Here is a 72,089-nt window from a genome sequence, read left to right as displayed (position 1 = left end):
TCATTGATGAATTCTTTATTTGTTTTCTATGGATGCTACGTAGTAAGCATATCTAGGATTCTAATGCTATGAATATGTGTGTGCCTGCCCTTGTCGAATGAGGACCTACATATGTTCTAAAGTAGTACTTGTTAATTGTGATTAACATGTGAACCAATTTCTAGGATAAGTAAGACAACGCCAGTACTTACGATGCCTTGTGATGACTCAAACTCTTTTCGTTCTTAATGATTTCTACTTGTTAAATCTATGAACACGCCATTCTAGATTGCATGCTAGGGACTAAGTTAAGTTGAAAACGCCATTATCTTAACATACTACGTAAGAAAGAGTAATAGGTTGAGTTCTAACATTGAGCCAACTTGAGCATCTTCATCCGGAAATAAAAGAAATTTGAATGAAACATAACATGTTTGCATGATTATTTGGTGGTGGATAGCAATACCCCTAACTCGTTTTTCTTAATTTGTGAACTACTTAAAATTTGTTTCTATCCTGTTTTTGTTTGATTTAATTTAAGTAGCAAATCAACTCCAAAAATCCAAAAAAATTGTTTGAGTGTAGCTTTGTGTGTCTAGTATCTGCATATAAAATTTCGTAGACTTTAGATAAGTATAAGTCGGTCCAATAATTATTTTTATGTGGCTGGTCAGTAGGGACAGCAACCCAGTTTTTGTGACATTTTAGGTAGTTAGATAAAACAATCTTCTGCGGGAAAGACCCTTATTTTCATATGCTACAATTGACAAATCTTAGTGTTAATAAGGAAAATCAATAGGACATTTGTGTGCTACTTTGTGGTGTGCTTTTAATCCTATCATCTTTATATCTGGTAAGCAGGCTGCTTAATCTTCTCGGCTACTTTGCTTTAGTGTCAAGCTACTCTTCAATTTTCTAATAGTCTTCCGCTATTTTTATAGATTTGGAATTCGGCTCCACTCCTAAGGCTTCTCCAAACATGAAAAATGTGCATGTTGCTCTGGGTATCCCTTCTGAGTACCGTGAATGGCGTTGGTTGCTTAGTCCTCTTCGTAGGGAAAACGATGGGTTACCCCCGAGAAAGGAGATAAAGTGAATCAAAGCTGAGGGGTTGACTCGTCCTATCAAGGTGGTGAAGCTTGCTACAAATGAAGGTGGGAAAAAAAGACCTTCCCCGCCTGCCTAGGAGACGCCTGCTGAGAAGAAAATAAAAACTTCTTCCACTACTCATGAAGGTTCACCGGCTGCTCCCAAGCTTGTGATTAACTTAACTTCCTCTAAGGGCGAGAAAGAAAAAACTGCTAGATTTGTGCCGGTAACATCTATTGCTCCAAAGGCTGTTAGCTCGATTGCTGAAAGGATTACCCAGCGTAGAAATTCCTCCGGTGTCGAAGTGTATGCCAAAGCATTCGTTTGGAGCTAAGTCTAGCTTAGATTTGGAGAGGCTTGCTATTATGAAGAGTGACCAGGTGCCCCTGCCAGCTAAAGTGGCGCCAAAACCTGTTTCCTCCACTGCTGCGATCAACTCGTCTGCTGAGAAGAAGTAAACTGCTCGTGCAAGCAGGCTTGAAGAATCCACCAAGACTGTTTCTGAGGAAGTTGCTGAGATTTGTGCACTTTTGAAGCCAGATCTACTTCAAGACATGGATATATATGCCAGGTTTGTTGATGGCGTCAATGAGATTGTTGGTCTGAGTCTTTTCGTGAAGCAAACATCCGAGTATAGGAAGCCTATTCTGCTAGCCATGATACAGAAAACAACGATTATGGCAACCGAGTCTATGTTTCTTGACGAAGAGGATAGCAAGGCTGCTAAAGAGATGGCAAGAACCATGGCTGCCGAAGTTTACTCCTCGGTCGAAAAAATCAAGAAATTGGAATTTGAGCTTGTGGCTTTGAATGGATCTAACATTTCTGCCCCCACTTCTTTGCAGCTTGAGACCGCTTGACAAGAGATCATGGATTTGAAGATTAGGCTTAATGCGATCTAAGTAAAGTATGAAAGTGCAAAGAAGGAAATCGAGTGTTATATACCTCAGATTTAAGATTTTGACCGTTCTATCTCTAAATTCCGCTCTGCTGTTTATGCAAAGGATGAAGAATTGATCGTTTCTTACAACTAAGTGATCCACTTCAAAAAGGTTGTTGATAGGTTTGAGCCTTAAGTGTTGGAGCTTCAAAGTGCTTTGAAGATCAACGACAATCTGAAAAAGGAAGTTGAGGAGTTGCAGCGGGTTCGTGCTTGCCTACTTGAGGAAAATGAGCAGTTGAAGGGTTCAAGGTTGGGTTCGAGGCTTCCCTTACTCAGAGTCAAGCCGATTTTTACAAGCTAGGTTATGTAGATCATCTCTATGGGCGACTGTCTGACTTTGAGTTTTCCGGTAAAGACTTCGAGACCTTCTCTATTTCTCCAGAAGGCTTGCTCGCCTTTACTTTTGAGTCTTCTATTGGTGAAGTAGTTGGAGAAGTTGGTGCCCAGGCTAGGGTAGTTGAGGGTAAAGTGCCATATAATGCCGCTGTTGAGAACATGAAGGCTGTTGAAGGTGTGGCGACCGAGTAGTCGTGAGATGTCCAAGCTATTAAAGAGTTGTCTTATAGGTAGCCTTTAGGATTTTCTTTGTTTTCCTTTATTGCTTTTGCTTGAACTCCTTTGGTCTTTACTAGTTGTTTATCAGTTTTGCTAAAAAATTTAATAAACTTGTTTCCCTTACTTTTCTCCACGTTCGTTTTTTTGATTCACGCCCTAACCTCTAGACTTTATAGACCAGTGGCAGGTGCGCTACTTTTTTATAAGCAGATAGGCCCGCGTAGCCTACGCAACCGTAGATGTTGGTGTATAACTTTTTGCAAAGTTGTTAGCTATAGGGTTGGTAGCCGGATGTCTTACTTATAGAAGTAGACAAGTTCGTGTAACCACTAAGCTGTTAACCTTGGCTTCCTTCAATTTCGTAGGTTGTGTAACAAGTATCACAACACTTTAGGACTTGGTGTAGATTGTTCCGCGCTTGGCAGATGTGAAGTTTATCGACTACGTAGCATGTCGGTAGTGGATAAAACTTCGTATATGCACGCTAGCCTGTTTAACCTTTCACAAGGATGCACAATTGTACAAGTCTAACGTGGTTTCACTGTTTGAAGGGCATATGCAGTTTTTTCGAAAAACCGTAGGCTAACTTAGTGCACTCGGTAGCAGCTTTAGGTTTCCAGAGCAGCTGCCCCGTAGGGTGTACTGCGTAATATGCCTCCTTCGTCTCTAGGGCCCGGTTCCCTACAGATTAGGCCAAGAGACCCAAAGTCCTTCAATTAACTCAGCCTTGAAAAAGACCATTGTGGCTACTTCTAGGAATCTTGGCGCAAGCCATCGTGCATCTAGTTATACTAGGGCAACCAGGCTTATCCACGTCTGGATATTTGAAGTGTTGAGTTTATCCTCCCGCTTTGGAGAGCATGGTTGGTCCCTCAGGGGGTGCAATTTCTGCGATGAGTCCCAAAAAAGGTTGCGATCTTCTTTTGAAGTGCATGAGAGATAAGTTGTTGTAGACATATAGTCGAGCCAAGTTGCAAATTACTTCTGAATTCTTCATTGAAAAATGCATGAAATGAACGAATAGCTTAGCTGTAAAAGACTACATGACAACTGGATAGTCCTCGGTTTACGAGGTGGTGCCCGTTGAGTTGCTTGAGTCTTCGGGTCTTGATATAATGGGAAGTCACACATGGTATTTCCTCAAATTGTAGGCGTTCCATTGCTTCTCGATCTCTTTGTCATTCATGGTGGCGAGGGTGTAGTTACCCTTGCCGTATACTCTGTTGATCTTGTACAAACCTTTCCAGATGGGATCCATCTTTTTCGAGCCTTCTCTACGGGCAGTGATGAAGGCTTTTCTTAGGACTAGATCTTCGGGTTGGAACTGCTGGATCTTGGTCATTTTATTGTAGTTGGAAAGGAGTTACTGCTGGTAGGGTGCGATGCGGGTGATGGTTTGCTCGCGCCTCTCCTCTACCAGATCTAAGTTTATGGCCATCTCTTTGTTGTTATTGTCAATGCTTGGTAGTAGAGTGTTAATGCTTGGCACGATGATGTTGGGAGGAATGATTGCTTCCGAACCAAATGCCAAAGAGAAATGAGTTTCACCAGTTGCTCGTCTTTTGGTGGTGCGATATGCCCATAAACATTCAGGGAATTCATCTGGCCATTTTCCCTTTTTGTCGATGAGGGATTTCTTGAGGCAGTTGATGATCGTCTTGTTGGATGCTTCGACTTGCCCATTGCCTGGAGGATATCTTGGCGTGGACATGTGTTGCTTGATGCCGTACTTTTGGAAGAACTTCGCCAAATCTTTTTCCACAAATTAAGGGCCGTTGTCGGTGACGATGAACTGAGGGATGCCAAATCGACAAATGATGTTCCTCCATATGAAGCGCTTTATGTCCATCTGAGTCGTGGTCATCATGGGCTTTGCTTCTACCCATTTGGTGAAGTAGTTGGTTGCCACAATCATCATGCATCTGCCCCTAGTAGCAGGTGGCATAGGCTTTACCAAGTTGATTGCCCACTGCATGAATGGCCAAGGATTCGTCTACGGATATAGCTCGCTGGCAAGCAATGCTGTTATCGGTTTGTAGCGTTGGTAGCGGTCGCACTTTTGTACTAACTCCTCAGCATCTTGGTGCATGATAGGCCAGTAGTAGCTTGCATTAAGAGCCTTCTATGCTATAGATCAGCCTCTAGAGTGATTCCCATAAACGCCTTCGTGGATTGAGCTTAGAACCTTCAAGTCATCGGGATGTGCTATGTAGTGGAGATGTGGTCTGGTGTAGGATCTTACGAAGAGAATGTGCTATGTAGAGTGATTCCACATATAGAGTGATTCCACATATAGTAGCGTGCCGCCTTGATTTAGAGCTTCCTTGACTCTAATCTTTCGGTGAGTAGTGTGTCGTTGACCAAGTAGTTTATAATAGAACTTTGCCAGTTGGGAGTTACACTAACATGTGACACTTTGGCTATTGGTTCCATCTTTATGCTTGGCTTGTCCAGATATTCCATTAGAATAGAGCGTTTAAATTGATGGTCAAGAGCGGAGCCTAAACCGGCTAGTGCATTTGCATGGGCGTTGTCTGCCCGTGAAACTTGAGTGAAAGTGTAAGTTTGAAATGCCTCAAGCTGCTGGCGTACTTTCTCTAGGTATTGCGCCATCCTTGGATGTTTTGCTGTGTATTCCCTAATAGCTTGGCTGGTGATTAGTTGAGAATCAAAATGAATTGCGAGCTTCTTCACCGCCAAGTCTTTTGCCATTCGAAGGCCTGCTAGTAGGGCCTCGTACTCTCCTGATGCGAAAATTAACTTAACACACAAATTTAACCCTCTTTTGACAATTGTAGTATAAGTATAAGTAGGGATTGTTCTAGGCCGGGGATTAGGAGGGATTGCTAATTGACTCTAAACTGACTCAAAGACACAAAAACAAACGTTAAAACGTTAGGATAGATTCAAAAGATTCAAAACTAGTTCACAAGACTCGAAATAAGATGAAAATACTCAAACTTGCCTAAATATACCAACTAGGCAGTTTCTGACACTAAACACAATTTTGGATGAAAATAAGGTTTGGGCTTGGCTTAAAACACTTAGAACACAAACGAAACAGGTTTAAAACAATTTGAAACAAGAAAGTAACAGGGGTTTTGATTTGGACGAACTCAGAATAACAAAACAAATTATAACTTAAAAACAGGTTTGAAAACAAATTTAGGAATTTAGATAGATGATGAGATAGCTAGAGGCTTTTTCTCCACACATGACATGTATGCAAACAACTCGATTTCCAGTTATTACTTCATTGAATTATGAACGACAATGCCCCAAATTAACCGTGACATCACTAGTTAACCCTCAGATTTTCCTTGTTTTATTGGATTGGATGACATCATTCGACAACCCAAAATATTCTTCAAAAGTTCCCTACATGACATCATAATAGAGATACAATCAAACATCATTACGCTTAACGAAAATCATAAGCATTGACAAAGCACTTGCAACTATGGCATCATGTCACTCATGCTAGAATTAAACTTAACGCGATCGTTTATAAGCGACCTCCACTACTTATGAATATAAGTTTGTAACGATTATGTGAAACTTTCTTATATTCTAGCATCGGATTTATGCATGCCAATTAAGTGTCGACCCTTAATCAACAAATACAAATAAGTTATCAATCAAATAGTTAAGCCAATTGCATTCACGATTCAAGAGTTCATAACTGGAATTTATCAAATCATATTGCACACATAATCATGGCTTTGAAATCACCCCTAGCCAAGAGGGGTTTAGCCACTCATGTTCACAACAAAACGAAAGATAATGAATTTAAACATAGTAAATAAAGAACACACTAAAATGCTTCGACAATCAAGGTTGAACATCCAAGAGTATTTCCTTCTTTCTTCACTCACGGCACAAGGTTAGGTGTAAGGTTTGGATGGTGATTTGTATGGAAGTGTTTGAGAGAATGAATGGATGTTTATGGATGAAGGTTGTATTGAAATGGGGATGAATGATCAAGCAAAAACTGAACTCTATGGCTGCCACACACACTTCCTTTTATAAAGGAAATGCACAGCAATGGAGGGGAAAATGGTGGTGTGTGCAATGATTCAAGGGTGAAAGTGAAGTAATGATGCAAAGGATAGGGGGTAAAATGAAGTGGTGTTGTAGCAATGAGTTCATGGAGTGGTGTTGAAATGATTCAAAGGTGAAAGTGAAGTGATGATGCAGAGCATAAGGGGTAAAATGGAGTGGTGTTGCAGCTATGAATGCAAGTAGGGAACATGAATGATTGTGCACATGGTAGAGAAAGGAAAGGGAGGTGGAATGGTGCAGAAATGAGTCAAAGGTGCAGGTTGAGTCATGATGCATAGCATGGGAGTCCAAAGGTGGTGGATGGTGCATCAATGAGTGCATGTAGCGGAGGTAAAAGTTGCATGAAATCTGATGGGTGAAGGGGACAAGGATTGTGCAGCAATTGAGTGTAATGATTCAATGTAATGGTGCATGAAATCAGAAATAATAAAGGGGACAAGGTTGGTGCATGGCAAGGAGGGATAGTAAGTGTAATGGTGCATGAAATGAGTGCAAGAAATCTAGTGCATGAAGGGGACAAGGGTGATTATGTATGGCATGGGTGGAAAGGTGAGTAAGTGGTGTATCAATGAGTGCAAGGAGGTGAAATGATATTGTGCACATGATAGACAAAGGAAAAGAAGTGGAATGGTGCAACAAATGAGTGCAAGGAGGGAACATGAATGAATGTCCACGGCATGGGTGGAAATTGGAGTGATTTTTGGCAGAAAATAGGAAAGGGATAGCTCCCTTGCACGGCAAGGAAGAGAAATGGTGAATGATGGTATGGCTTGGACTTTTAGGGCAGGTTTAGGACTTGTAGAACATGTAATAAAATGTCCCAAAGTATTTAAGAACCCTTCGTGTGACTGAATCTTTGGTAATTTAGGATTAGGAAAGGTAACGACAAGATAAGGCAAGTTTGACTAGTCTTTCCTCATTCTTAATGGTTTCCCCGTCTTCCTTGGTCTTCAATTTATTTTCTTCCTCTCCTTGGCACATTCCTAGCTTCTTTAGATCTTTAATTTTGTCCAACCACTTTGCTCCATGCATGTGATATCCATTCCATGCCCAAAACTACTCCAAAAGGCACCAAAATGCACTTTTTTGCCTCTTTAACGCTTTGTACCTACAACCACATGAAAATGGCTTGAAATACTAAATCAATTAAGAAATAACAACATAAATGCACAAGAACAAGCTAACTAAGTTGCATAAATATGCTCTTATCATCTGCTTCGTTATTGGATGCTTTGAAGCCTAGAGTGATTGCTTGCTCGAGCATTGAGCCATCTAGGGTAACAAGGACCACGCCTGCTCCCGAGCCTTTATAGTTGGATGTGCTGTCAACATGCAAATGCCAGAAATCTTCGCTTGGGGGTGCAAGCATGGCTAAGGTGTGTTTCGTTGCTTCTAAAGTATTGCTAAGCTGCTCTGTTGCATCGCCTAGGCTAGGTGTGAATTCTGCTATGAAGTCCGCTAAGGCTTGGGCCTTTATCGCTGTGCGAGGTCGGAAAACTAAACCATATCGGCCAAGTTCCAATGCCCATTTCATCACTCGTTGAGAAGCATTCGGACCATGTAAGATTGATCGTAGATGATACTGAGTCATGACAATGACTGTATAAGCTTGAAAGTATGGTCTGAGCTTCCGAGCCGCAACAACTAATGCCAAAATTAATTTTTTGATCTTCGAATATTTTGTTTCTGCATCGAGAAGAGCTTTAGAAGTGTAAAATACTGGTAGTTGGGCCCCAAATTCTTCTCGTATGAGGGCAGAACTCACTGCTACTTCGGAGACTACCAGGTAAATGTATAAATCCTCTGTTACTTCTGGCTTGGATAGTAAATGAGGTGATGTGAGATACTTCTTCAAGTCTTGGAAAGCTTTTTCGCACTCTTCATCCCATTTGTCTCGTTGTGCCCTCTTGATAGCTTTGTTGCATCGATCGGTGGATTGTGAGAGGAAACGGTTGAGGGCTCTGCTCGTCTGGTTAAGCTTTGGATCTTCTTCAAGGTAGTTGGAGAGTACATCTTTAGGATCGCTCGAATTTGCTTGAGATGTACTTCAATTCCTCGTTGGGTTACTAAGTACCCTAGGAATTGGCCTGAAGATACTTCAAATGTGTATTTGGTAAAGTTGAGCTTCATCTTTTACTTTATAAGGATATTGAAAGTTTCTGCCAAGTTGCGAATGTGGTATGACCTCTGCTTGCCCTTTACCATGATATCGTCGACATAGACCTCCATGGTTACCCCAATTTGCTTATTGAACATCATATTTACTTGCATTTGGTAAGTGGCTCATGCGTTCTTAAGGCCAAAGGGCATGATCTTGTAGCAGTAGGTGCCCCGCTCTATCACGAACGCGGTTTTCTCCTTGTCGGGCTCGTACATAACTATTTGGTTGTAGCCGGAGTATGCATCTAAGAAGCTGAGCAGCTGGTTCCCATAAGTTAAATCTACTAATAGATCGATCTGAAGGATAGTATAAGGGTTTTTTGGGCATGCTTTGTTAAGGTCGATGTAGTCTATGTAAACCCTCCATTTACCCTTCTCTTTCTTTATGACTAGTATAACATTGGCAAGCCATGCTAAGTGTGCTACCTTTTCTATGAAACTGGCCTCCAATAGCTTGTCAATTTTTACCTCGATGATTGTTACTCGTTCGGGTACAAAATGTCTTCTCTTTTGGATTACCGGTTTGGCAGCAGGGTCGATGTGCAGCTTGTGGTAGCCACCTCGTGGTCAATACAGGGTATGTCAGATGGTAACCATGCGAAGGCATCTCAGTTTTCTCTAAGGAAAGTCATGAGTTCTTCCTTCTTGGCTGGGCTTAGACATGAGCCAATTCTAGCCGTCTTTTCCAGCTGCTGGGGATCAAGAATGATGTTTTCAGCGTATTCTTCAGGTTTCCATCCTATCTCATCTGCTTGGGCGCCATCTTCTCGATCCACCTATTGTAATTGCTATTTGGTAGCCTCTTTATCCTTTTGAACTTCGATAGCCTCTACGGGGGTAAAGGTCTTCTTCTTTGATTTTTTTCAACATTTGCACAGTGCATCGTCGAGATGAGGCTTGGTCAAACTTGATCTCTCCGACTTCTCCTATTGGGATGTGGAATCAGACTTTTTGATGCTTGACGGAAGTGACGGCATCCAGCTTGATCAACTAAGGTTTCCCAAGAATCCCATTGTAGGGAGATAGATCGCTTATGATCATGAACGGTTGCTTTGAGACGACTAGCGGTGTTTTCACGTCAAGTGTGATGTGGTCGATGGCAGTTAAGGTGTGTTTGTTGAATCCGGTAAGTACCTCTGCTCGGTGTATGATTGTGCTTTTCAGGCCCATCTTCTGAATGACTGAGAGTTAAAGTAGGTTGACTGCACTTCCATTGTCAACCATCATCCTGTCAACTATAACATGGGCTAGTTAGACAGATACTACTAGTGCATCATCGTGTGGGAAATCGACGCCTTCTACATCTTGCTCAGTGAAGCCAATACTGGGTCCAGGTTGGGTATCAATTGCTTGGACTTGTGAGATTAGTAAAACATGCTGGATCTTCATCTTTTTAGAGTTATTAGTGGCCCTCAAGTGCTCGAATTCGGCAAAAATGCCATTGATTCAAATCATCTTGGTTGGTGGCTCCTCATCATCATCTGCATTCCTTATTGGCTATGCAACTAGCTTGTCCAAGTATCTATCGACTTTGCCTTCTTTCACGAGCTTCTCTAGGTAGTTCTTCCAAGTGTAGCAGTTGTCGGTTGTGTGACCAGGATCTCGGTGGAATGCACAATACTTGGTATGGTCCAACTTGGAAGTATCTTCTTTTGATTGTTTCAGCAGCTTGAACCACAAATTGTTTTTGATATCATGGAGCATTTGATGGATTGGAATTGAAAACTTAGAATAGTTTTTGGTTATCGGGCCTTCTTTAGTTATGGGTCGGTCCCTGAGTTAGGCATCCTACCTTTCTTTGCTGGGTTGTTTCCCATCCTCATTCCTTTGAGCAGCTGTTGACTCTTTTCGAGGCTGCTCGGGCACCCTTTCTGCTCGTCGAGCCTCGTCCCAAAGTGCATGCTTCTCTACCAGGACAAATGAATCTGCTAGAGTTAGGTCTTCTTTCATGATCATTTCTCCAAACTGTGGGTGGTCTGCTGGGAGTCCTTTTTGGAAGGCTGCACTTGCTATCGAGTCATCGCATCTGACGATTTTCGCCTTCTCTGCTTTGAACCTCTTCACGTAGTCCCAGAGTGACTCCTTTGGGTTTTTCTTTACGTTGAATAAGTGATCAGACTTTTTCTTGATGAGCAGTAAAATGAGTATTCTTTGGTGAAAACCAAGGAAAGATCATCAAAATTCTAGATAGATCGTGGTGGCAAGGTGTGAAACCAATCTTGTGCCTCGCCTTGTAGAGTGGTGGCGAATATTTTGCACATAAGGGTGTCATTGTTTCAATAAAGGACCATCGCTCTTCAGTAGTTCTTCAAATGCCTTTTTGGATCTTCATCTCCTTTAAAATATGTGAAGTACGGCATGCTAAACTTGTGTGGAAGCTTGCCTGCTCGATCTCATTCGTGAAAGGTGACCTGCTTATGTTTGTCATATCCTACCTTAGTGATTCATCAGCCATTTCGTTGTGTCGGAAATCACTCAACCGTTCATTGAAAAGTCTTTCTACTTTTTCTTGGATTTACCTTTGCTGGGGGTAGCAGAGCTCTCGGCTGTCCCTGGTCTTGACCTGCTGGTCTAGGCTGCTCTTTTACATGCTCGACTGGTCTATGCCGTAGTTGTAATATATGAGCTTGATTCTTATCAAGCGAAGGGTTTCTTAGCAAGCTGCTAGTTGAACTTAAACCGGATTGAGTGACTACTTCTCTTCGTTCATCATGCTACCTGCTCCAATGTGATGTGGATAATGCTCATTGCGGGCATAACCGTAAATGAACTCTTTGCCTAGAAGGCTGCTCATGTTGATTATCGGAGCGTGGCCCCAACCGTGAATGTATACTTGTCTGTGGGCCTAGTCGAGAGTGCACGTTCCTCCGCACGCTAAGACAGGAGTATACGCGTCTCGGGGGCCCAATCGAGAGTGTACACTGCTCGAATGTTCGATTTGTGGTTGGTTGAATGGCTACTTGCCAGGACGCTGCTTGAGAGGTTCCTCATCTGCCCTTGTCTTACTTCGGGACACTTCATCTGGGGCACATTGTGCAAGGGCGCACGTCAATGCTATAACTTGTTGGGACAAGTTTTGTTTGCCATTCGAATTGGAAGAGTTTGGATGGAATGTGCCTCCTTGAGCAGCGGAAGGATGGTAGGCCTATGCATAAGATTTGAGTTGGGAAATGTCAAATCTGTGGAGAAATATGGTGAAAATACCCCCGGCTCGATGATTGGTCGAGATGGTATCGGGTCGACTTAGGCTGCTTGGTGGAAGTAAGCTGGGCTGCAGGAGCAAGCTAGGCCATGAGAGTGGGCTGCTCGATGCGTGATGCATGCGAAAGTGAAGCTTGGGCCGTGACCTTAGTGTCGTAAGCCGCCTCGGATGGCACGACTCGAGCTGTGGTGAAGACACCATGGACCTTGCCACCGCGATGGTTCCTGTGATGGAAACTCGTGGTGGTGGTGTCGCTACACTTATTGTCACATTTAGCCTAGTGGATCGCCGTGGTCCCATTCCTTGGATATTGAAATTTTCACTCGTGAAATTTTCTAAATTTCTAGCCATTGTATTCTTCTTTTACGTTTTATCAAATAATCTTTGCAAATAAAAAATTCTAATAATAAGAACGTACGAAAAAATACAAGTTGACTAGAAAATAAAGAAAAACCTTTTTTATGCGAGAGTTTTCTACGAGTGTGGATTACTTCTCTCAATGAAAGCACCAATTTGTGGATGCAAATTTCTTTCTCCTTCTTCTTGGACAAAATTGCACCTACAAAACAATTAACACTTTAGGGTCAAGACCAAGAGCCTCACGTGCCCACGATGAATGAGGGGGCTTTGGCCGAAGAACCTCTGATACCAAAGTTAGAATTTAGAAAGAAAAGTGTTTTGATAGTTTTTGGAATTTTGCAAGAGTGTGTGTTGGAAATGTGCCCTAAAATCAATCATATGATGATACTTTACAAACATTTCACACGTTAAACTAATCTAGTTTAATATAAAGGGCAAAGATTATTGTTTTAAGCCGTCTCATATAAATGTTATATGCTTAAACAATAAGTCCAATGAATGTGATCTAAAGTAGTTAGATTCATAAGACCATTCTCTTTCGTATACATATCCTAAACGTTCCTGATTATAGGATTGCCAATTGGGCATTGACAGTTCGTTAATATTAGTACGTGCTATGTCTTCTTTTAGGGAGAGTGACTGGTCTCGAGTCATTGGTGTGACTGACACCAAGACAAGCATATAAGTGCTCAATAGAGAATGAGTCCACTAAACGCGATCAACAAGGAGTTCTCATACTCATGTCACATGATAACTCATGATTGGGATAATGCAAAATAGTCATTTGACATGCGGCATCATAGTTGTCTTATGGTTAGGTCTTTGATCTTTGACTATGTCAAAGTCACTTTGTCAGAGGGTGTCCAAGGCATGGTTAGGGTTAAGCCACTTAGTCATAGAGGCAAGTGAATATGCAACAAGAGATTTCTAATCTTCAAACTGTTTGAAGGAGAATACTCTATGATATGATTAAGAATCTCTAGTCAGAGTATGAATGAGATTTAGGAAGTCGTTCCAAATCACATTCAAGGTAATCATATAAGTAAGAGAATCACATTGGATAGTAGACATGAAGAAACTATCAAACCAAACAATGTGGTCAAGAGTATTATATTAGAGAAATACCGTATTGTATTATAATCCTAAACTAAATACGTTCTCCACCTCTTCTGATTAGCTTGGGTAACCATGCCATACTGCTAGGTGTCACTCATGGTTTGTGCAAGCCCTAAACATGTATAAACACTAAAGGGAGAATTGAAAGTAAGTTTCAATTCATAATCGATTTGAAGAGTTCTAATCGCCCATTGCCTCGCTAAAAGGAACCTAATGGATCGTACACCGAGTAAGGTAAAGATTGAAGAAATAACGGAGATGAGTAAGGATAATAAAATGGTTTAATTATTTATGGCTATGATTAATTAATATGATAATTAATCAAACGAATATGTTCGTTATAGACCTTGGGTTAGTTTTGGGCCGCAAGGCCCAATGGGATTTGAATGTCAAGCCCATTAACTTAAGTTGTATGACAACTTGAAAATACAAAGGGCTTGAAAGCCCAATGAACCCTTAAGGTCGGCCATATAGAGAAGGGTAGGGAACTTGCCTTAATTGCAAGTTTGCGACTCCATTGTGAGATGGTATAAAGGCAACTTTATAGCCATTTCATTATTAGGGTTTTCTTTTGGAGAAAAGATGAGAACACAATGCTCTCCTTTTCTCTCTTAGAGGCTGGCCACCCTAGAGGAAATTAGCTAGCAATCTTACTTCCTTTAGGTCACTTATTTCCTCATTAATGTTCTCCTTGGTGTGGAAAAATTAGAGGTTCTCTATTTTGGGAACTTGGAGAATCCTTTCAACCATCCTCCTCCAAGAAATCTATGGAGCTAAGAAGCAAGGAATGAAGGTCCTCTCCTTGGGTGATTAGCCTTTGCTTATGCAAAGAGGAATCAACAAAGGTATAAGATTTCTCAACTCACTTTGTTCTTGAGTTAAGTCTTGGTTCACCATAACTACTAGGCTTTGAATTTCATAGGTTAAGTTTTGTTTTTGAGTGCATGCAAGCATGATTCCGCCTTTTAATTGTTAATAACATGCATAGATGTTACTCAAATGAACTAGTTTTCACAAATATTTCCTTCAGTGTGACCTTAGGCTTTTAGAGAAAAGTGGGTAATATTTATAAGGCATGGTCGGTCCTGACACACCCCGACCTAGATCGAGGCATGCTGGCCGTCACGTGAAGGTGACGTATCCATATGCATAGTGCAGAAGCAATAAAGATATAAGAAATGTGAATAAATAAAAACCAAACCAACTAGAGCACTAGATAAGGTAAGGTGCAAGTCCGACATTAAGTGTGAGTTCACAATCAGAGCATAAGTAGCCTAAGTGCAATCCAGTAGGACGAATATTAATTATACGACACCAAAGATAATCCTACATTAGTGATAATCTGTCAAAGCTGCCGTGAATTCCTCGTAAGCCATCGACAAGTACTTCTAACTAGAACCTGCAGGGGCACAAAACATAAAGTGTGAGTTGGCAAAAACAAAGCTTTTCAAAACCATTTCATTCATTAAAAGTTCTAACCTCTCGCCGTAAAACCTGTATAATTTCCCAGAAAATAGAATCTATATACATAACTCAAAACCATGCTCAGAAAAACGATATTCATAAATATGCCATGCCAAATATCTCAAAATAACAGATTAAGTAACTCAGGTGAAATAACATATCAGCCGGATCCACCTAAAGTGGTTTGTACGGCTAAATCTATAGCTCAACAAGTATGCCCGCACACGAGTCGGAACCACCTAAAGTGGTTTGTACGACATGACTAGGTGAAAATAAATAAATACGCTCTAGTGCTACAATCACGTGAAGACTGTGCGAATAATAGTGGGTCACCTACGAGTCGGAAGCACCTATAGTGGTCTATACGACAGGACTGTGCACCTAACTTGGATCCAAGGTGAGCGAACATCACGTGAAGGCATGTGCCCTGGCCACGGGCGGGAGCACTAACACCGGGATGCAGGTTTATAAATTCTCAACACATCTCATATCATCATCAACTCACATATACACAATATACAACTTACCTGGCACTTACCTAAGTGTCCACATCATCAAATCACATTTATGCATACTATACTAATTCATACTCTAAGCATAATTCAATAGGCATGGCAATTCAAAACATAATTTCATTTAAACGCATTTTCTGGGCTGGGAAAAATACCAAGTATATAACTATATATTGAAAACCAAAAGCCCACTCACTAATAAGTGGAAGGGTCGTAACCCCCGAGTCTTGCTTGACTGCACTCGTCTTCAGGATAGGTCTCACCTATATGCGAAATAACTATATAAACGTTGCACATACACAAAACTAGGTGATAACTTCTCATACAAAGCTCAAATGGGGTATTTGAATATACCACAGATACCTACTCAACCTTAGGAACATCCCCATATTTTTAGAAAAAATTTCTGAGCACCCACGCGCCTTCACGCGTTAGCCAAGGCAAGGCTAGACTTGCAGCCCACGTGCAGGTATGTTCTTGGCACACTAAAAGGATTCCCTAACGGCGTTATGGAATATTCCGTTAAAAATCAGCATATACCGTTATAATTACCTGACGGTGTTAGAATATTCCATCAAAGTTGACGAAATATTCTCCTCCTTCAACCTCGGTTTGCCGGAGTTCGGCGCCAGTGCTGCTATTGCCGGAAATTGGAAATTTTTTTAAAACTTCATATCTCTTCCATTTCTCAACCAAATTCAATGAAATTTGTACCAAAATGAAGCTTGCAACAAAAAGAACACATTCATACCACTTTGGCGACCTAAATTCAATGGAAACTCACCGGAAAAACTCGAGGAAACCGGCCAAACCCTGCAACTATATAAACCCGAGTGCTCTAATGTCAAAACCACTCCAAAATTGATCCAACGTGCTAGAAAAGTAAGAATAATACGTTCTTAGGTCTCAAAACAACTTAAAACCTTCGCGATCATGTCAGAGGAAAAATCACCCATCGCCGGAGTTCGGATATCTCGATTTGCACAAGTCCTTTCCTCAAACAAAAAGTACGACTCTGCTTCTAAGCTTGTAAGGAGTTCTAAAACGTCCTCATCTAGCTGGATCCGTGAGTGATTAAGCTAGTTGGAAGGTTGACCGTACGTATTGTACAAACAATGGAAGGAAATTAAGAGGGAGAGAGAGAGTCAACGAGATTGGTTGATGTGTATGTGTGGTCCAGATTTGTCACCAAACAAAAACAAAAAAGATCTTAAGTTCCAATTAGGTCCAAATCTTTAGGAAATGAAGTAATTGGTCAAAATATTAAGCTCCACACATAACATAACTCAACGTCCAAGGGTAAATTAGTCAATTCACATCATCGATAAAATATATTTTGGGACGGGCTGTCACAACCTACCCCCTTAAGAAAATTTCGTCACCAAAATTTCCATACAACAATGAACAACCGTTAATAACCATAAAATAAGCGCGGATATAACTTTTTCATACGTTCTTCTATCTCTCAGGCGGCATCTTCCAATGAGTGATTCTTCCACAAAACTTTCACTAAGCACACGGTCTTATTCCTCATAAACTTATCTTTCCAATCCAAAATCGTCATTGGCTCCTCATCATAAGTCAAATCCGGATTAATTTCCAATGGTTGAGGTGTTGAAAATATGCCCTAAAACCAATCATATGATGATACTTTCCAGACATTTCACATGTTAAACTAAGATAGTTTAATTTAAAGGGCAAAGATTATTGTTTGAAGCCGTCTTATATAAATGTTATACGCTTAAATGATAAGTCCAAGGCATATGTAATTGGGAGAATGCGATATAAAGAAGTTAGATTCATGAGACCATTCTCTTTCGTATACATATCCTAAACGTTCCTGATCATAGAATTACCAATTGGGCATTGATAGTCCATTAAGATCAACACGTGCTATGTCTTCTCTTTGGGAGAGTGACTGGTCTCGAGTCATTGGTGTGACTGACACCAAGACAAGCATGTAGGTGCTCAATAGAGAATGAGTCCACTGAACACGATCAACAAAGAGTTCTCATACTTATGTCATATGAGAACTCATGGTTGGGATAATGCAAAGTAGTCATTTGACCTGAGGCATCATAGTTGCCTTGTGGTTAGGTTCTTGATCTTTGACTATGTCAAAGTCACTCTGTCAGAAGGTGTCCATGGCATAGTTGGGGTTAAGCCACTTAGCCATGGAGGCAAGTGAATGCGCAACAAGGGATCTCTAACCTTCAAACTGTTTGAGGGAGAATACTCTATGATATGATTAAGAATCTCTGGCCAGAGTATGAATGAGATTTAGGAAATCGTTCCAAATCATATTCAAGGTAATCATATAAGTAAGAGAATCACATTGGATAGTAGATATGAATAAACTATCAAACCAAACAATGTGGTCAAGAGTATTGTATTAGAGAAAGACTGTATTGCATTGTAATCCTAAACTGAATATGTTCTCCACCTCTTTTGATTAGCTTAGGTAACCATGACATACTGCTAGGTGTCATTCATGGTTTGTGGATGCCCTAAACGTGTATAATCACTAAAGGGAGAATTGAAAGTAAGTTTCAATTCATAATCGATTTGAAAGAGTTCTAATCGCCCACTGCCTCGCTAAAAGGAACCTAATGGATCGTACACAGTGTAAGATAGAGATTGAAGAAACAACAGAGATAAGTAACGATAATTAAATAGTTTAATTATTTATGGCAAGGATTAATTAATATGATGATTAATCAAACGAATAAGTTCATTTTAGACCTCGGGTTAGTTTTGGGCCTTAAGGCCCAATGGGCTTCGAATGTCAAGCCCATTAACTTACGTTGTAGGACAACTTAATGAATAAAGATTCAAGAGGGCCCAAACAGCCCAAAAGCCATAAGATGGCCGGCCATATGTTGAAAGAAAGGCCTTTTGTTCTCTAGGTCACTTAATTGAATGGGCTATATAAAGAACTTTATAGCCAAAATTCTTTTAGGGTTTCTTTTGGAGAAAATTGGAGAGAACATGTTTCTCCTTTTCTCTCTAGGAGGCCAGCCCCCTTGGAGGAGATTAGCTAGCAATCTTTCCTCCTCCAAGGTCACTTATCTCTTCTTCAAGTCCATCCTTGGTGTGGAAAATTAGAGGTTCTCAACTTTGGGAACTTGGAGAATCCTTTCAACCATCCTCATCCAAGAAATCCATGGATCTAAGAAGCAAGGAACAAAGGCCCTCTCCTTGGGTGATTAGCCTTTGCTTATGCAAAGAGGAATCAACAAAGGTATAAGATTTCTCAACTCACTTTGTTCTTGAGTTGAGTCTTGGTTCACCTTTCTACTAGGCTTTGAATTTCATGTGAAATGTTTTGTTTTTGAGTGCATACAAGCATGATTCCGCCTTTAATTGTTAATTGCATGCCATAGATGTTGCTCAAATGAACATGTTTTTCACAAAATATCCTTCAAGTGGTATCAAGAGCCTAGGTCTAGTAGTTGGTGAATCCTTTTGGGTTTTGTACTTTCATAGTTTATGATTTGAATGTTGTAATTGTTACAAGCTTTATTCTTGCTTCTTTGAATGTAAATTTTGTTAGAAAATTTGCCATCTCAAATGTTGTAGATGTAGTTCATATGAGCATGAATTTTGGAGCTAAAATTTGGTGCCATGTTTTTTGGGAAATTCAGTCAAATCCAAAGGGTGGATTTTTGGGTTCATGTTTGTCTAGTTAAAAGTATTTTAAAGTGACATTAGGAACCCCTAAGTACCCTAGTATGGTAATATGTTTTTTCCCTTAAGTTTGAGAGTTTTTGGGGTGTGTTTGGGCGAACAATGTTCATCGAGCTCTTATGGGTTTTCATAGATGTTCTTCATTGTTCTTGTTATGTTTTTGGCAAGAACAAAAAGGTTGGGTATTTTGATTCAAAGTTTTTGTTAGTGATGGATGGTTTGAATTTTCAATCCTTTTCTATCATTCACACCATACCAATCACTTACACATTTTCCTTTGTTTTATGGAAATCACTTTTTCAAACCAACCCATCACCTTTTCAACCTATCACCTTTCACTTTGTTGAAAAATTTCAAAAGTTTTATGACAAAACTCTCACCAAAACCGGCCACCCTAAAAGTAGGGTACTTTTGGGGTTTTTATGCAATTCCATAAAGTTTTGATACTTTTGTGTATTTGTACTTTGACCCGAAAGTTTACATTTTTTACGTAAAGGCCCAAAATCACTAAAGGACAAAATGTTTTGCTCATTTAATGAAGTTTTTGTATTTGATGAAATTTTTGGGTTCTAGTTGTAATTACATGAAGTAGTGGACTTTCGTGTTTTTACAAAGTGACCTCAAAAGTTTGTGTTTTGCAATATAGCCCAATGGTTGAAGTTATTGTTTTTCGGCCCAAATTAGTTGAAAACAAAATAATTTTGTATCTTTAAATGAGAATTGGATTTTCATTTCATTTAGCTCCATTTAAATCAATTCTATGGAAACAAAAACCAAATGAAAATATTGCATTCAAGTTTAATTAGTTAAAGCGTTAATTAATTAAAGAAATGGTGATTATGAACCTAAGCCTACGATAATTGAGCTATGTGAAAGGCCGTCTCAAATTTGTTTGAATCATGGGAATGTGTAGATTAGATTTTGGTTGTAATTTGATATGATCAAATATTGTAAAAGAGCATAAGCTCTTATTTACTTTAAAGTAATTTGTTTTGATCAATTGTTGTAAAAGAGCATAAACTCTTCTTTACTTTGAAGTACTTCTTTCTTGCTTTATTTGATATGCATGAAATTGAAGTAATGGGTCCAACGCCCAATAAGAAAACACGCCTTAATGTGATTAAACGCGTAACTAAAATCAATCACCATCCCTAGACCGACATTCAACACTAGGCTCGTGTTGGATCGAATCAAAGGTTCATAATCGTCCTAAGGCCCTAAGGCAACTATATAGTCCATCAATGAATGCAAACCTTATGTTAGTAGTACCATATACTCTTGCTTTAAAAACCGTTTTACAAGCATAGTGGGAGTATTATATACAACTAAATCAATCACATGGACCAATAGTTTTAATAGGACCAAATTGTTTTAATAAGATTAAAATGCATACTTATATGTGATGAGACCTAAAACCCTTAACCAAACCATTATTAAGTTGATAAGCGTGAGAGTGGTTTGAACACTCTTTCGTGGCCTTCCACCGTGGTAGGCTCCGATCGTTTGTGACTCGTACACCGACTTCACCCTATCATGGGGGAGTACAAAGTGCATGCTTACACTCAGGAGGAGTTCTATATGTATACATGATGTTGTGAAGGTAGGCAACGAGAATGATTAACATCATATCATTGTGAGGTTGTTCTTGAACCCTTACTCGAACTTGCATGGTGGGAATAACTTAACTAAGTGCAATGGAGCCAACATCATATCATTGTGAGGCTTCATTCTCTAGAGGCCAAATAAGATGGGTATTTGCAAGAGATGCAAATGAGTAAGCGTACTCTCTCATTATTATTGATGCTAGCCAACATCATATCATTGTGAGGTGGGCTTGATAATGATGAGTCTCCCATACCCTACTAAGAGTTTCCTCCAAAACTCTCGAATTCCGATGAAGGATATGGAATTTGCCAAAAATAGTGGGTGGTGCTATTTGATTTAAAGACCCGGATCAAATGGTTTAAAATCAATCAATTTATATTCGTTATGTATTTATTTACCAATATATTTGCAAACGCTATCCAAAACTTGACAAAGAAAAAGCCGAAAGCTTTAGTTTCTGGACTTGGTACTACAATCCCATAGATTGTCTTTAATGGCTTGTATATGTACCTAAGTAGTGTTATCCTCGCAATCTTCCTATTGATAATGTATCATTGGAAGAAAATGTTAGATAAGTCTATCATAAAGAGGACAACACTGTTAAGGTCATAATTCTTCAATTACAAATTGGTGTATCAAGAAGTAAGAGTTGCTTTGAACAACCCTTAGTTAACGCAAACATTAGTGCTCGTTTCTTTGTTACATGAACAAGGAACTTGAAAAGTAAGCACAAGGGCATGGACACTTTATGTGCCATGATTCTTCACTTACAAATTATTGTATGAAGAAATGAGAGTTGCCTTGAACAACTCTTGAAAGTTTGTAATTATGTTTAGAACATAATGGTTGGTTGACAAAAATAGTCCATCAACATGGACTTATGATGATTTTGAATCATTGAGTGTTGAAGTGTTAAACCACTTCACGAGACGAAAACTAGGCAAGGACTTCACTTTTGTGTCCCTATCCAAATGGTTCACTAAGTTTATTGTAAACTATATAGTGAACAATAACCACATGCTCTCCAAATTGTTTGATGTATATAACACAATTGAAATAAGTTTCAAGAGAGATAATGGGAGTTTAGGGACCATGACTATTGTAGTAAAGGAAAAGTCAAATGAAGAAGGCGAAATAACTCCAAGGGAACAAACTTTCTTTATGAAAGTATGGACATTGGAAGGGGTATTTGCAAGAAATATCTTGCAAGTGTCAAGAACACACCTTTTGAAGGTGTTGTAAATTGTTCTTGAATAGTTGAAAACAGTTGGTTCTTCTACTTGAATGCTTGATTCCGTATTAGTAACTATGTTTTACAATCGTTGTAAAAGTGTGGCTAATAAGAAGTAGAAGATTAATGAGAGAAGAGAAAGTACTTCACATTAGGAACGTGAATCAAATGTAGATCTCTGCGAAAGCAGGTAGTACTTACTTCCTCATATGAACTACCAAAGAAAATGGAAAAACAAAGATTGTCTTTATATTCCAATTGAATAAAGGAACCTAATTCTGTATGCGAAATGGATAAATGTTTTGTTTGACAAAACATTGTTCTTTATTAATGAATGATTAGATTATTATAATCTAATTGATTATCTCTATAGTAGAGATGATATGGTAGTGTTAACTGTTTAGATTATAACGATGCTTAAAACCCAAAGGGTTGCAAGGTAGTGACTAATCCCAACTGAGTTGTGATACCTCTAAAACATAAATTACGAGTTGGTCATAGATGGATGTTTTGGATCGTTAGATCCGGATCCAATGTCTTCTTGTTAAAATTGTATAGAGGCAAAATGTTTGAATCTTTATTCTTTTGGAAAGGAAGAAAGAATCACAAAGTTGTTGAGATTAATTCACTTAGATGTTAGTGGCACTTGTCCACAACATAATACTACTCATGTTGTATGACATTCACGAAGATTGCTCTCGGTTGGACTATCGTTTATTTTGAATAAACACAAGTCCGAATACTTTGCAAAAGGTTTCAAAGAATTCAAGAATGTAAGTTGATGAGTAAGACATCTAAAGTATTTACCTTCTTAAATTTGATCCAAGGAAAGGTAACACTTTAGAACAGTTTCCTTGAAAGATATCAAGGAAAGAAGCATCACTTCTATAAACCAACTAACAAATGTTGTTTTGTGGATATCCTTAAATTAACCTTTGGATATCACTTCTATAAACCAACTAACAAATGTTGTTTTGTTGGGTAGTTCATTGTAATCCTACAATATGATTTGCCTAAGCGCAAATGAACGAGAGATAGAGCTTAAAGAATGGGTTCTTTGAGAGACAAGATGATAATCAACAAATATAACAACCTAGTTCCTACACCACAAGCTCCAAGGTAGTCGAGAATGATTTATAAACTGTCTCAGTTGAATGGTTTGAACTTTATGATTATGTCATAGAGTTACACCTCTTAATTCGAAAAAAATAAGAATGAAAATCCTTATGACTACATTGAGTGTATATACGACATATACTCAAGGAAATGGTAAAGTACCATTTGACCCGAAATAATGAAACCTTCATAGCTAATTGGTAGCTTAAAGTGACTACAGTCAAAGAGAATGGTTGACTTGGAAGAAACCATCTTTGACATAGTCTTGGTTTCAATTAATTCAAAGATTGCTAGCTACAACTAAATGGTAATTCAATGTTTGGACATAATATGGGTTTCCGAAACCATTATTAAGATAGTCTTGATAATATATGTCTAAAACTATGAATCACAAGACATGTAAGTTGTAGAGATCCATCCATTATGAATCTTAGCAAGCTAGTGGGAGCTATAAGCGTCTTATGAGAGAAAGTTCAAATCGTTTGATTTCTCATAAAGATGTAAATGAATCTTTTGTTTACTAGGTTTACAAAAGATTAGTGGGAGTCGATCATGTTCCTAAATTTGAATATATACATATATGATATATTAATTCTGGAAATGAAAAGAATACTTCTTCGTTAAAGTTATGACTTTAAACATTCTATAACGATAGAATGTATATGGGAGACATAGTCTATAAACATGGGATGGAAATCTATAATGATAGATTTCATGATATAATTGGATTATATCAAGCCCTAATGATAGACAAAAGATGCTAGGAAGTTTCTCATATGATGATAAACTTCAATCAGAAGGACAACTCTAGTGAGACTAGGAAGTTGCTATTCTCAAAGGGAACATACCATTTTAGACTCCTAAAGAAACATAATGCATAAATAGAATCCTTTATGTATACGCAGAAAGGTGATTTACGTATTTCATATTGTATGAAAAACACTGATATGAGTTGTACCTAGAATGGTACAAGATGATATCAGTGCAAGCCTAGGATCAGAACCATGGCAACTGTCAAGTGAGTCCTTAAGTATTTAAGAAATACTAAAGGATATATTCCTCAAAGAATGAGGAAGAATTAGAGTAACGTAATGGAAGCGTAAATGTATTAGATTATGAATCTAATCCATCATTGGATGTTTCTTCATTATGAATGAAAAGATAATCAGATATCTCTTTATTATGACTAAAGAGATATTTGGATGGAAACATTAAGAGTAATGACTTTATTGTGTTCCATTGTGAATGCAAAATATATTGCCATATAGAAGCTTACAACAATGTTGTTTGGATGAGAAAGTTCATTCATGAACTCTCTATTCGGTTCCAACCAAAAAGTGTCTCTAGTGTACCAAGACTGCGACACTAATGGGGCGATAGCTTAAGCCAAGGAATCAAGGTCTCATCATGATCCGAACTCAAATGAGAGACTAAACCACATGATTAAGAATCATGTATAATGGTGACATTGTTATTCTCAAGGTTACTTCTATGGATAACATATAGATATCCATTGTCTAGGCTTACTACTCAACCATTTTTGAAATGACTACATAAGAGGTATCATCATTGATGACCAAGCTGATTGGCTCTAGTGCAAGTGGGAGATTGTTGGAAATGTGCCCTAAAATCAATCATATGATGATACTTTACGGACATTTCACATGTTAAACTAATATAGTTTAATTTAAAGGGCAAAGATTTTGAAGTTGTCTCATATAAATGTTATACGCTTAAACGATAAGTCCAAGGCATATGTAATTGGGAGAATGCGATCTAAAGAAGTTAGATTCATGAGACCATTTTCTTTCGTATACATATCCTAAACGTTCCTGATCATAGGATTACCAATTGGGCATTGATAGTCCGTTAAGATCAGTACGTGCTATGTCTTCTCTTAGGGAGAGTGACTGGTCTCGAGTCATTGGTGTGACTGACATCAAGACAAGCATATAGGTGCTCAATAGAGAATGAGTCCACTGAACACGATCAACAAGGAGTTCTCATACTCATGTCACATGAGAACTCATGGTTGGGATAATGCAAAGTAGTCATTTGACCTGAGGCATCATAGTTGTCTTATGGTTAGGTCCTTGATCTTTGACTATGTCAAAGTCACTCCGTCAGAGGGTGTCCACAGCATAGTTGGGGTTAAGCCATTTAGCCATGGAGGCAAGTGAATGCGCAACAAGGGATCTCTAACCTTCAAACTGTTTGAGGGAGAATACTCTATGATATGATTAAGAATCTCTGGCCAGAGTATGAATGAGATTTAGGAAATCATTCCAAATCACATTCAAGGTAATCATATAAGTAAGAGAATCACATTGGATAATAGACATGAATAAACTATCAAACCAAACAATGTGGTCAAAAGTATTGTATTAGAGAAAGACCATATTGCATTGTAATTTTAAACTGAATAGGTTATCCACCTCTTCTTATTAGCTTGGGTAACCATGACACACTGCTAGGTGTCACTCATGGTTCGTGGAAGCCCTAAACGTGTATAATCACTAAAGGGAGAATTGAAAGTAAGTTTCAATTCACAATCGATTTGAAAGAGTTCTAAGCTCCCACTGCCTCGCTAAAAGGAACCTAATGGATCGTACACCATGTAAGGTAGAGATTGAAGAAACAACGGAGATGCGTAAGGATAATTAAATAGTTTAATTATTTATGGCAATGATTAATTAATATGATGATTAATCAAACGAATAAATTCATTTTATACCTCGGGTTAGTTTTGGGCCTTAAGGCCCAATGAGTTTCGAATGTCAAGCCCATTAACTTAAGTTGTATGATAACTCAATGAATAAAGATTCAAGAGGGCCCAAACAGCCCAAAAGCCATAAGATGGCCGACCATATGTTGAAAGAAAGGCCTTTTGTTCTCTAGGTCACTTAATTGAAGGGACTATATAAAGAACTTTATAGCCAAAATTCTTTTAGGGTTTCTTTTGGAGAAAATTGGAGAGAACATGTTTATCCTTTTCTCTCTAGGAGGCTGGCCCCCTTGGAGGAGATTAGCTAGCAATCTTTCCTCCTCCAAGGTCACTTATCTCTTCTTCAAGTCCATCCTTGGTGTGGAAAATTAGAGGTTCTCAACTTTGGGAACTTGGAGAATCCTTTCAACCATCCTCATCTAAGAAATCCATGGATCTAAGAAGCAAGGAATGAAGGCCCTCTCCTTGGTTGATTAGCCTTTGCTTATGCAAAGAGGAATCAACAAAGGTATAAGATTTCTCAACTTACTTTGTTCTTAAGTTGAGTCTTGGTTCACCTTTCTACTAGGCTTTGAATTTCATGGGTAATGTTTTGTTTTTGAGTGCATACAAGCATGATTCCGCCTTTAAAATTGTTAATTGCATGCCATAGATGTTGCTTAAATGAACATGTTTTTCACAAAATATCCTTCATGAGGAAGTATCACATGCGATGGATCAAAAACATAATGACGAAACATAGAGACATGAAAAACATTGTGCATTTTAAACAACTCTGGAGGCAACTCAAGCCTGTAAGCAACTTCACCGACTCGCTCGGTGATCAGGTACGGTCCGATGTACCTAGGACTTAGGTTACCTTTCTTCTCGAACCGCACCACACCTCTCAACGATGATAGCTTCAAAAGCACCCAATCACCAACTTTATACACTTGGTCATTGGCATACTTATCTGCTAAACTTTTTTGCCGATCGTGGGCCGGTTTCAGGTTAAACTTGATTACCTGAATATTTTGAGTAGTCTCATCTACAATCTCAGGGCCCACCAAAACTCTTTTATCAACCTCTAACCAACATAAAAGTGTATGACAAGATTTGCCATAAAGTGCCTCAAATGGTGACATACCAATGCTCGAATGGTAGCTATTATTATATGCAAACTCCATCAAATCTAACCGCTGATGCTTGGCATCACCAAACTGTAAGACAGAAGATCTTAGCATATCCTCAAGTTTCTGAATAGTCCTCTTAGATTGTTTGTCTGTTTGAGGATGATATGCCGTACTATAAAGTAATCTCGAACCAAGAGCCTCTTGAAATGCCACCTAGAACTTAGAAGTGAATCTAGGATCCCGATCCGAGATAATACTAACTGGAATCTCATGGTACTTCACAATCTTCGATATGAACAATTCAGCTAATCGGCTTAAAGGATATTTCTCCCTCACTGGAATAAAATGTGCTGATTTAGTAAGCTGATCAACTATCACCCAAATTCCATCATAACCATTTCGTGTACGAGGAAGCTTGTACACAAAATCCATGGTAATGTTTTCCCATTTCCACTGTGGAATGGGAAGTGGCTGTATCAATCCAAATGGCTTTTTCCTTTCAGCTTTGACCTGTTGACAAATAGCACACCTACTCACATACTTAACAATTTCTCTTTTCATACCTGGCCAATAATAAAATGGTCGAATGGTATGATACATTTTAGTACCTCCATGACGCAGTGCATAAGCCGAATAGTGTGCTTCATCTAAAATTTATTTCTTTAATTCCACATTATTTGGCACGTACATTCTGTTCTCTTTCATAAACATGCCATCAATCTCCTGAATTCTAAGATCTTTCTTTTCCCATCATTCCTTGCCTTAATTCCTGGGTTTCTTCATCATTCATCTGAACTTCGAGCACTTGATCAATTAATATTGGCCTGACTTGAAAATTAGTAAGGCTTCCTCTCGATCTTCCACTCCTAACTTCACTCTAGTGGACCTCAAATCTGCTAGAAGAGGAACATGACAAACGTACAAAGCATTAATTATCCCTTAAGGCTTCCTACTAAGTGCATCTGCCACTACATTTGCACGACCAGGTGATACTCAATCGTGCAATCGTAATCCCTGAGCAATTCAATCCACCTTCGTTGCCGAAAATTAAGATCTCTCTGAGTAAAAAGATACTGAAGACTTTTATGATCCGTAAAAATCTGACATTTTTCGCCATAAAGATAATGTCTCCAAATCTTCAAAGCAAAAACGATAGCTGCTAACTCAAGATCATGAGTAGGATAATTCATCTCATGAGGCTTCAACTGTCGCGATGCATAAGCAATCACCTTACTATGTTGCATCAACACACAACCTATGCCATTCAATGAAGCATCACAATAGATCTCAAAATTACCACTATCATCAGGAAGCGCCAAAACAGGTGCATGAGTGAGACAATATTTCAACTGCTGAAAACTTTGCTCACAATTATCATCCCACTCAAACTTAACATCCTTCCTGGTTAACCTCGTTAGTGGTAATGCAATAACTGAAAAATCTTTAACAAACTGTCGATAATAACCTGCTAAATCAAAAAAACTTCGTACCTCAGTGACGGTTTCTGGTTGCTCCCAATTTTCAACAGTTGCCACTTTTTGAGAATCCACTTGAATACCTTGAGCATATATGACATGTCCCAGAAATGCCACTTGATCTAGCCAAAATTGGCATTTGCTAAACTTAGCATACAACTAATGTTCCCTCAAATTCTTGAACACCAAGGTAAGATGTCGAACATGCTCTGATTTAGACTTAGAGTACACTGGAATATCATCAATAAAAACAATGACAAACCTGTCTATATATTGCTAGAATACTCGATTCATCAAATCCATAAAAGCTACATGTGCATTAGTTAACCCGAATGACATCATAAGAAACTCATAATGACCATACCAGTCTTAAACACTGTTTTAGGAACATCTTCACTTTTAATCTTCAATTGATAGTAACCAAACCTCAAATCAATCTTAGAAAACACATAGACACCTCGAAGCTGATCAAATAAATCGTCTATACGCGGAAATGGATAACAGTTTTTAATCGTTACCTGATTCAATTGCCTATAATTAATACATAGCCTCAAAGTCCCGTCTATTTTCCTTAGAAATAACACCAGAGCTCCCCAAGTTGAAGTACTAGGCTGAATAAAACCCTTATCTATTAATTCTTGCAATTGAATCTTTAATTTCCTCAACTCTGCATGAGCTATTCGATAAAGAGTTAAAGATATAGGATCTGTACTTGGAAACAAATCAATAGTGAACTCCACATCTCGGTCTGGCGACAATCCAAGTAAATAATCAGGGAACATATCAGGAAAATGCCTGACCACTCGAACATTCTCCACATTGCTAGGAACATTATCATTCAACACTACATGAGCCAAATACCCCTGACAACCTTTCTCTAACTACTTCTTAGCTCTTATGGCAGAAATAACACCACGCTTCACCCCACTACACTTGCCCAAAAAAATAACCTCGGGCAATCCAGGAAGATGGAAAGTAACTGTTTTTCCGTAGCAATCTATATTGGCATGATTATAATGCAACCAATCTGTGCCCAAAATCACATCAAAATCCACAATGTCTAACCGGATAAGATTAGCTGGCATAACTACATCATCCACTAACATGGGACATCTTGAATATACACAACTAACTTAACATCTCTTCCCTTTAGGCATCGCAAATTCTAAATCATACCCAAAAGGTGTAGGATGAGGTTATGTTAACTGAGCAAACGTATGAGAAATAACAGAATTCGTAGCACCATAATCAATTAATACTCTAGCAAAATGACCAAGAATATTCAACGTACCCATGATAAAATCAGGATTATTTTGAGCATCCTGCAATGTCATGTGGTGAATAAGTCCCTGGGTCTACTGTCGACCTCATCGGCCTCTGTTAGCTTGATTACTTCGTCCTTGCACACCTCACCCCTAACTCGGCTGACCAGGCTACCTTGAAGATTCCGCACTACTAGAAGCAACCTCCACGTGCTGGGACTATCTTCCAGGATACCACTGAGATCTACCAACTGAATACGGCGGATATAGCATATTACCTCCAAGATACTAAGGATACCCACTCTGCTGATACAGGTCCTGTGAGTATTGATACTGCCCTGCAGAATAAGGAGCTACATCACCTTGGTAATGATAAGTACCTCCTTGACCCATCTGACCATAACCACTAAATCCTTAAACTTGCTGGGTCAGCACTGATGGTGGTAAGGAAGGCTGTTGAGGCCTCTACTGATTCTGAGGACAATGTATAGCTCTATGCCCCATTTGACCACAAGTATAGCATCCGCTATTGCCTCGCCTACATTCTCCAAAGTGGTGATTATTGCACCTACAACATAAGGGTGCACCTGTGCCACCAGAATCCCTCTGCCTCTGAAAACGAGGACCCCCAGAAAATCTACCACCACTCATATGACCAGTGGAACTCATACATCTGCTAGAAGAACTGGAACTAGTTCCACCTCTCTTAAAGCACTGAGTCTTATGAGGTCCCAAAGATAATTGACCTTTACCTTCATCATTTTTTTTCTGATTTCCATCATTTTCTTCCTCCTCACTATCATTAGGCATATTCTCTGAATCTTCAATTCGCAATAGAACTTCATAAAACTCTTAGTAAGTAGCATATTAAGCTGTGGTCGCCATAGAATGCCACTTCTTTTAGTACCCAATCTAAAGCACGAAGCATCTCAACCGGATTAGCAGCAATCTCCGGGTGATAGCAAGATAAATCAATAAACCTCTTGTAGTACTCATTAGCCATCATCTTCCCCTGCTTCAAATTTGTAAACTCTTGTTACTTGCGATCTATATACTCTGGAGGAATGAATCTCTTATGAAATAACTACTTAAAAACTTCCCAATCGGCAACTTCCTTTAGTGACAACTGATACGACTCATGTCTCCACTAGGCTCAATTGAAGGACGTGACTGTCTACGAGGCAACATAATTCTAACAGAAAACACCAAAATAATTAGAATATTCAAAAGATTTGTAGGACTGCCAAACCTAGGCTCTAATACCAAACTGACACACCCCGACCTAGATCGAGGCATTTTGGCCATCATGTGAGGGTGACGTAGCCATGTGCACAGTGCGGAAGCAATAAAGATATAAGAAATGCGAATGAATAAAAACCAAACCAACTAGAGCACTAGATAAGGTAAGGTGCAAATGTGACATTAAGTGTGAGTTCACAATCAGAGCATAAGTAGCTTAAGTGCAGTCCAACAAGACGAATACTAATTATACAACACCAAAGATAATCCTACATTGGTGATAATCTGTCAAAGCTGCCGTGAATTCCTCGTAAGCCATCGACAAGCACTCCTAACTAGAACCTGGAAGGGCGCAAAACAGAAAGTGTAAGTGGGCAAAAACAAAGTTTTTCAAAACCATTTCATTTATCAAAAGTTTTAACCCATCTCCGTAAAACTTGTATAATTTCCCAGAAAATAGAATCTATATACATAACTCAAAACCATGCTCAGAAAAGAAATATTCATAAATATGCCATGCCACATATCTCAAAATAACAGATTAAGTAACTCAGGTGAAATAACATATCAGCCGGATCCACCTAAAGTGGCCTGTACGGCTGAATCTATAGCTCAACAAGTATGCTTGCACATGAGTCGGAACCACCTAAAGTGGTCTGTACGACAAGACTGGGTGAAAATAAATAAATACGCTCTAGTGCTATGATCACGTGAAGACTGTGCGAATAATCGCTAGTCACCTATGAGTCGGAACCACCTATAGTGGTTTGTACGACATAACTGTGCACCTAACTTGGATCCAAGGTGAGCGTATGGTGCGAGAGGTGAACATCACGTGAAGGCCTGTGCCCTGGCCATGGGCAGGAGCACTAACACCGGGGTGCAGGTTTATAAATTCTCAACACATCTCACATCATCATCAACTTACATATACACAGTCTACAACTTACCTGGTACTTACCTGAGCGTCCACAACGTCAAATCACATTTATGCATACTATACTAATTCATACTATAAGCATAATTCAATAGGCATGCAATTCAAAACATAATTTCATTTAAACGTATTTTTTGGGAAACATACCAAATATATAAGTATATACTGAAAACCAAAAGCCCATTCACTGATAAGTGGAAGGGTCATAACCCCCGAGTCTTGCTTGACTGTGCTCGTCCTCAGGATAGGTCTCACCTATATGCGAAACAACTATATAAACATTATTTAAAGCACATACACAAAATTAGGTAATAACTTCTCATACAAAGCTCAAATGGGGTATTTGAATATATCACTGAGACCTACTTAACCTAAAAAACATCCCCATATTTTTAGCAAAATTTTCCGAGCACCCATACGCCTTCACGCACCGGCCAAGGCACGGCCAGATGCACGACCCACGCGTAGGCACGTGTTTGGCACACCAAATGGATTCCCTAACGGCGTTAGGGAATATTCTGTTAAAAATCAGCATATACAGTTATAATTACCTGACGACGTTAGAATATTCGGTCAAAGTTGACGGAATATTCTCATTCTTCAACCTCGGTTCACTGGAGTCTTCACCGGTGTTGCTGTTATCACTGGCAACTGGAAAAAAAATTTAAAACTTCATATCTCTTCCATTTCTCAACCAAATTCAATGAAATTTGTACCAAAATGAAGCTTACAACGAGTAGAACACATTCTTACCACTTTGGGGACCTAAATTCAATGAAAACTCGCTGGAAAAACTTGAGGAAACCAGCCAAACCCTGTAACTATATAAACCCGAGTGTTCTAAACCACTCCAAAATTGATCCAACGTGCTAGAAAAGTAAGAATAATACTTTCTTAGGTCTCAAAACAACTTAAAACCTTCGTGACCACGTCCGAGGAAAAATCACCCCTCGCCGGAGTTTAGATATCTCGATTTCCACAGGTCCCTTCCTCAAACAAAAGGTACGAATTTACTCCTAAGCTTGTAAGGAATTCAAAAACATCCTCAGTTAGCTCGATTCGTGAGTGATTAAGATAGATGCAAGGTTAACGTACGTATTGTACGAACAATGGAAGGAAATCGAGAGGGAGAGAAAGAGAGAGAGTCAACGGGATTGGTTGGTGTGTATGTGTGGTCCAGATTTGTCACCAAACAAAAACAAACAAGATCTTAAGTTCCAATTGGGTCTAAATCTTTTGGAAAGGAAGTAATTGGTCAAAATATTAAGCTCCACACACAACACAACCAACGTCCAAGGGTAAATTAGTCAATTCACACCATCGATAAAATATATTTCGGGACGGGCTGTCACAGGTCCTTTTTGGAGAGTGGCCGACCCTTTATGTATATTTTGGGTGTTATTTGGTGATTTAATTAGCAATTATTATATTGATTAGGAATAAATAGATTAATTGGCTAATTAACATAATAAAAGGAATGTTTTTGGGAGGTTATGTAATGATAGCTTAATTGATTAGCTAAAAGAGGGAAAAAGAGGTAAAAATATATGGAATGAGATAGGTTTTGGGAATTTCCTTATAAAAGGGATTTGATGAGATGAATTTTGAATTGTTAACTTTTTTAGGCAATTTTGATTTGGTTGAAGGATGATTGCCCGCTGCTCTAGTGTAGGAATCTCGTTGTACCTCAAGGGTATTTTTGTCCTCTCTTGTCCAGAAATCCACGTGTTGCCTTGTGATTATTTTTGGCTGCACAATGGTTGTAAACTTAAATCCCTTACATTGATTTATTATTTCATTTTAATTTTATATATTTGTTACAGTTTTCGTTATTTTTTCGTTATATGCCTACGCGGCCGTCGCGGTCTTTGCAAAATTTGGGCCGCGTGGATAATAAATTACAAAATAATTTTTTATTATAAAAAAGGTTTAGGGTTAAAGAGCCTATCGGGACTTGGCCATCAGTGATGCCTGTGATTTAAGGAATTTGTGGATTCAAATGAAATAAAGGTGTGGCAGTGATGGGGGGTGGTTGCGCCTTGGGGGAGGAAAATATGGTTCTAGTTATTTTTTTACTTTTCTTTAATTAATTATTTTAATATTTTAATATCCTAACTAAATTTTAATTTTTTAAAAATATTGATAGAAAAAATATTTTTTATTTGGCCATTTGGCACAAGCTCGACAGTCACGTCAATATAAAAATAGAACTCATTGTTGTCATGCCATCACTTAGCGGTAACTTAACAGATTTTCAAAAAAATATATGACATTGAAATAAAATAATAAATAAGTATGAGATTGAAATGTTTGAAAGATATTGCATAAAGTTATTAAACACAGGAAGCCTTTAAGGGAAGGGTTCTCCATTTCTTTACAAAAATTAGGAATTGTTTGGGGTCCACATGACATTGAACTTTAACGATCCGAACTGTCTATTTTTCAAGTTGTACCTCTTAAATCATCATTGCAAAATATTAGTCAAATAAAAACTATTTAAGATATTTAATTGGATTCAAATAAACGAACGAATATTTGTTAAATAAGAAATAATGAAATTTGATATTGATAATTAAATAGACAAATGGTTTCGGATTAAATTGAATTTTTGCAAAGATGATTTATGAATTGAGACTAACAAAATAGACGATTCAGATTGTTGAAATTCGATGGGGAGTGAGCCTCACACCGACTCTCCGTTTGTTTCAAAAAATGAAAATTCCTTTGCATAAAAGACCCGATCAAACACAAACTTGAGAATATAACATTACATGATAAGAAAAATAAATTAGTAATAATGAATACAAAAAATTTAATGATTGTGCGAATACCATTAAAACACCACGAAGCGGAACTTAAAATATGAAATGGTGCAAATATTAAACATCTAGAAGAAAAAGTTGAAAAACATTACAAGCACTTGCATTAATTTTATTAGAGAGAGAAGAGAGAAAGGGCAGCGATTGGTGGAGAGAGAAGATTGAAATGTTTTTGTGTTTGTTGGGGCTTTGAGATTGTCTCCGTTCCGTTTCTCTCAATCTCTATTCCTCCTCCTTACCCTTTCCTTATTCTTCCCTCCGCTAGAGAGAGATTAAAACCTAGAATTTATTTTCTCGAGAAAATTTGGCTGAATTTTCCCGTTTTTCCGGATTTCTGGAAGCTGAGGATCCGAGCTAGATTTTCCGGTGTGAATATTCTGGATTTTTTACAAGGTGAGGTTTGGGATTGCGGGAACTGGATCGAAATGTTGGTTAGGAATGCAAATTCGTGGGAATTCTAGTTCCGATCTTGAAATTAGGGCGCGAATCGAAGGCTAAAGCAATGGATGTGGACTCATCGTCGATGGTGCCGGAGACCGATCACGATCCGGCAGTACCAAACCACAGTACGACGTCGTCACCGGCCGCAGTGGAGGAGGAGCAACAGCTAGGCGAGCAGGCGCAACCGGGAACTGGATCTCCGCCGCAGCAGCCTCAGACGGCGGCGGCGGCTCCGCAGGCACAGCAGACTCCGGTGGCCGGGCCCAGGCACGCTCCAACATACTCGGTGGTCAATGCAATTTTAGAGAAAAAAGAAGACGGGCCAGGGCCCAGGTGTGGCCACACGTTGACTGCGGTAGCGGCCGTGGGAGAGGAGGGCACGCCGGGTTACATTGGCCCCAGGTTGATTTTATTTGGGGGTGCCACAGCTCTTGAGGGCAATTCGGCTGCTTCAGGGACTCCATCATCAGCTGGAAGTGCTGGCATAAGTATGTTATTTTCTTTGTTTACTTGGGTAGCTTCGTCTTTGAGCTTCTATGATGTTTGCGTCTTTGAGCTTCTATGAATGGAAACCCTAATAGTAATGGTTCTGTTATGATATAAGTAGTCTACCAACCTAGCTTTATTAGTTTCAGATTGCGGTTTTTTGTTCTTCTTTGATGTTTACGTCTATGATATGGTTATGATATGCTGCGCGGTGGAATTCGAAGTTGTAGTTCTGTAAATTGTCTGTGAAAAGTCCTTGTTATGTTCAAGTTCTTTAAACTTGGGCTCTCTATCTGTGTGCTCCCATATTGTTAATGATACAAGCACTGTCTTACAGTTCTGGGAAGAAAAAGGTTACATGTAATTAGAGTTAAATTTCGGTTCCTAGAAGGTTTCTGATTGAAACTGTTATTATCTTGAAACGAATTTTAGAATGTTTTATCTTTGCCCAGCTCTTATTGATACTTGATAAATTCATTTTGTTTTATGCAAATTTGCGATATTTATAGCAAGTGATTTTAGTGGTTGGTTGTTTTGTTGTATCCCAACAAATATGCATGTAATTTTCTTCTTTTGGTCATTGCTATGGTTCAGAAACTTACTCTCTTTTGAACTAAAAGTGATCAAGTGGCATCTAATGCCATTGGAACTTCAAATCTCTGTGTTTGTTGTTTTCAAATTGCATCTAAATCCCTGCCCTCTAATGGTTATTTTTTTAGCATCCATAGTTTGGATTCTGCTTTGAGCTTCTAGGGGCCAGCTAGTATTTATTTATGGTGTGAAGGTGCTGGCTTCTGTGGGGATGTCTGAGCCATTCAAGTTGTTGGTCTTTCTGATATATTCAGCGGTCCAAATTACCATGGGGCCTAATCTACATCTTGATTAATGCTTGTGCTTGTAGTGAATCTCACAAGAATACTGATTCATTTCATTTTAAATAATTCCAATTTAAGACACTTAGTGGGAAAAAGGCTTTGTTGTTGTTGTAAGACACTTGTTTGTTCTTAATTTCAGGACTTGCAGGTGCCACCGCAGACGTGCATTGTTATGATGTGCTAACAAATAAATGGTCTAGGTAAACCTAGGAATAAATATCTTGTATCTTATCAGCCCATTGCTGTCCCTATTTTGTATTTATCCTCTGTGTTTACTTTAGTGGGTACATTGTTATGACATGCATTGTAGGATCACACCGTTTGGAGAGCCTCCCACCCCAAGGGCTGCACATGTAGCAACAGCTGTAGGAACTATGGTGGTTATTCAGGTCAGCACTCAATATTTTATCTCTCAAGCTATGATTCCCAAGTCACTGCTGTTTTAGAAGTTTTCTATTCATTGCGTAATTACTTTCCTAATGGAATCTTTGATATCAATACAGGGTGGAATTGGTCCCGCTGGTTTGTCTGCTGAGGATCTTCATGTTCTTGACCTCACACAGCAACGGCCTCGATGGCACAGGTTATACTTGAATTGTCTGCTTTCTTTAAAAAAAACTTATTGTGGGATTTTTAACCAAGTGGAGCTAATTTTACTATAGGGTTGTTGTTCAAGGCCCTGGACCTGGGCCACGGTATGGACATGTGATGGCATTAGTGGGGCAAAGATATCTTATGGCAATTGGTGGGAATGATGGTGAGTCACTTCAGGGTCTATCTTACTATCTTTTCTGCATTGAAGTAAAGGGAAGAAAGAAACTACATGCTTAAGTTTTTACAAATATTGAGAGAAGGGGAATTGGTTTGTGGTTTTCAGGAAAACGGCCATTAGCTGATGTTTGGGCTCTTGACACAGCTGCCAAACCTTATGAATGGCGTAAGTTGGAACCGGAGGGGGAGGGTCCACCACCATGCATGTAAATCTTTCACGCTTTCCCTCTTTAGCATTCATGACACTCAAATTCTTATTATAACATATATACATGCACGTGTCTCACCATTTTGGTATTTATATAAAAGGTCACATGCTTGGATATTAAAAAGAATATGTATTCTTTTAGTTTTGGGTATTGGCTTCATGCTTAGGTTGTGTTCTCCCTATTTTTCAGTTGTATATGCCAATAGATTTTACTGTTAGAGGCATATATTTCATGGACTTATGTGAGTGTTTGGGTACTGATTTTAGTTCTACTAGTGAGAGAATTTGTAGAAATCCTTCTCAAATAAAAAGAGAATATGTAGAACTGAGTATATGACATTTGCTACTTTTAGTTGCCGGGAAGTTGGTTTTTCTTTTTTAATTCTTTTTCCCACGTGATATAGTATGTTCAATAGAATTTGCTTTATTAGTGGACACCGTGGGGTAAAGCCACCTCTACAGGACCCTTGACAGTTCGTCTTAAAGCATGTGACCCTTAATAGTGATGGTAAAAAACGAAGAAAATAAAAGAATAAATCTGCACTGTTGCTTCAGAGAAAGTTACCTAGAAACTGCTGGTAATTGTTTAATTGATTCATTCTTTGCATTTCTTACCATAAATACCATGTCACTAGTAATCAATATGATACTAGAGTGAATAATTTATTCTTTACAAGTTATGCATCTTTGACTTGCTATTAAATTGTCCTTGTTAATTTTCAATTGCATAATTACCATGTTTTTTGTTGATGATATTGCAAAGTCAATATCTTATCTTACTCTTTGTATATGGCCAGGTATGCAACTGCAAGTGCAAGGTCTGATGGTCTTCTCCTCCTCTGCGGAGGGAGGGATGCAAATAGTGTGGTGAGTCAAACAGTGTAATTTTTTGGGTGGTTTGTTTTTGTGGAAGGATGAATGAGATAGTATCATAGTAGCATTCAGGGATTTTATTATTTTTATATTGATTGCTGGATGGCTCCAGATTGTATTTGCACTTTGTCACACACATTTTGAAAAACTGTGGAACAGTTACCCCTTTGCATATGTATCTAATCTTTCTAAAAAAAAATGTGATTTTGATATTTGTTAGGAAACTACTTAACTGAAAACAAAAGTTACCAGTAGCTTATTGGTGACTCAAGGATTGGCATATCAATGTAATCAGAAGTCTTATTTTGGTGTGTGGGAAGGACAAGGTGGTGGGGTTATGGCGTTTGTGGCACAGATTACTTCTATTTGTCTTTACGGTTTGTTTACGTAGCTTGTGTCTGAATGTTGTTGACTCCCCTCCCTCTTCAAATTTTGTGAAGCACATGTGTTTTCAATATTAGTAACAGCTTTGTAATGTTTACTTGAACAAAAAGCAGCTTTGTCATGTAATTCTGGGTTAAGTTTTCTTTTGGTTTCTTCTGTTTGCAGCCATTGGCAAGTGCATATGGTCTTGCCAAACATAGGGATGGCCGTTGGGAATGGGCAATTGCTCCTGGTGTCTCACCTTCTTCAAGATATCAACATGCAGCAGTGGGTTTTTGCATCTGTTATTTTTAATTCCCATTTTCCTTATTCAAATTCAATTTTCTAAAACTAGATGTTATGATACTAGGTCTTTGTTAATGCACGTCTACATGTTTCTGGAGGGGCCCTTGGTGGTGGCCGCATGGTTGAAGATTCATCAAGTGTTGCAGGTATTTATTTATGTTTTTACAAGCATTATATGGAATGTAGGCTCTCTCCAGTTTTTGGCATGGATGATCCTTGAAAGAGAATCTAAAAACTGAATGGTTTTGACCCTTGAGTCACAGCCCTGGAAACAGGATCTTCATAAGTTTTCTCAAGTGAGCCTTGGCGGGTGTTGTGGGTTTCTTACCCTAGAAGGTCTTGTGGGTTTCTTACCCTAGAATGGATAGGCGTTGACTAAATTATTGCTACTCCATAACATGAAATCAAAATTCAAAGTAAAGTTACATATGGTATGCAAACACTCGCATATTCTTGTCGTTGTAAAGTTAGATATATGGTTCAATCAAGTGTTTTTCAAAATAGATTTTAGTTTCTGGACTCAACATTAACTGGTTCTCTAGTAAATACAATGAGAAATATGCTTTTGTAGGACGTGATGGTGGTAAGCTGGTTGTTTTTTTTTAATCTCTTGGGGTTGGTGAAAGTTTACTGTTAGGTCATGTATAGTGGGGGATGCTTTTTGAGAGGTGCCAAATGGTTAACTTCTTCCAGTAGTTTCTGGTAGATGTATTTTAGTTTTTTTCTCTCCCTCACTCTCCAGGATAACTAAGTTGTGCCTGATTCTTCTTGTATTATGCTTCGAGCAAATATTGAGATCTTATGATCTTTATTTTTGTTTTCAATGTCTGAAGCAATTATTCAAATGAGACTGCTGTGGCTTTTATTCCAGTTATAAAAATAATTGATCCTTACCACATCAACGTGTAAAATTTGGTAGATTAACTATGCTTCTTGGAGAAACAGTTACATTGGTAGCTTAAGTTTTGTTGTTGTGTGTTGGTGTTGAAATATTTATGCTTCCAAGAGGTTCTTCATGTTGTGAATATCGCGGTTAAGAGAAAAAAAAAATAGAACAAACTTGGAAATCAAAAACAAAATAACCAAGACAAATAACACCAATAATTAATGTGGTTCGGCTATATGTGCCTACGTCCACAGGGCAACAACAACAATCTTTCACTATATCAATAATGAATACAACAAATTATCGTGCCAAGTCTCTAAAAACCTGAAAAAATAAGAACAAGAAATACACTCTTATCTCTATTCTTTTCTCTTGAATTCACTTTGCCCTTACAATACTCACTCACTCTAACTCCTTCAGTGGTATACAACTTATTGTTTTGCTCCAATTCAAAACTAGTGCAATAGCCCCTTTATATAGATGTAACATAGCCCCTTTATATAGATGTAACAAAGGTCTTCAATAAGGACTACTAATCCTAATGGAATCATAGTTATGAATCTTTCTCCAATTGGAAAAACAACTATAATTGGGAAAACAATTTAATCCTCTAATACTATAAACTCCTAATAGACTTAGGACAACTCATCATGAGCCGGAAAAGCCCAACAATCTCCCCCTCCAGACCATGAGAAAGGCATACCATGATAGGATTGCTCCTCTTGATCAAACTCCCATTGATCGAACTTCTCATAGTTAGGCTCCCCCCGATTGTACTATTCATGACCAGACTCACCCTGATCGAACTTCTCTTGACCAAGCTCCTCTTGATTAGACTCCCATTGATCAAACTTCTCATTACCAGGTTTCCCCTGATCGAACTTCTCATAACTAGGCTCCCCCTGATCGAACTATTCATGACCAAACTCCCCTTGATGGAACTACTCATGACCAGACTCCCCTTGATCAGACTTCTCTTGACCAGGCTCTCGCTGACCAGGACTCTCCACTCCATTAGCAAAAGCAATTATATACTTCTTTGCCAGAAACCATCGCTCATCTACATCTTGGTCCAATTAGCACCGGACATTCTTGGTGGATTGCTCTTAACACCTTTAATAAATCATGTCCTCCATTCTTGATTTCCACATAACCAAATTGGAGCGGGTGAGTTTCGTCATGGTGCTAATCGCACCCTCCACTCTAAATGGATATAAGCTAAACCAGGCTCTGATACCCCTTGTTGTGGATATCGCGTTTAAGAATAGAAAAAAATCGAACGTGGAAATTGAAAACAAAATAACCAAGAAAAATAACACTAAGAATTAAAGTGGCTCTGCTATTTGTGCCTACATTAACGAGGCAGCAGCAACAATCTTTCACTATGACAATAATGAGTACAACAAATTATCTTTCCAAGTCTCTAGAATTAAGGCATGATGAAAAACCTGAAAGACCAAGAACAAAAAATACACTCTTTATATTCGAGCTACTAGGTACAAATTTTAAGGCACTTGGAAAAGGGAAAAAATTCAAAGCTTTGTGGGGTTGCCTGGTATCGGCAATTTTTTGGAATATATGGCTGGAACGCAACAAAAGGATTTTTGAAGACTATACTGGAGTGGGGGCAGAAGTACTTTGGGGGAGAGTAAAATATTGGGCAGCTTTTTGGGCTTCGGTCGCTAAAGAGTTTAATAATTGCTCTTTATCTCAAATACTGTGGAATTTGTTAGCAGCAGTTAAGTGAGCTAGGTCTAGAAATGGCTGATGTAGCCAAATCCTATTGGGATTTTCCTTTCTAATATTGTTGGTGGACTTCTTATCCACTTCTGTGTATTACTCTATTCTTTAATAAAATTGTTTCTTCTAAAAAATAAAAGAAATACACTCTTTATCTTTTCTCTCGCACACACTTTACCCTTACAATATTATCTCACTCTAACTCCTGGAGTGGTATACAACATATTGTTTTGCTCCAATTCAAAACTAGTTCAATAGCCCTATTATATTGACATAATAAAGGGTTCTTTAATAAGGATTACTAATCCTAATTGGAATCAGAATCCTTCTCCAATTGGGAAAACAATTTATTCCTCTAAGACTATGTTTCCTAATAGACTTGGGGCAACTCATCATCAGCTGGAAAAACACCATAAGTGTTCTTACAAGTTTCTATGTTCTTATGTGCAGTGTTGGATACTGCAGCAGGAGTTTGGTGTGATACAAAATCTGTGGTTACTAGTCCAAGGACAGGTAGATACAGTGCTGATGCAGCCGGTGGGGATGCTGCAGTTGAGCTGACAAGGCGTTGTAGGCATGCAGCTGCAGCGGTTGGTGACTTGATCTTTATATATGGTGGTCTACGTGGTGGTAAGAAATGAACGTATTATTTTCAGTCATGCTGCAGTTTTTTCCTGTTTCAGTAATTCTATGAAGTGAATCCAGCAAGCATTTAATTGTTGTATAATGCATACACTTTGTGACGATGGAATGTAGGTTGCAACTCTCAGTCACTAAAATATTTTGCACCATGAATGGACATGTTTAGAGAATAATAGACTTCTTTGTTTCTTGAGGTTGACGTTTCCAGTACATGGTTATTTGTCTGATACATTATATGATTATTTCAAACTTGAGGTCTCAATGATTGGTTTATTAGTTAATTTAGGTTTCGAACTCTCTTTTTTGGGTTATATTTGTCTTTAGTGGATGAGTCAACTAGGGTAAAACAACAGGCAAGGATACTGTAGGTGCAGCAATGTAGCAATTTATGGAGGATTTTAGGAGCTGTAATTTTGATGGCTTTTGAAAGATTTTATACCATGGATTCTGGAGTTAACGTACAGTTTTATCTTTCTGAACTTATAATTGCTTTATTCTTTTATGCTATAGGAGTGCTGCTTGATGACCTACTTGTTGCGGAAGATTTGGCTGCTGCTGAAACAACAACTGCAGCTTCACATGCTGCAGCTGCAGCTGCTCAATCTGTACAAGGTCGTTTACCTGGAAGGTATGGATTCATTGATGACAGAGCAAGGCAGTTGCCTGAAGCAGCCCCTGATGGTGCTGTTGTGCTGGGAAATCCAGTAGCCCCCCCAGTAAATGGTGACATGTATACTGATATAAGTACTGAAAATGCTTTGCTCCAGGGATCCCGGTAAGCTAGTCGTTGTGTGTACATTTTGATTCCAGGTTTTGAAGTCACGTAGTACTTGTTATATTAAAGAGTGATTATTGTGTAGGAGAATTAGCAAAGGTGTAGAGTATTTAGTTGAAGCATCAGCAGCAGAAGCTGAGGCAATCAGTGCCACTTTGGCTGCTGCCAAGGCACGACAAGTTAATGGAGAAGTTGAACTACCTGATAGAGATCGTGGTTCAGAGGCTACCCCCAGTGGGAAGCAGATATCTACCTTGATCAAGCCTGATTCTGCTGGGTCAAATAATATTCCTTCCGCTGGAGTGCGACTGCATCATAGAGCTGTCAGTATTAAATTTTATGAGGCAACTTCTGTGTGGCAAGAAGTTTGAAACCTGTGTAGATCTGTCCTTAATGTTTCTTACATGCTTTGCCAGGTTGTTGTAGCTGCAGAGACTGGTGGAGCTTTAGGTGGCATGGTGAGGCAACTTTCAATTGATCAATTTGAAAATGAAGGCAGGCGGGTTAGTTATGGGACTCCAGAGAGTGCTACTGCAGCAAGGAAATTGTTAGATCGACAGATGTCCATTAATAGTGTGCCCAAAAAGGTAGAAGACATTATGTGACAGTCTTGCCTCCCTAAAATTGCCATATTTCATTAGTACATCTAATAAAAGAAAATGTCCATGCTCAAATGTTGATGGGTAAATTTTGCTAACTTCTTCCTTGTCCACTTGATTAATGCTAATTGTATCTTAGAAAATAGAAAGATAATTAAATAAAAGAACAAGTTCCTAAGTGGTACCCTAAAATGTATTCAATAGTGTGAATGCATTTTTGCGCTTGTCATCATTCTGGAAACCTAAGGTAGATGCATCTGTGAGTTAGAATATCAAGCATGCTAATGCAACCAACTATAGAGTATTGGAGGCCACTTTAAAGTCATATCCTTGCTTTCACATCTGTGTTTATCTGTTGCCTTTAATTTCATTTTCAAATTATTCATCGTTGTTTTATTTATGCTGGCCCTGTACCGTGAAGAGATATGAAGCTCAATTAAGAGTATCTCTTATCCTGTGCTTGGTCGTTCACTTATAAAAGATTAAGATGATTATACATTCTCATCCTGACATAGTCAAACCATTCCTCATCCTGAGTCCAGACATAGTTGAACCATGATTCGTGTATTCAATTCTTATCTAGTGTCCTGGATACTTCTTTCTACCTATTATTATCCTACAAATGCGGTGACCCTAACACTTGGTATTACGAATGTCATCTGCATATGTAATGTCTACTTATAAAGTTTATTGGGGTTCATAATCAATAAATTTTCTCTATTCTTATCAGGTAGTGGCACATCTTTTAAAGCCTCGTGGGTGGAAGCCTCCGGTTCGTAGGCAATTTTTCTTAGATTGTAATGAAATAGCAGATCTTTGTGACAGTGCTGAGCGAATATTCTCTAGTGAACCAAGCGTCTTACAGCTTAGGGCTCCTATCAAGATATTTGGTGATTTACATGGGCAGTTTGGTGATCTCATGCGCCTTTTTGATGAGTATGGTTCACCTTCAACGGCTGGGGATATTGCGTAAGTGGCTTTATTTAACGCACCACTAACCAACTTGGTTTATACAGTTCAATATTGAAATATTGAATTACATATGTTAAGGGGTCTGTCTCTGCATCCCATGATATTACATTGATAGTTATATCTTAATGGTTTAACCATATAGTTATATCCTAAGATGACAGCATGGCAACAAATAAGACATGTGTAAACTTCCAATCCAGTCCTAGTGTGAATTTCTTTTTTGGTTTATAGAAGGCGGGAACATTTAGGTTAAATTAAATGAAATCTCTTTTGCATTTGTAATACAAGGCGGATTCTATAGGTGACTATGCAAATTGTTCCAGGCTCCATCTACTAATGCTCGGTTTATTTGTTTGAGTTATATTTTGTTGTAAGTTTTGCCGTTCAGTATTCACATAAAGGTTTTGACCTTTGTACATCTTGTATAATATAGTTATAAATATTTCATTGTACATCTTCTACAATACAGAATTTTATATTTCTTACATTTACGCTGATTTTATATGGACAAAAATCAGATATATCGACTATCTCTTCTTAGGAGATTATGTTGACCGGGGCCAACATAGCTTGGAAACCATTACTCTTCTGCTTGCTTTGAAGGTACATTTTGGCTGTCTTTTTGTTCTGTTCCAGTTTTCTCACTTGATGCTTATCTCTTGCCGTGATTGCTGTATGAGTATTTCTATGCTAATGCAGTGTTCGTGAAAAAAATGTCAATATTACAGGTTGAGTATCCCCAGAATGTACATTTAATTCGTGGCAACCATGAAGCTGCAGATATCAATGCTCTATTTGGCTTTCGGATTGAATGCATTGAACGAATGGTACTGTATTTTAACTCATCATATCTGTGATTTTTATTTGTAATCTCTGGTGGTCAATGACTGAATGGCTTGCTGAGCAGGGTGAGAGAGATGGAATTTGGGCATGGCATCGAATAAACCGTTTGTTTAATTGGCTTCCGCTAGCAGCTCTGATTGAAAAGAAAATCATTTGTATGCATGGCGGTATTGGTCGGTCTATAAATCATGTGGAACAGATTGAGAATCTCCAGCGTCCTATTACAATGGAAGCTGGCTCCATTGTGCTTATGGATTTGTTATGGTCAGTGCATGTCTATGTTGATACATTTTATAATTATCTTTATGTTGATTGGTCAATGACGTTGTCGTATGATTCTCTCTAGGTCTGACCCAACAGAAAATGACAGTGTAGAAGGTTTAAGACCAAATGCTAGGGGTCCTGGGTTGGTTACATTTGGGGTGAGTGATTTTAATTTTTGTCTTCCGTTATTTCACATTACCTATAATGTTGTAGAAATCAATAGGTATCTAAATTAGTACATTTGTCATCAAGTAGTCCGGATGCGTCATCATCAATGGGTACATTCGCTCACAAAACATACTCACATGTTATTGATGCATTTTCGTCAATATCGATGAATATCTGTTCTTTAATAAAAAATGGTTGTCCTGACAAAGATTGTTGGTTATAAAGTGCTGACTTTTTTAGGAAATGATTTTGTTAATACTGTACAGTGCTATTTTTTAGCAAAGTTAATAGTCCTAAATGGGATGTGGGATATCGTGCATAGATGCAATCTAGATTATTTACAAACAAAGTTGCATTTGTAGTATTGTCACAATTTGTAGATCAGGATGACTTTTTTATATAAAAGGTTGGAATATATAGTAGTATGCGAAATTGTTAATATTGTTTCAGTTGGTGTCCTGATAAAACCATTTCCAAAATCTGAGAATCGGAAGTATTTTGTTCTCTTTGTTTCTAGAAAATTCCATTCCGAGATGTATGTTACTCTAGAATTCCATGCCACAAAACGAACAGAACCTTGAAGCAATGGCATTGGTATTTTCTATGTACGTGTCTTGTAAATGGGAATTGGTATTTTCTATGTATGTGTCTTGGAAATAGTTCAATGTGACGGCACATGGAGTCAAACATTCATTGTTCTGTAATTCATCTTGCTTGATGCCCACTAGGCTTTTTCAGTTTATGTTACTTCAATGAGTTCTTATTTTGTAAAGTACTGGGATCGTAAAATTGTATAGCTTTCGCTGGTATTTTTTGTTTTTTATCTGTTTGTATGCCATCTAAAGTGTGTTAATGTTGCAGCCTGATCGTGTCATGGAATTCTGCAATAACAATGATCTTCAGTTGATTGTACGTGCGCATGAATGTGTAATGGATGGATTTGAGCGTTTTGCCCAGGGGCATCTGATTACACTTTTCTCTGCTACCAATTATTGTGGTATGTACTTGTCCCCTTTTCTATTTATGCAGCTTTGAGATCCTCAAAAGACATATCAGGTTTGGCCCTTACCACTGTCAACCAAACATCTCATGTTTGCTCTTACCGCTCTCAACAGGTACGGCCAATAATGCAGGGGCAATCCTAGTCTTGGGTAGGGATCTTGTGGTGGTTCCAAAACTCATTCATCCCCTACCACCGGCAATTTCATCACCAGAAACTTCACCGGAACGCCATATTGAAGACACATGGATGCAGGTACTGATGTTTATTTCTTATTTCATGTTTAGATCTGTAGTTATAACTTGTAACTCGAAAGGTTTGAATGAGAACCTTATTGTTGAATCTCTCCTTATGTGTGTGCGCGTGTGTACCTCTATATATTTATTGTATAATATATAAATGTATGTATGTGCATACTCATACTAGAAATTTTTTGCTTCCCCTTTCCCATCGGAACATGTAGTCATTGTTTTGGTAGTAATCTTTGTTTGAATTGGCTTGTTATGAAACCAGGAGTTGAATGCAAACAGACCTCCAACACCGACTAGAGGCCGTCCCCAAGTAGCTAATGATCGGGGTTCCCTTGCTTGGATATAGTTGATTATTCTGAATTGCGTCGTCATATCATATTCATTCTGGCCTCGTTCTTCCACATGGGATTACTAGTGCTGTATAGAGCATGATGTCAAATACAAGAAGTTCCCCCGTTCTTCCACATGGGGTTTCTCGTGGTGTATAGAGCATGATGCCATATACAAGAAGTTCCAAAATTTGTGATCTTTTTTCCAGATAACAAGTTTGAAGGCTTTCTGAAATTTTGGTATACGTTACACAATTGGTAGGCCATGAGATGATGAGAAGATACAAAGTCGAAGAAGCAGGGTTGCATTCGGCGGGTAGGTTTTACTTTGTATGATGTGCTAAAAGTTGCAGTTCAGGTCAACCCACCCTTTGTAAATTGAGCTACAGGCAGGTAGAAATCGTCTTCGTTCTTCCCGTGGATTGGTAGTGCTGAGTATTCTTCTGATTATATATTGTTTATTCCTCGTTTTAGGCTTATTAATTTCCGTTTGAAGAGGACACGGGGTCTATTTGTGTTGGTGAGATATATGAAATGTTTAGAATCTTTGTGAGCGTCGGTCCGTCATTGTATCATATAGAGGTATTGCTTTGTGTAATATTTCATCTCTGTTTTGTACAATGTAACGTTGTGTGATATCCGACACATGCATTGTGAAGTTTTGGTCGTAAAATGTTGTGCATCTTTCTAGTTTCTTTTCCTGACGATCAGCTATGGCTTTCCTGCAAACCTTGTAAGATGTAAATTATGCAACTGGTGGAAAACTTAAGGTTTCGGAGAGCCTAGTTTTCTGTGCTGTACGCATGCCCCAAAACAAACAAATCCCAGCTTTGTATTTTTATAGCTTGACAACTAGCGGATGCGATGCGTTTGGCAAGCAAGGGTTAGTTTTCTCTGCTGTACGCATGCCCCAAAACAAACAAATCCCAGCTTTGTATTTTTATAGCTTGACAACTAGCGGATGCGATGCGTTTGGCAAGCAAGGGGAGAAGAACCCTCAAGTTTACACCTCGAAATTCTGCACTACCCCCCTGGTTAAAGGGTTGAGCATGCCGCATTGGGTTCAAAATAACTAGATAGGTGATAAAGTAGAACATGTTGAGGGCAAATTTAGAGAGTGAGGGTCGGAGAGGGACGGCAAGAGAGAGAGAAAGGGAGCTTAGCCGTCTCAATTGCTTATGTTTTCTCTTGTGGCCTTATGCCTTTGTTTATACTATTCACATGGACTTTACTTGCCCTATAAGTAATACAAGTCATAAAGGGATTTGATTCCCAAATATCCTACTTCTAGATTTACAAAATCACACTCCTAAATAATATTAACTACAACAATCCCCCTTGAGGTGTAAAACTTTAAGCTGTAGTCGCATCAAGTCTTTTCGAATTATTGTTGAAGTCTTCAATCGGCATGGCCAGGTTGCATTAAGGAAACATAAACTCACAAAAATCCAACAATGGTAAAACCCAAACTCTCAGAGAAAAAGGTGAAAAGTGCAAAGTCGATGCTTGAAGAAAACAAGTGGTGATTAACGCTCACATCAAGGTATGACCAACCTAAGATAGGTGTCTCGTGAAAACCTTGTCATGTTAGCATAACTTAGTCGGACATGCTCCTGAACAAGGGAAAAAAGAGTACATTAAGGTCAACTAGGTATCTACCAGATACTCCCCCTGAATTCGACAAAACTCCTTAATTAGACCGCAAGCGGCATAATTCGGACAATTTATGAATTCTAATTTCTCGGACAAGCTTAAAAAAACTGGACTTTTGGTAATGACTTGGTGAAGAGATCAACGAGGTTGTTATGGGAACGTTCGCTTGATTTGATCTTCTAATGCTCTTGTTGCTGATGAGAGGAACTTTGGCACAATGTGCTTGATATGGTCTCCCTTGATGTATTCTTTCCAAGTCTAGTCCATACGTGCAAAATTATTCTCAAATATCACTGTTGGGACATCAACGATAGACGACAATCCACAAGTGCTTGGAATATGCTTGACACAATGGCTTTCAGCCATGTACACTCACGAGAGGCCTCATAGAGGATGAATATTGTTGATGCACAAAATCAGTGAGGACCTTGGTACAACAGAAAATGTTAAGTTTGTGACCTTCACTAGATTGCTCCGGTCACTAGTGAGAATAAGTATGTAAATGGATAGGGATAGGGAAGCAAACACAAGATGTACGTGGTTCACCCAGATTGGCTACGTCCACGTTGTAGAGGAATTCTCATTAATTGTGAAGGGATTACACAAGTACATAGGTTCAAACTCTCCTTTAGTGAGTACTAGTGAATGATTTAGTACAAATGACATTCGGAAATATTGTGAGAGAATGATCTCTATTTATAGAAGAGAGTTTCTAGTTTCATTCTGACATTAACACGTGTCGTGTTGTGATTGGCTTCTGATGTTGACACGTGTCGTGCTATGATTGGCTTCTGATGTCGACATGTGTCGCGCTATAATTGGCCTCCTGGTTGGAGGGAAACTCTTCTAGGTCCTTGACGGTATAATGTTGACCGGTACTTAGTAGTTTCGGGATTGGTCAAGTATGGTACAAACAGTGCTCCCCTAAGTTCCCGAGTGAGGGAAGCTCCTCGGTTGGGGACTTGCAAGATCCAAGCCATTGAGTAATCACGAAACTTCTAAGTACCGAAGTGTGGTATCATTTTCACTTGCCTTATCTGTCTCATACGTAGCTGTGACATCTTCTCTGGAAGTATTTTTCCTCCATCCAGGGGTGGTATCTTTAACCGATGAAGATGCACAAGGTAATGTATCAATTTCACTTGAAGTTTACTTGTAGTTTCGGGCTTGGTCAAGTGCGATACAAAACCCTACCGTAGGAGTCCCCCAAGTCGCCGAGCTAGGAAATTTGCCAAAAAAGGTAACAGACAAGGTAAGGAATCAGACTTCCAAGCAAGCAACCTGGATTGGAGGTTCAGCTTCGGCTTCCGGTTGATTGTTCTCCTTCTCTTTGTGTCGTAAACAGCAACAAGGATAAGGAGAAGCAAATGGAGAAGAGATGATATGAGATACTTTTGCTTTTGAAGAAGTAGCTTTCCACAAGCTTATTCTTGAATTGGGCTGGAGGGTTTTCTGGTTTCCTCTAGAGTATAAGGCCGACTCAAGAATTTGAGGGTCAAAACAAGTCCATCAAATCAATAGTGCGTTCGACCTTGATGATATGGGATACTTTTGCTGTTGACAAAGTAATAGATGAATCGGCATGTGTTCTGTTGCGCTTGTCTCCACATGCTTCCTTCTATCCTTCTCACTTACCCTATCTGTTCTTCAGGCAGATGTGGTATCTTTTCTGGAAGCATAAGATGTTGAAGACGAGTACTCGAGAGCAATGCCAGGTAAGTAATCAGGCAAGGGGTTCCAGGCAGTCAGTTCCTGACTAGAAGCTTGATTCCAAGTGCTGACTGATTGCTCTCTTTCTCCTTGTCTTGCAGGTAAGAACAAGGGCAAAGGAAAAGACAGGGAAAAAGCATGATATGGGATACTCTTGCTTTTGACCTTAATGATATGAGATACTCTTGCTCTGGTGTGGCTGGTTTGCATAGGTATTATTAGGGGGGAAGAAATTTGAGTATTTCGAGAGACTTCGTTGGGAGTGCCCTCTCAGATATAAGGAAGGGTTGAGCATTTTTGCAGGTCTGCCTCTCTGTGGAGGATGGAGGTCGACATATATAAGAGTCTTCCTAACAACAAGTAGTAATGTTATTTCTTTACCCTTCTTGGTCGTAGCAATGTAATGGGAGCTGCAAGCTTCACGTGTTTTAACTTTGTCAGAGCACTTTGAAAAAGTGGTATGTGGTATCTGGAAAGCTGATGTTGCGTGTGAAGATTGCAGACAAGCTTTATTAAGGAAATATGGCTCTCGAAGTTCAGAGAGCAATGCTTCTTCGGTTTTGGAACAAGCAATCATGTTGGGGATCTGGCTCTTGAGATTCGGAGAGTGGTGCCTCTTCGATTTTTGAGAAAGCAATCCTGTTGGGAGTCTGGCTCTTGAGATTCGGAGAGTGGTGCCTCTTCGATTTTTGAGAAAGTAATCCTGTTGGGAGTCTGGCTTTTGAGTTTCGGAGGTCGGTGCCTCTTCGATTTTTTAGCAAGTAATAATGCTACTCCTTTACCCTTCTTGGTCATAGCAATGTAGTGGGAGTTGCAAGCTTCACATGTTTTAACTTTGTCAGAGCACTTTTAAAAAGTGGTATGTGGTATCTAGAAAGCTGATGTTGTGTGTGAAGATTGACAAGCTTAATCCAAGGAAATCTGGCTCTTGAAGTTCAGAGAGTGATGCCTCTTTGGTTTTCGAATAAGCAATCCTGTCGGGGATCTGGCTCTCGAGATTCGGAGAGCGGTGCCTCTTCGATTTTTGAGAAAACAATCCTGTTGAGAGTCTGGCTCTAGAGATTCAGATAGCGGTGCCTCTTCGATTTTTGAGAAAGTAATCATGTTGGGAGTGTTTTCTCGAATGTGAGTAAAGGTTGGGCATTTTTGCCAGTCTGCCTTGCCACGAAGCACAGAGGTTAACACACATTGAGACTTTCTAGTTATCAAGCAGTGGTGATGTTCCTTTACCCTTGTGGGTAATAGTAGGGTAGATGGACCTTCAAAATTTATGTGTCTAAACTTTGTCAGAGATCTTTGGCAAAGTTATATGTGGTACCTGAAGAGCTGATGTTGCGTGTGGAAAGTGGTGCCTCTTCGAAATTCGGAGAGTGGTGCCTCTTCGGAATCCGGAAAGTGGTGCCTCTTCGATTTTTGAACCAACAGCCCTGTTGCCCTATCTTTTATAAGGGCACCAATTGTGTGCAAGGAGTTCATTCAGAGAGTTATTGCTTGTAGGAATTTTCCCCTTACTTCAGAGATTTATTGCACCTCATTTCTCCTTCATCATTTCTGAGAATGTCTGGCCCATCCGACCGTCGTTTTGACTTGAACTTTAGTGAAGAGGCAGCCATGCCTTCTCAAGACAACATATGGCGCCCATCATTCTTATCTCCTACTAGTCCTCTTACCGTTGGGGACTCTGTGATGAAGAATGATATGACCGCTGCGGTGGTGGCCAAGAACCTTCTCGCTCCCAAAGATAACAGACTACTTTCCAAACGGTCTGATGAGTTGGCTGTTAAGGATTCTCTGGCTCTTAGTGTTAAGTGTGCAGGTTCTGTGTCTAATATGACCCAACACCTATTTGCTCGAACCCGCCAAATTGAATCATTGGCGGCTGAAGTGATAAGTCTCAAACAAAAGATCAAAGGGCTCAAGCATGAGAATAAACAGTTGCACAGGCTCGCACATGACTATGCTACAAACATGAAGAGAAAGCTCGACTAGCTGCAGGAATCTGATGGTCAGATTTTACTTGATCATCAGAGGTTTGTGGGTTTGTTCCAAAGGCATTTATTGCCTTCGTCTTCTGGGGCTGTACCGCGTAATGAAGCTCTAAATGATCAACCTTCGATGCCTCCTCCTTCTGGGAGGCTCCGAATAATCACCCTATGGTGCCTCCTCTTTCTGGGACTCTACCGACTGCTGAGACTTCTCCCGAGCAACCTTTGTGAAGGCTCCCTCTTGTTTGTTTATTTTGATTCATGTATAAGTACATATTTGTAACTTATCGGAGATATCAATAAACAAGCTTTGCTTCATTTCAACGTATTGTGTTAAATACACCTAGGCCTTCTTCACTAAGTTCTTTGAATTTTTGCTTTTGTTGAAGCTTGTATGTTGAAGCTTTGTGAGTGAAGCATGTAGGTTGAGGTAGTGCTCCCTTAATTTCCCAAGTGAGGAAAACTTCTCGTTTGGAGACTTGAAAAATCCAAGTCACTGAGTGGTTGTGAGACTTCCGAGTATCAAAGTGCAGTAGCATATGGTAGGAGTTCCCCAAGTCTCCGGTCAAGGGAGTTGACGAATGAGGCATTTCCTTTCTACGTGGTAGCCCAAAACTCCTTCTTCATATATATTTGTTATGAAAGTTGTTAGGCCCAAAGAAGAGGAGGCCTAGGCAATTTTTTTTTTTCGATTTTTTTTTCTTTCGAATTTTTAAATTTTTGAATTTTTGAATTTTCAAATTTTCGAATTTTTGAATTTTCGAATTTCTGAAAAAAAATTAAATTTATATATTTTAAAGCTTTGTAGGTGAAGCTTTGGTGTTGAAGCTTTGTAGGTGAAGCTTTGAGGTTGAAGCTTTGTTGGGCACCATGAATTGATTTTGCTTCACACTATCTTGATCAAGATAGTGTGAAGCTTTTGTGTTGAAGTTTTGTAAGTGAAACTTTTGTGGGTCAAGCTTTTGTGGGTCAAGCTTTTGTAGGTGAAGCTTTTATGGGTCAAGCTTTGTTGGGCACCATGAATTGATTTTGCTTCACACTATCTTGATCAAGATAGTGTGAAGCTTTTGTAGGTGAAGCTTTTGTGTTGAAGTTTTGTAGGTGAAGCTTTTGTGGGTGAAGTTTTATGGGTCAAGCTTTTGTGGGTCAAGCTTTTGTAGGTGAAACTTTTGTGGGTCAAGCTTTTGTGGGTCAAGCTTTTGTGGGTCAAGCTTTTATGGGTGAAACTTTTGTAGGTCAAGCTTTTGTGAGTCAAGCTTTTGTGGGTTAAGCTTTTGTGGGTGAAGCTTTTGTGGGTGAAGCTTTTGTAGGTCAAGCTTTCGTAGGTCAAACTTTGAAGTTGAAGCTTTTGTTGGGTACCATGAATTGATTTTGCTTCACACTATCTTGATCAAGATAGTGTGAAGCTTTTGAGAATTTGTAGTTATCCTCCATTGATGAAGCTTTTATTGGTGAAGCTTTTGTGTTGAAGCTTTTGTGGGTGAAGCTTTTGTGTTGAAGCTTTTGTAGGTGAAGCTTTAGAGTTGAAGCTTTGTAGGTGAAGCTTTGGAGTTGAAGCTTTGTAGGTGAAGCTTTGGAGTTGAAGCTTTCGTTGGGTACCATGAATTGATTTTGCTTCACACTATCTTGATCAAGATAGTGTGAAGCTTTTGAGAATTTGTAGTTGTCCTCCATTGATTAAGCTTTTGTTGGTGAAGCTTTTGTGTTGAAGCTTTGTAGGTGAAGCTTTGGAGTTGAAGCTTTTGTTTGGTACCATGAATTGATTTTGCTTCACACTATCTTGATCAAGATAGTGTGAAGCTTCTGAGAATTTGCAGTTGTCCTCCATTGATGAAGCTTTTATTGGTGAAGCTTTTGTGTTGAAGCTTTTGTGGGTGAAGCTTTTGTGTTGAAGCTTTTGTGGGTGAAGTTTTTGTGGGTGAAGCTTTTGTGTTGAAGCTTTTGTAGGTGAAGCTTTGGAGTTAAAGCTTTGTAGGTGAAACTTTGGAGTTGAAGCTTTCGTTGGGTACCATGAATTGATTCTGCTTCATACTATCTTGATCAAGATAGAAGCTTTTGAGAATTTGTAGTTGTCCTCCATTGATGAAGCTTTGTTGAATTTCCCTTTTTTTTTTTTTTTTTTTTTTTGGGAAACTAGAAATTTGAAAATGTGGGAGAGACAACATATACAAATTTTGCTTCCACACTGTTGAGCAAGAGATTGTGATGCAAGCCACACCTTGTAGTAGTCGAAGTTTTGGATGAACCATATAAATTGAATTTGCTTCGAACAGTCTTGAATTTGCTTCGAAGGTTTGAGAATTATAGTTGCCCTCCATTGATGAAACTTTTGTTGATACCATAAATTGGTTTTGCTTCACACTGTCTTGATCAAGAGTGTGTGAAGCTTTTGAGAATTGTGGTTGAACTCATTTGATGAAGCTTTTGTTGGCACCATAAATTGGTTTTGCTTCACACTGTCTTGATCAAGAGTGTGTGAAGCTTTTGAGAATTGTGGTTGCCCTCCATTGATGAAGCTCTTGTTGGCACCATAAATTGGTTTTGCTTCACACTGTCTTGATCAAGAGTGTATGAAGCTTTTGAGAATTGTGGTTGAACTCCTTTGATGAAGCTCTTGTTGGCACTATAAATTGGTTTTACTTCACACTGTCTTGATCAAGAGTGTGTGAAGCTTTTGAGAATTGTGGTTGCACTCCATTGATGAAGCTCTTGTTGTTGGCACCATAAATTGGTTTTGCTTCACACTGTCTTGATCAAGAGTGTGTGAAGCTTTTGAGAATTGTGGTTGCCCTCTATTGATGAAGCTCTTGTTAGCACCATAAATTGGTTTTGCTTCACATTGTCTTGATCAAGAGTGTGTGAAGCTTTTGAGAATTGTGGGGGTTGAACTTCTTTGATGAAGCTCTTGTTGGCATCATAAATTGGTTTTGCTTCACACTGTCTTTATCAAGAGTGTGTGAAGCTTTTGAGAATTGTGGTTGAACTTCTTTGATGAAGCTCTTGCTGGCCCCATAAATTGGTTTTGCTTCACACTGTCTTGATCAAGAGTGTGTGAAGCTTTTGAGAATTGTGGTTGCACTCCATTGATGAAGCTTTTGTTGTTGGCACCATAAATTGGTTTTGCTTCACACTGTCTTGATCAAGAGTGTGTTAAGCTTTTGAGAATTGTGGTTGCCCTCTATTGATGAAGCTCTTGTTGGCACCATAAATTGGTTTTGCTTCACACTATCTTGATCAAGAGTGTGTGAAACTTTTGAGAATTGTGGGGGTTGAACTTCTTTGATGAAGCTCTTGTTGGCACCATAAATTGGTTTTGCTTCACATTGTCTTTATCAAGAGTGTGTGAAGCTTTTGAGAATTGTGGTTGAACTCCTTTGATGAAGCTCTTGTTGTCACCATAAATTGGTTTTGCTTCACACTGTCTTGGTCAAGAGTGTGTGAAGCTTTCTACGAGTTGTAGTGTTTGCATTGTTACAGAAGGGAAATGTTTGAAGCTGATGCAAGAGAGCTGAATAGCTTGATCTTCGTATGCCATGCACTGAAGTTGTTGTTGGCTTGCAATAAGACTTTATTGGTGACTATAACTTTTGTTGGGCATAAGTGCTCCTCTAGTTGAGTTGTCAAGCTTGAAGGTTTTGATTATTTGTGAATGCTAGGAGTTCACATGTACAAGTTGTACCACTCATCTTCTGGTAAGTGGAATGAATGGTGAGTTGCTTTCATCACTTGGTTGGTGGTGCGAATGTGAGTTCTTTCTTCCCCTGGTTGGTGGCATGAATGGCAAGTTGCCAAATGATATTAGAGTACGGGTTGTACATTTCATCACCTGGTTGGTGGCATGAAGATGAGTTCCTTCTTCACCTGGTTAGCGGCATGAGTGGCAAGTTGCCAAATGATATTAGAGTACGGGTTGTACATTTCATCACCTGGTTGGTGGCATGAATATGAGTTCTTTCTTCACCTGGTTGGTGGCATGAGTGGCAAGTTGCCAAATGATATTAGAGTACGGGTTGTACATGTCATCACCTGGTTGGTGGCATGAAGGAGAGTACGGGTTGTACATTTCATCACTTGGTTGGTGGCATGAAGATGAGTTCCTTCTTCACATGTCATCACCTGGTTGGTGAGAATAAGGGCAAGGTGTCTAGGCACATTGTAGCAAGTGTCGAATGACACAAAATATGTTGAACCCTTTCAAAGCACAGTTGGCTTATGTATGAATGTGTTTGAATGTATGATTGAACGAATATACTGTGAAGCTATTCGTTTATTTGTATAGTCTTATTGACATATACTTAGACTTTGTTTCATGTTGGAAGCATTCATGTTGAAGCTTTGAACCCGAGTGTTTCATTGCTAGGAATGTAAGAGGATTAGGATCGAGTTGTCTAAATCACCTCTTTATTGAATTCATGCCAAATAGTCTTCGTTACATAGGATGCCGAACGGCTGAAGCTTAACACTTGTACAATGTGAGTTTACTTGTAATAGTACTCCAAGTGATTAGCATTCCATGGATGGCCAAGGGTCTTGCCATCAGAGCTTCTAAGCTTGTAGGAGCTAGGGCGACTGATGCCAACAACTTCAAATGGTCCATCCCAATTTGGACTAAGTGTTCCTTCACTCAGGACTTTGTTGCAGAGTAATCTTTTCTTCAATACCCAGTCCCCCACTTTAAAAGAACGAGGTTTGAACCTTGAGTCATAGTAGTTGGAGATGCACTGCTTGTAGGCGACATTCCTCAAGTAAGCCTGGTTTCTGTGTTCCTCGACTAGATCTAAGTTGAGGGTAAGTTGTTTGTCATTTTTGCTTTGCACGTAGTTCTGGACTCAGAACGTTGCTTGCTCAAGCTCAACTAGGACAACTGCCTCTGTACTAAAGGCAAGTGAGAATGGGGTTTCTTCTGTTGATGTCTGATACGAAGTGGGGTATGACCAAAGAACTTGGGGTACAAATTCTGGCCAACAACCTTTAGCCTTGTCCAAGCTGGTTTTCAAAGTTCGCTTGATTATTTTGTTGATGGCTTCAACTTGTTCATTAGACTGGGGATGAGCTGGGGAGGCAAAACATAAGTTGATGTTGAACTTAGAACATAACATCCTGAACTTATTGTTGTTGAACTGTCGCCCGTTGTCAGTGACTATCGTATTCGGAATGCTGAATCTGTAAATGATGTTCTTCCATACGAAGTCTTCTATTTTTACCTCAGTAATGGTTGCCAAGGGTTCTACTTCGGCCCACTTTGTGAAGTAGTTAACTGTAACGATTGCATAGCGAACCTTGCCCTTCCCTGTAGGCATTGGGCCGATCAAATCAAGTCCCCATTGGACGAAGGGCTAAGGGCTGATCATAGGAGTGAGCGGCTCGGGAAGGGAGGGAGGAATAGTTACGTAGCATTGACACTTATCACATCAGCGGGATCTTCTGATGACATCTTGGTGGAGTGTTGGCCAGTAATATCCTTGGTGAAAAGCATTGTATGCTAGGGATCGAGATCCAGCATGATCTCTGCAGACTCCTTCATGTATTTCCCGAAGGACAGTTTTCGCCTCTGCGGGCGTAAGGCATCTTAGGTATGGTAGGTTAAAACCCCATTTGTAGAGTTGGTCATTAATGATCAAGTAACGGGTAGCCTTGTATCGAATCTGCTTAGCTTGGACTTTGTCATTTGGGAGGGTGCCATAAGCAAGAAATCTATAAATCGGGTAATCCAACTATCTCTTTGTTGTAAGTTGCACACTTTCGCAGCCATGGTGCTTGGTGCTACCAACAATTCGACCTGAATTTTTCTCCCAATCTTGTCTTCCACCGCTGAGGTGAGGCGAGCCAAAGCATCTGCATGACTATTTGCCGCTCGAGGAATTTGGGTGATCTGGTAGTGGAAGTGTTTGAGCAACAATTGTGTTTGTGCCAGATATGCTGCCATGGAGCTATCCTTAGCGTCAAAGTTTTTGGTGACCTGGTTAACCACCAATTGGGAGTCACTGAAGATATCAATTCGTTTAACCCCAAGGTGTTTGGCCAAACGTAAGCCTGCTAGGAGGGCTTCATATTCGGCCTCATTGTTCGACGCCTTGAATTTGAAACGAAGAGCATACTCCATTGCCACTTTGTCAGGGGTCGTAAGAACTAGTCTTACTCCACAACCCTGTTGGTTGGACGAGCCATCAACATATAGACTCCATGCTGGGGCTGTTGCTTCTATTTTCTGAGCTTCCGAGGGTAATGAAACCACTTCTTTAGGCGTAGAAACAATGTCAACAGGATATGTGAAGTCGGCAATGAAGTCTGCCACTGCTTGGCCCTTCTCAGTTGGCTTTGGTTGGTAGGAGATGTCAAACTCACCCAATGCTATTGCCCATTTGATCATTCGCCCAAAAGTGTCAGAACTTTGGAGTATTTGTCGAAGAGGATGATTGGTAAGCACGATGATGAAGTGTGCTTGGAAGTAAGGGCGAAGTTTTCGAGCAGACATAACCAATGTTAGAGCCAATTTCTCAATGTTGGAGTATCGTGTCTCCGCATCTTGTAAGGCCTTGCTAGCGTAGTAGACATGCCGTTCGACATTACCATCATTTCGAATAAGAACAAAACTTACTGCTGAAGCTGATACCGACAGATAGATAATGAGAGTGTCACCAACCTCAGGTTTGGAGAGCAAATGGGCTTTACTCATGTAGTCTTTGAGGTTCTTGAATGCCTTAGCACATTCATCAGTCCATGTAATGTACTTCTTACTTCCCTTAAGTGCTTTGAAGAAATGAGCACATCTATTGGTGGCCTTAGAGATGAACCTAGTTAAGGTTGCCATCTTGCTAGTAAGGCTCTAGATGTCTTTTGAAGTTATCGGTTCCTTCATGTCAAGGATTACTTTGATCTTCTCGGGATTAGCCTCAATGCCTCGTTGGCTTATCATGAAGCCTAAGAATTTGCCAGAACCTACGCTGAAGGCACATTTGTTGGGGTTCAACCTCATTCAATACCTCTTCAGAATAGTGAAAGTTTTAGATAGGTTGGTGATGTGTTGGTCAGCATGTTTGCTCTTGACTAACATATCATCAACGTAAACTTTCATGCTCTTCCCAATCTGTTCGGCGAACATTGAATTGACCAGTCTCTGATAGGTCGCTCCTGCATTCTTTAAGCCGAAGGGCATGACTTTATAGCAATATAATCCCCTGTCAGTAGTGAAGGCTGTGTGTTCTTGATCCAAAGGGTTCATGAGGATTTGGTTGTATCTTGAGTAAGCATCCATGAAGCTCAGGAGTTCACACCCTACCATAAAGTCTATAAGTCTGTCTATGAGAGGAAGAGGAAAGCTATCGTTCGGGCATCCTTTGTTTAGGTCAGTGTAATCGACACACATTCTCTACAAGACCTTTTAGAGCGGGAGACTTTCCTTGGTCGGATTCTTCTTAACAAGAACAGCATTTGCTACCCATGTTGGATAATTGACTTCACGGACGAAGCCTATGCCTTTGAGTTTTTCAACTTCTGCCTTCATTGCCTTGTACCGTTCAGCGTCATAAGATCTTCGCTTTTGTCTCACTGGCTTGGTTTTGGGGTCAATACTTAAACGATGACAAATTATATCGGGAGAGATGCCTGGCATGTCCTCGTATGACCGGACAAAGACCTTAGTGTTCTCTTGCAAAAATGAGATCAATGCTAACCGAATGGGTGGTGACAAGGTGGTGCCAATCTTCACCATGCGATCCGGATAATCTTTTGAGATAGAGACCTTTTCCAACTCTTCAGCAGGTTGTGCTTGCTGGGTGAAAGAGTCATCTCGAGGATCGTCGGGTTAACTATTCCCACCGTGAAGATCCAAGTTGACTTCGTTCCAGTTGGTATTTATGACTTGGTCATGTATACAAAGGATTTCCTTGGGCACATACAGGTGATGTTGCTTGACCGAAGTGTTGTAACATGATCGTGCACTAAGTTGATCTCCTCTGATGTAAACATTGCCATAGGGGGTTGGAAATTTCATCAACAACATATGTGTGGATACCATGGCCTTGAGATCATTGATGTCTGTGCGTCCAAAGATGACATTGTATGCCGTTGGGCAATCAACGACCAGGAAGTTAGTGGTAATGGTAGCTGTGTAAGGGCTTGTACCAATGGTGAAAGGTAAGTGTATGCTCCCCAAAGGTTGCACGATATCACCGGAGAAGCTTATTAGAGGGGAAATCGAGCGATCAAGCAAGTGTTCAGCTACATTAAGTGTCCTGAAAGCTTCAGCAAACATGATATTGACCGAAGCCCCCGTGTCTACCAGGATTCATCGTACTTCAAAGTTGGCTATGTGAGCTTCCACAATCAGTGGGTCGTTGTGAGGGTAGATGATACCTCTTTCTTCCTCAGGTAGAAACATATTGGATCCTAGTTATGCTTTTGATACTTACCTCCCCTGATGTCTTCCACGTGAAACACTTGGTGGCCAGACCTTAAAGCTCGTTCACTATTTTTCATGGCCCTGTTGGAAGATTTAGATATGGGTGTGCCACCACTTATGGAATATATCATATTCACCTGGCGTTGGTTACGGTTACCCTTTGGAGGGTGAAGGAGGAATTGATCAATTTTTCCTTCACGTGCCAACGCTTCAATATGATCACGAAAGGTGATACACTTCTCGCCGTCATGGCCGTTATGCTCGTGGTAGCAGCAAAACGTGCTCGTGTTCTTCGTGGGCTTGTAATCCAGGTGCCTTGGTTTTGGCTTCGGTACCAGGTGTTCTATGCTGGGGTAAATGGCCACGCATGTGGCGTTCAAAGGTGTGTATGCCTCATACCTCGGGGTAGCGGTTGTCCTGACACGTGCTTGACCCACTGTGTTGACTGCCTGGGGTCAGGGATTATCATGGTGATACCCTTGGGTATCGCAATAGTGTCCTTTATTCCTTTTACTAAAATAAGACTGGTGAGGATGGAAATCTTTACTTTTGCCCTGAGATTGATATGTCTGTTGACTTGGCAAAGTATTAAGTAAGGTAGGGGGAGGCACCGCTGCCGTTTGGAAGGTCGAGGTCTTCTTATTTGGTTGGATCTGGCTTCCACTCTCTACTTGCTGATAATGGGTGGTTGTGGGGGTTTCCTTTGATATGTCCTTGCCTTGGTGGAGGCATAATTGTAAGCTTGTGCCATCACCTCAGAGTAAGTCTTCCAAGTGTTAGCATTGATCATGTACTTGAAGAAACAATCACGTAGGCCTGCCGTGAAGGCCTTGAGGGCGATCTTGTCATCTGCCTCAGCGCAGTGAGAATACTCATGGCTGAAACGACCAACATACTCTAGTAGTGACTGGTCCGGCTTCTGGCGAATAGTGTACAAGTCATCTGCAGAATGCAAGCGATCGGTCTGGAAGATGTGTTGAGAGACAAACAGTTTCCTCAGTTCCTCAAATGAGTCTACTGTCTCAGGTGGAAGACAACAATACCAGTTTAGAGCTCCGCTAGAGGGGGTGGAGGGGAAGAGAAGACATCGCTCTTCGTCGGTATGCATCTGATATGCCATGGTGGACTCAAAGAGGTTAAGGTGTTCAATTGAGTCTTCCCTTCCAGTATAGAGATGTAAACCAAGCTTTTGTTTTATCTTTGCTTGAAGGGGGGTGTCGAGGATCCTCCTTGTGAGAGGGCCAGGCCTAGGTTGGTTCCAGTCAGGTGTCTCGGCCTAATGTTCGGCCTTCAACTTGTTTACTTCCTCAAGGAGCTGTAGGACAATGCGGTCCTGAGTGGAGTCATGTACCACTGGTATTTTCTTTCGTAAGTCTCTATCGCCTCTTGAAAGTAGGAAAGTTTGAGCAAATGCGTGTGATTTTTCCTTAGACTCGCCGTACTGACTTCTAGGGCGAGTCTGTCGGAATACCTCAGAGTCGCCTGTACCTTCATGTTCCTCTAGGACCTGTCGTTCCTTCCCTAGATTGGCAGCTAACCTGGGTCGTGGAAGGGGACCGAGTCTTTCAGGAACCCTTGGGTCATTGATCTTCGAGCATATATGGAGGGGATTCTCTCGACGTTGCTTTAAGAAGTCTCGGCAGTCATAATAAACGGCTTTCGATCCTTCCAACCCTTCTGCAAGAAGGTGTCTTCCTCCACTTCTCCTGCTTCGGGGTCGAGGCAGCTGGGTTGAGAGATGTCTCATGTTGATCAATGTTTTAATGATCAGCTCGCTCTTCATCAGGGATATCCATGTCGAAGGAATGTGACCCTCCGTGTTGGAGGGCACCCAGATGATGGTTGATGTCCATAGGGGCAACGAGCTCGTGTGTTTGAGTACGCCTAGTTTCATGGAACGTCTCAAAGAGCTTCTCATACTGCTCCTGGAGGACTTCATTCTTCATTGCTATCTTGTTGTTCTGAGCTTCTAGCTCATCGACTTTAGCTTGAAGAGCAACCCTTTTTCCTTCTTTCTTTCGTTGTTTCGCACTAGGTGCAAGAGGGGTGTCATTCTGTGTGCTGTGGCTTCCTTCGCTCCCCATGTTGGAAAGGGATGCCTGGTCAAAAGAGAGTGTACGAATGGTGGAAACTAGCTTGACAAAGCTGAAGAGAGTGGGAATAAGTGTCGTTTCCCACAGACGGCGCCAAATGTTGATGCACAAAATCAGTGAGGACTTTGGTACAACAGAAAATGTTAAGTTTGTGACCTTCACTAGATTGCTCCGGTCACTAGTGAGAATAAGTATGTAAATGGATAGGGACAGGGAAGCAACACACAAGATGTACGTGGTTCACCCAGATTGGCTACACCCACGGAGTAGAGGAGTTCTCATTAATTATGAAGGGATTACACAAGTACATAGGTTCAAGCTCTCCTTTAGTGAGTACTAGTGAATGATTTAGTACAAATGACATTCGGAAATATTGTGAGAGAATGATCTCTATTTATAGAAGAGAGTTTCTAGTTTCATTCTGACATTGACACGTGTCGTGTTGTGATTAGCCTCTGATGTTGACACGTGTCGCGCTATGATTAGCTTCTGATGTCGACACGTGTCGCGCTGTAATTGGCCTCCTGGTTGGAGGGAAACTCTTCTAGGTCCTTAACGGTATAACGTTGACCGGTGCTTAGTAGTTTCGAGATTGGTCAAGTATGGTACAAACAAATATCTTAGCATGAAACTAATTTGAAGGTGTTTTGCATTAACTAGAGAGGTTTTTGTGTGAGTCCCTAAGTTGGAGGAAACCAAAATATGTACATGATTACTTGCAATTGCAGAAATGCAAAGTCCCTAGATGTAACTCTAGTGATAGTTGTGATATGTCACACTTCTAGAGATAAGAGTTGCAAGAACTCATTGGGATTGATGTTTTCATGGAATGTTATGACACATTTGTACGAGTGTTACCAAGCTAGAATTGGTTTCACTCACGTGAAACGATTCGCCTTGGCATTGAGGTAGTGAGATGAGATATATGTGCCTGAAACATATTGGAGTGCGAGATAGGACATGTGTATGATTTCACGTACAAAACATACACTAGATATAAATATTGCTGCCTTGAAAGTGTCTAAGATGAGACCTAGCAAAAGGTTCATGCAACGATTCATAAGGACAATACGTTGATCCGGAGTTGGTTAATTTTGCTAGGTATGTTATTTAACAAATTCATTTGTTTGTATTATAGAATTCTAACTGATGCGAAATAGATAAGCACACAAATTAAACCCTATTTTTGTCAAATTGTAGTAAAGATGTAAGTAGGGATCGTTCTAGACCGGGGATTAGGAGGGATTGCTAAACACTTGAAAACTGACTTAAAAACATAAAAACAAAGGTTAAAACCCTAAACTAGACTCAAAGAATGCAAAACTAAAGTTTAAAACACTTAAACAAACATAAAGCTCAAAACAGCAACCTAATGACTCAAAACTGCCTAAAAACCACTTTCTGGGCAGTTTTGAGAACCTAACAAGAACTTGGACGAAGTTGGATGAAAACTTGAATCAAAACACTTAGAAACACAAATCAAAACACTTTCTAACTAATCTAAGACTTCAAAATAAAGGGGGATTTGTTTTGGACGAAAATTGAAAACAAAACAGAAACTTTAAAACAAAACAGATTGTAAAACGTTTTTTGATGAAAAGGATGGATAAAAGGCTAGTTAGGAGGTTCTTCTCCACACATGACACACTTGCAAACAAAACGATTTTCAGTTGTTCTTCCAATAAATTATGAAACTCAACACCCCAAGTTAATTAGATACGCTTAAATTAACCTTCAAGTTCTCCTTAAGTTAATGAATTGGATGGGAAAGCGCATACAACAATTCAAAGCATTCCTCAAAGGTTCCTTACGTGATGAGCACAATAAAGATACAATCAAGAATCATGAAGCACAATGAGAACTATAAGTGTTGACGAGGCATTCGTTACTATGATGAGCATGAAACTAGTGCCAAGAATTCATTCAACGCGATCGTTTTCAAGCGACCTTCACTACTTGTGATTATAAGATTGTAACTATTAGGTGAAACTCCCTCATAATCTAGCATCATATTCATGCATGAAAACTAAGCGTGCACTCTCAATCAACATACACAAATAAGTTATCAATCAAGTAGATGAACGAATTGAATCCACAACTTATGAAATAACAACTGAATGTAATCAAATCATATTGCAAGCATGTACATGGTTTCGAATCACCCCCCAACTAAGGGGGTTTAGTTCCTCATACTCACAACACAAGGTTTATTGAATTGAAACATTGAAAACATAAGAAAGATTACACCTAAAAGTTCCAGCAATCTGCAATAGACTAGCAAGCACATTCAAGGGCACTCCTTCTTCCTTCTTGCTGCGGCACAAGGTATGGAGATGGCTTGGGATGGTTTTTGATGAGGTAGAATGGTGGAAAAGTGTCTAGGATGGGTGTATGGCACGGCTAGGGGGGTTTGGGTTCAGAAAATATGGATTTGGGTGAAGGATGGTCACGGCAAAGGTAGGGGAAAGGTTTATGGCGTGAATGAAGTTGTATGGGTGTGTGTGGAATGTCTTGTGGCTGCAACAAGGAGGTTTATTTAAAGGAAAACAGAAATTAAAACTCTAGGTTGATTAGGAAATCAGAAATTAAGTCTAAGGATTCTAGAATTAGGAAACAGTTGAATATCAGAGTGCGGAACAAACAAAACCATAAACTAATAGAAATATTATTAAACAAATTGAATGCCGAAACGGCTACAAAAACCCTAACAAGCTACATTGTGAATAACTTAATTTCGAATGAATAACAAAGCACTCTATTTATAATAAACTAACCTTAAACCCTAATGCTAACGGGCTAAGCCCAGAAAACCAAATATTAAAGTAAACCTAAATACTAATATTTTCCAACACCCCCCGTCAAACTCATGGCGGTATACGACATGGGTTTGCAAACAAGCAGATGCGGACTGGCTCCGTTAGGCGGACAGACAGACAGGCAGGCTCCACCGCAACGCGGACAGACAGGCTCTACAACGCGGACAGACAGACAGGCAGGTATGCAAACTTGACTTGACTTGACTTGCGAACTGGTGAACTTGCGAACTTGACTTGACTTGACTTGACTGGCAAACTGGCTAGAGTTGAGAGTATGGAAAGAACCCGTCACTAAACGGACGAGGTTTCCATATCTCAATTATACCAACAAACAACGAAAACAATTCCAAACAAGGCAACCAACAATTCTTGCGGGCCTAAAACAAACTTAAACCATATTTTTGACTTTTGCCCGTGTGGGCCTAAAAAAACTCCAAACAATTTTTTTTTCTTCTCCTTTTTTTTTTTCCTCTCATTTTTTTCTCTCTTCTTCTTTTTTCTTTCCTTTTTCTCTTTTCTGCTGGGCTTCTTCAGAACTGTAGCAACATGTTTCTTGGTCTTGTGCGGCGGTGAGTTCAGGAGGCAGTGCAACAAGGATGTGATGAGCAGCGGCAACCTGGGTGGATGGTGATTGGGTGCGCGGGACGACGGTAAGGGATCTGGGTGCAGGTGCAAGCAGGTTGTTCTGGTGGAAGCGTGGTGGTGATTTGATGAAGAAACGATGGCGGGTACGGTTCAGGCAGATGCGAGTGCAGGCTGGTGGTCTGGTGCGAGATGGTGGTGCGGTGGTTTAAGCAGGCGAGGTGCAGGGTTCATGTCACAGGGAACTGGACGCAGTGGAAGGTTGAGGTTTTTTGTTTTCTTCTGCAAACTAAACCAACAACAAAAAACTAGCATACAAACTGACAAATAACATACCAACCCGACCAAGCAGATTAAATCCCAAAGGATTGAACCTGCTCTGATACCAAGTTGAATATCAGAGTGCGGAACAAACAAAACCATAAACTAATAGAAATATTATTAAACAAATTGAATGCCGAAACGGCTACAAAAACCCTAACAAGCTACATTGTGAATAACTTAATTTCGAATGAATAACAAAGCACTCTATTTATAATAAACTAACCCTAAACCCTAATGCTAACGGGCTAAGCCCAGAAAACCAAATATTAAAGTAAACCTAAATACTAATATTTTCCAACAGAAACAAATCAGAAAATAAAAGGAAAGGTCAAGGAAATATGCGGCTAGGGTTTAAAACATATTAGGAATGTGTTTTAATGCTCAAAATCAGGAAAGGACCCTCTCCCTTGCACGGCAAGGAAGAGGAAGTTGTGGAAAGGGTATGTGAGGTGCGGCAAGGGTTGATATGGTGGAAGGGAGGTGTATTTGATGTCCTAAAATGCTTAGGAGGTCTTCAAAGTTGATAAGACTTAGGAACATTTAGGAAAGGTCAAACCAAAGTAGGAAACCTTGGCTTAACTTTCCTATTTCAAGTAGGAATCCTTCTTGGAGTAGGAATCCTTGTTCTTCTAGGAATCCTCATGTGAGTAGGAATCCATCTTCAATTATGAATCCTTTGTTGATTAGGACTCCTTCTTGGATTAGGAAACCAACTTTCTTCAAGACTTCAATTCATCCATTCCTTTTGCTCCAAAAGGCTCCATTTTGCTTCTTTTTGCACACTTTGACCTTAGAACCTGAAAACACACAAAAGTGACTTTAATTACTAAAATAGCTAAGTAAACACAACCTAAATGCACGAGAACAAGCCAATTAAGTAGCATAAATATGCTCCTATCACTAACGCAACCAGTTATCATGCTTGAAGCATTCTAGACTACAAATTAAACAAAGGCAAGTTTGTTCTCCACGAACTCTAACAGGTAATTTGTGCATAAGAATGTCGTTTGAACCAGAGGAATAGTTGGCCCGACTTGCTCTCAGTATTTCCACCATATTTTTCAGAACTTATTGGAGTTTCTTAACACCTAATGAAGTTTCATTAATCACAAGAACAAGAGGCAGTGACAGATGGAAAATATCGTAAATAAGTTCAAGTTTGGGCACAACGACTGTATCGTAAATAAATTCAAGTCTAGAGGCACCCGCAAGGGTGTTTTCAGTTGCACAGATTGTGTCATTTAGAAGAAGTCTGACCCGTTTGATAAATGGGCCCAGATTTCTAACCGGGGGAGACGGCCCATCTTGTACTGAGTTGGGCAGTTGGCCGAGTCAACTCACCGGATTAAAATCAGAAGCAGAGGTGGGCAGTGGAGGAAGGAAGATTGAAAAGGCTATTCTTGAGATTTCAATCTCCGAGGCGAAGCTTCAGAGAGACATCCATGGACGACGATTTGCTTCTCAAGAACTTCTTCGCCGAAGTGAGTGAAGTTGAGCGGGACAACCAAGTCCTCAGGTCTCTCTCTCTCTCTCTCTCTCTCCCTCCCTCTCTGTGCATGTATGTATGTATGTGGATTTGGTGACAGTTTAATTGTATAAACTAGGGTTTCGGGCGATAGGGTTATTTATCATATTGAGCAATTGAATGGAACCCTGATTGTAATTCCCTTCGCTGCAATTTGTTCTGCCCTGATTCAAATTGAATTGGTTTCAATATGTATAACTGGTTTGGCTGTGTAGTATTCTTGGAGAAAGGACTAATGGGTCATAGGTAGCTGAGCGTGTTGCCAAATATAATTTTAGGCAAGTGTGCAAATTGTGAGGGGAGGATTGATATTGGTGGAGTTTAATACTTCGGAATGAGCAAATGAGACTTCGTGTTTGTGAGTCTTCTTTTTTCTCCCTAAAGGATGGTAACGCAATTTGTATTAACTTATAACTTATAAGTTATAAAGGGATGGATAGTTTGATCGAATGACAAAATAGAATGATCTTTTCTTTCTTATAACTTATAAAGGGATGGATAGTTTGAGAGGTTAGTTGGTTCATGTAGTTATAACTTATAGGAGGGAGTAATGCTCGGTGGTTTTCCCATTCGAGAACATTTGTTTAGAAATTGCAAGATATGGTAGGGATGGAGAATGGCATTAGGGAGACACTTCATGGCAGTGAAGGTTTGAAGAACATAAAAAATGCTAATGGGCTGATTTTTTAATTTTTTTGTGTGTAGAAAGGGCATTGGTAGGCGGTCAATATTCTTGGATTTTTTTTGTTGGTCTGTTTTTTCCTTTTGATTTTCCGATCTAGTTGCATTTCTTGGCCATCTAATTGATCAACTATGTAAATTATCTGGTGGTGTCAGTTCATGCGAGTGCATACACACACACACACACACAAAAACATTTTTAGGCATGTCACAAATATCTAATCAACTTTTTCTGTGTGTTTCAAAAAATATGTAGGATCCTCTCCTGCTTCAAGTTAAATCCTTTTGAGTATCTTAACTTACCCTTTGATGCATCCCCAGAAGATGTCAAAAGGCAGTATCGTAAGGTAATTCCCTCCTTCAAATCAAAATGGTATGGCCATTTGTTGGTGGTTTCTTACTTCTATTACTGATGACGCATTTTTGTATTTGAATTTCTTACAGTTATCCTTAATGGTTCACCCTGATAAATGCAAGCATCCACAGGCTAAGGAGGCATTTGGAGGTGCTTAAATTTACGTATACCGTGTGTTTGGTTTAAATATGCTTATTACAGTTGTCTTTCTATTTATTTTTTAAACATAAGTTGGATATATAAATATATATATAGTTTTCTTTCGAAAACAAGTATGAAGATTCGAATGTAAGACATAATTCATCCTATAACCAACCCATAATATTGGAAACATACATGAAGGGACATGATTATGGATGGCTTCAGTTAGTCCATAGACTGAATTATAGAGAGATATTTGTTGCTGGCCCCTCGATGTAATTGAGTTAGCATGTATTTGTACCTAGATTGTGGACATCTTGTTCATACCTAGGCAGAACTTGTTGTAACCACTAAATATTATCAATGAAGTTATGGTTGCTCCAAAAAACAGATGTTGAATTTGTCATATGTGTTAGTATTGTTTTTAGGTTGGTAGTATTTCCTTTGAAGATGTGCAAGATGACACAATTTGATGTTGTTCTGTTGTTGGTAGGAAGCTGTTGACAGTCTGATGTTTGGTGATGATTTGTTTTTGTACAGAGGAACCTGGATGCAGATTCATAGATTTATTAATGGACGTTTGCATTTCTAAATTTGAATGCTTGCTTAAATTTAACCATGGGTTATTGATTTCTTGGCAGCATTGGCAAAAGCCCAACAACTATTACTTGATCAACAGGAAAGGGATTATATCATTAGCCAAGTAAATGCCGCCAAAGGTCAGTAACAGAGTTTATTTATTTTTTGTAAGTCTTTGTGCCTAGATTTCTCTATTTGAAATCATGAAGGCATCAAGTGAGGTGTGGGGTGTACTGCTACTCGAGGCATATGCCTTTCAAGACTTGCAAAGTGTAGCATAATATGAACCAAAATATATATAGTAGTACAACAGTTTCATTATTCATGCTTAGTAATCAACCAAAACACATGTAATTCAACAACAATGTCACCATTCATGCATAATACCAAAATACATATAATTCAAGTTCAACAACACCATAAACTTAAATAAAAATCAAATATCCGAACAAGCAGTGGGTTAAGGCCGAAAACTCAAAATAATGTATATTTTCTTGTTAATTAGTAAGATTTGGGGATTCTAGGGTTTTAATTTTTGGGTGGCTGGTTGAAGGAGTTAAATTGGACACAGGAGAAGATGGTGGCTGATGTCTATTGTGGAAGAGAAAGGGTTTAAACAGGTTTATAATTTTTTGCCCAAATCTACGTGGTTCTGGGCAGTTTAATTTTTAATTTTTAATATTTTGAAGAGGGACAGCCCAGATAGCCTACACTTAGTCAGTATTGCACAAATAGCATAGCGCATGCTATGTCCAAACAGTGTTCACTAAAGGGGACAATCACAAAACATTTAACGCCTTGTAGCAAAATCCTTCCACTTAATGTTATTTGAAACTTTGATCTACAGTGGGCTCTTGGTTAATCTTTTGTTTGCTAATTGAAACAAATGTTGTTTGGTGATAATTTTGTATGAAGTGTTGAAATTGCATATCTATAAAATTTATTGCTATTCATTGGCTATATCTCATGGCAAGCATATATATATGGGTTTGGATAAATTAGTTTGTTCTAAAATATTAAAGTAATTCATCATGCAATTGTCCTCCATGCATCTTCTATTCTTAATTAGCAAGTTTTTACTTTCCGGGCGGGGTTGTTTGCGTTTGGGGAGGGGAAAAACATTCATAAAGTTTTAATGTGGACTGCAGAAGAACTTAAAGCAAAAAGGAAGAAGCAGTTGAAGAAAGATACAGCTTCTAAAATAAAATCATTGGTTGATGAGGTATTTTCCACCCCAAAATCGTTGTTGTTTGCATAGGTTGCACGTATTTGTTCCTTATTATTACCAATCTGGTGACATCATTCACAAATTAGATATAAGTTTTTTTTTTTTTTTTTGTGATATATCCATGCAGTTAAATTGATATAATAATATCAACTAAAAAGAAGTTACAAAATTAGTACATTAGTGGTCCTGGGAATTACTGTACATAATTTTAAGGGTAAATCGATAACAAATGCCTAGATGGATGACTCTTTACAGAAAATTCCGATAATAAATCTTATCACATGAGTTAAAGTAAAAAGATAGAAGTTTTCTTGTTATTTTAGCAGATATGAAAGCCGCTGTTTTGTAGTTCTTTGAAAATTCTAGCGTCTTTCTGATTTCCTATCAGGATAGAGTTTCCTTGTTGCGGGTTTCATGTTTGTATTTTTTTCTTTTTCAGAAATGAACTTCTTGTTCCAATTTGTACTGCTTATTATTTTCTAATTAAAATTTCTGTTACTTATGTATTAAAATTTAAAAAAAAAAAAAAAATTCATGAGTCAGGTTTTCTGTGAAATGCGAGACAAAGTACTCT

At 39.3% G+C, this 72,089-nt stretch overlaps 3 protein-coding genes across 3 annotated transcripts in view; 2 read left to right on the top strand and 1 right to left on the bottom strand.

Annotated features, from left to right (window-relative positions):
- Window positions 1–26,465: 26,465 nt before the first annotated feature.
- LOC139189472 (uncharacterized) lies at window positions 26,466–30,465 on the bottom strand. Its single transcript, XM_070808428.1, has 6 exons — window positions 30,243–30,465; window positions 28,758–28,874; window positions 28,148–28,515; window positions 27,180–27,428; window positions 26,933–27,005; window positions 26,466–26,872 (listed from the first exon to the last, which is right to left on the bottom strand). The coding sequence occupies exons 1-6, from the start codon at window positions 30,463–30,465 to the stop codon at window positions 26,466–26,468; spliced, it is 1,437 nt and encodes a 478-aa protein (XP_070664529.1).
- Window positions 30,466–34,594: 4,129 nt separating this feature from the next.
- Window positions 34,595–48,115, top strand: LOC103448115 (serine/threonine-protein phosphatase BSL3). The gene is made up of 21 exons (XM_008387354.4): window positions 34,595–35,579; window positions 36,592–36,652; window positions 36,763–36,841; window positions 36,956–37,035; window positions 37,115–37,209; window positions 37,330–37,429; window positions 38,229–38,298; window positions 38,854–38,955; window positions 39,038–39,119; window positions 42,050–42,229; window positions 42,752–43,016; window positions 43,102–43,339; window positions 43,433–43,603; window positions 44,346–44,584; window positions 45,106–45,190; window positions 45,316–45,414; window positions 45,495–45,694; window positions 45,777–45,852; window positions 46,724–46,859; window positions 46,978–47,117; window positions 47,376–48,115. Exons 1-21 carry the CDS (start codon window positions 35,153–35,155, stop codon window positions 47,457–47,459), a joined length of 3,009 nt encoding a protein of 1,002 aa, XP_008385576.2. The 5' UTR covers window positions 34,595–35,152; the 3' UTR covers window positions 47,460–48,115.
- A 20,103-nt stretch (window positions 48,116–68,218) lies between these two features.
- Window positions 68,219–72,089, top strand: part of LOC103448113 (uncharacterized) — a 6,163-nt gene continuing 2,292 nt past the window's right edge. The window contains exons 1-5 of the mRNA XM_008387352.4: window positions 68,219–68,522; window positions 69,469–69,559; window positions 69,657–69,717; window positions 70,350–70,427; window positions 71,436–71,509. Coding sequence (XP_008385574.1) covers window positions 68,449–68,522; window positions 69,469–69,559; window positions 69,657–69,717; window positions 70,350–70,427; window positions 71,436–71,509 — 378 coding nt within the window. The 5' untranslated portion in view covers window positions 68,219–68,448. The remainder of the gene's footprint in view (window positions 68,523–69,468; window positions 69,560–69,656; window positions 69,718–70,349; window positions 70,428–71,435; window positions 71,510–72,089) is intronic.

This window comes from Malus domestica, chromosome 11 (genome assembly GCF_042453785.1).
Source record: "Malus domestica chromosome 11, GDT2T_hap1".
Classification (NCBI taxonomy): Eukaryota; Viridiplantae; Streptophyta; class Magnoliopsida; order Rosales; family Rosaceae; genus Malus; species Malus domestica.
The sequence above is the reverse complement of the archived record's forward strand: the minus strand, read 5'-3'. Positions and strand labels throughout refer to the sequence as shown.

Coding starts and splice junctions, on each gene's coding strand:
- LOC139189472 (XM_070808428.1), bottom strand. CDS start 30,465: ATGCCTAATGATAGTGAGGAGGAAGAAAATGATGGAAATCAGAAAAAA. Junction 28,875..30,242: donor GAGGGATTCTGGTGGCACAG/GTGCACCCTTAT, acceptor TTCCGCGTATAG/ACGATTTATTTGATCAGCTT. Junction 26,873..26,932: donor TAGCTACCATTCGAGCATTG/GTATGTCACCAT, acceptor TATGTTGGTTAG/AGGTTGATAAAAGAGTTTTG.
- LOC103448115 (XM_008387354.4), top strand. CDS start 35,153: ATGGATGTGGACTCATCGTCGATGGTGCCGGAGACCGATCACGATCCG. Junction 45,191..45,315: donor CTCTTCTGCTTGCTTTGAAG/GTACATTTTGGC, acceptor TCAATATTACAG/GTTGAGTATCCCCAGAATGT. Junction 45,415..45,494: donor TTGAATGCATTGAACGAATG/GTACTGTATTTT, acceptor CTTGCTGAGCAG/GGTGAGAGAGATGGAATTTG.